The following is a 72,089-nucleotide window of genomic DNA, read 5'->3' as shown; positions in this document are numbered from 1 at the left end:
CGGCCAGTGAAAGTTTTTTTTGTTCAAGCCGACTTTAGAATATGTTTAGTCAAGTTGGTTGGGCAAGTCGACTTTGAAATTGTTTTAACAAGTTGGTTGGGCCGACCTGGTATTATGAATAATATATAAAGAGGTGCTCAAGATGAAAAAAAGAAGAGGAGAGAATGAATATACGAAAAGTGCAAGGAAGTGCAAGGAAGAGACTTGCGTGTGCCTAAGCAGAATTGAGCAGAGGAAAATCTTGGAGCTGCAGAGATATATATTTGATCAGTAAGGATCTCGTGGAGCTAAACTGAGATCTGTATTCAGCAAGATAAGTTGCATGTATTTTCAAATCATTCATTGTTACTTTCTAACCATTGTAACAGTGATTCCAAAATCTCCTAACAGAGTTGGTTTAACAGCCATTTCACAAATCCTTTAACAGGGTGGCAATTCAGTTGAATTTTTCAAAAAGACCTCTTACAAGGCCACTCCTAATAGGGTGATTAAATCCTCTAACAGGGTCACACCTAACAGTGTGTTTTGTAACCTTTAACAGGGTTGGCTCCTAACAGGGCTCACTTCAGAAGAGTGAAAATTGGTGACTAGTTGCTGGTGGTTTTTCCCATATTGGGTTTCCACGTAAATCTGGTGTCTACTGTGTTAATGATTACTTTCTTTTGCATAGTCGCTTATTTCAGTAAATGCTTCATAAATTGACTAAACACCTATCAAGTTTTAAGCAGTGATTTTTGTAGCAGCAGCAACTAAGTTTAAGGCATCTTTGAGACTTTTGAAAATGTTTTGTGGTAACTGATTCACCCCTCCCCTCTCCGTTACACCATCTTCATTTTCCAACAATTGGTATCAGAGCTTTTGGTGCTTGCAAAAGAAGATTTCAAAGATCTACGCCAAAGATCAAGATGTCTTATAAGAGAGAAATCCCAAGGCTTAACCGAAACAACTTCTCAGCATGGCAGGGATTAATGAGACTTCATCTAGCTTCCATTGGTGACACTGGTCTGAAATATCTTGATGAAAAATATGTAGAACCATCAGGTACATTATCAGTCAATGACATTGCTATAAAGAAGACTCATAACATTATGATGATTGATATTGCATCTGCCTTGAGTTATGAAGAGTTTGATGATGTCAAGGACTGCACTACTGCCTATGAAATGTGGGAAAGACTGAAAGAGATCTATGGTGGAGATGACAATGTCAGAAGAGCCAAAGCTAAAAGTCTGAGAGGACAGTTCGATCAGATGAAAATGAAAGAAGATGAAAATATTGCCAAATATGTTGAAAGAATTAAAGCATGTGTCAGTGCTATCAAAGCTTCTAGAGGAAGTATCAGTGAAGAGACAGTCATAAGTAAAGTTCTTAGAACTCTACTTCCAGTTTATGCCATCAGGGTATCAGCCATTCAAGAAAGAAGGTGTGAGGCCAATCACAAGATAAACCTAGAGGCCATAGTTGGAAGATTGACAACATTTGAATTAGATAATTTTGATAATTATGTTCTAGCTGCAAAGAACATTGAGTCTGCATTTGAAGCCAAGCTCTCACTCAAGGACAAAGGCAAAAAGAAGAAGGAATCTCAGTCAGAAAGTGAAGATCAATCAGATCAGATCTCTGACAGTGACCTTGAAGTAATTGAAGCCCTACTTGCAAAGAAATATTCAAGAGGAAGAGGTAAATACAGAGGTAAAGTACCCCTAATCTGCTTTTCATGTGAAGAAATCGGTCATATTGCTGCAAGGTGTCCAAACAAGAAAGATAAAGATGAAAAGAAAGATAATAAATGGAACAGTAAGAAATATTTCAAATCATTTAAAGATAAAAGTAAGAAATCATATTTTATGGCTAAATATTCTAATGATTCTAATGATGAAGAAGAGGATGAGATTATTTACATTGCTATAAAAGATGAATCTGACAATGAAGAAATGGCACTCATCTCTCACATAAGTAAGAATGATACATGGATCATTGATAGTGGCTGCTCACATCATATGACTGGAGATAAAACAAAGTTTGATCAATTTGAAGAGTATGATGGTGGCAGTGTAAGATTTGGAAACAATGAACCTTGTTGCATCAAAGGAAAAGGAAGAATCACTCTAACCCAGGAACTTGTATGTGATAATGCTTATTGGGTAGAAGGACTAAAGCATAATTTATTGAGTGTGGCACAGTTACTCAACAATGGACTCAAAGTAGAATTTATCCAAGGCAAAGCAAGACTGCTGAACGGTAAAGGAAAGCTGATTGGATCTGGTATTCAAACTAAAGGTAACTTGTTCTATCTTGAACTTGATGAACATTCATGTTTTATTGTTCAAATAGAAGAGAGTTGGTTATGGCATAAAAGATTATGTCATGTGAATTTTGACAATCTGGTAAAGATAAGCAAATTCAAGAAAGTGAGAGGCATTCCTGATTTAAAGAAACCAGAGGTCGGTTTATGCAAGAATTGTCAAATTGGAAAGATGGGTAAGTCTAGTTTCAAAAGCAAAAATTATCAGTCTGAAGATTTATTAGAAATTGTGCATACTGACTTATGTGGACCTATTGAAACTGAAAGCTATACTGGTGAAAAATATTTCATTCTTTTTGTTGATGATTATTCAAGAATGATGACCATCATGTACCTAAGAAACAAATCAGAAGCATTTGAAAAGTTCAAATGGTATTTGACAAGAGTAGAAAAAAAAATAGGTAAAAGATTGAAATGCCTAAGGTCAAAAAGAGGTGGTGAATTTATTTCACATGAATTTAATAACTTTTGTATTGAAAGAGGAATCAAAAGACAGGTTTCAGCACCAGGTACACCTGAACAAAATGGCATAGCTGAAAGAAGGAACAGATCCATCATGGATTGTGCAAGAACCTTGATGATAGAAAAGAATGTTGCTATCAAATACTGGAAGGAGGCTATCAGTACAGCAGTTCATACCTTAAACCGAGTACAGTTAAAAAAGGACTCATTCAAAACTCCATACGAAATATGGTATGGCTATAAACCCAATGTAAGTTATCTGAAAGTATTTGGAAGCAAATGTTATATCTTGAAAGAATCTAAAAAAGGAAAATTTGATGTAAAAGGTGATGAAGGTATATTTCCTGGATACTCATGTAAGAGTAAAGCATATAGATGCTTAAATTTATCTACTCACAAAGTCATAGAAAGTATACATGTGAAAGTTGATGAATTTGCAGAAAAGACTGAAGAAGAAAGCAGAAAAGAACCAGAAGATTACAAAAGATTCATCTTCAGTGATTCGGATATAATATCAACTGTATCTGAGAATCAAAAATCTTCTTCTACCGAGTCATCACTAACCGAGTTGCAGGAAACATCTACCGAGCCAACATCTACCGAGCCAACGTCTACCGAGTCAAAAAATACCGAGTTAGAGATTACTGAGCCTGAGGTAACCGAGCAGGTACATACCGTGCCAGTTGATACCGAGCCAGACCAAACCGAGCAAAGAGGAGAAATGCAAGAAGATAATGACAAAAATCATCCAAAAGAAAAAGAACCTGTTCTAGCCAAATATGTCAGGAGACATCATTCAGCAGATCAGATCATTGGAAATAAATCTGATGGAACCATCATAAGAAGTAAGTTGAAGGGTACTTGTTTACTTACTGATTTTGAACCTAGAACTGTCAAAGATGCATTAGAAAATGATAATTGGATTGAAGCAATGAATGAAGAAATAGAACAGATAGAGAAAAACAAAACATGGACTCTTATACCCAGGCCTAAAGACAAAAATGTAATTGGTACAAAGTGGGTTTTCAGAAATAAGTTGGATGAAAATGGTAAAGTATCAAGAAACAAAGCTAAATTAGTGTGCAAAGGATATTCTCAAGAAAAAGGCATAGATTATGGAGAAACTTTCGCTCCCGTTGCTAGATTGGAAGGTGTTAGAACCTTACTAGCATATGCTGCCTACAAAGGATTTAAAGTTTATCAGATGGATGTCAAGTCAGCATTTCTAAATGGTATACTGGATGAAGAGGTCTACATTGAACAACCTGAAGGTTTTATTGATCCAGATAAAAGGAACATGGTTTGCAAATTGCACAAGGCATTGTATGGTCTGAAACAAGCCCCTAGAGCATGGTATGAAAGATTGCATAGCTATCTTATTCAAATTGGATTTCAAAGAAATAATGATAACAGTAGTTTTTATATCAAGGAAGGACCAGAAAATAAGATTGTCCTGGCAGAAATATTTGTAGATGATACTATTTTTACAGGGAATGATGATCTTTGCAAAGAATTTTCAGAACAAATGAGCAAGGAATTTGAAATGTCAATGTTCAGTGAAATCAAATTCTTTGTGGGACTTCAAATTCAGCAGAACAAGAATGGCATCTACATCACTCAAGCAAAATATATCAAAGAGATATTGAAAAAGTTTGGTATGGAAGACTGTAAACCAGTTGGAACTCCCATGTGTACTGGACTAAAACTTACCAAAGAAGATGATTCAAAGGAAATAGATCAGACATTGTACAGATCTATAATTGGAAAGTTGCAATATGTAGTTCATACTAGGCCAGATATTGCTCTTGCAGTTGGAATTGTGGCAAGATTTTCAGCCAAACCAAGAGAAAATCACATGATGGCAATCAAGAGAATAATGAGATATCTGAAAGGAACTGAAGATTATGGATTATGGTATAAACTTGGAGGAAACCTAGACTTAAAAGTGTTTACTAATGCTGATTGGGCAGGAAACCTTGACGACAGAAAAAGCACAAGTGGAGGTGCATTCTTTCTTGGAAAGAGGTTGGTTTCTTGGATAAGCAAAAAGCAAAACTGTACAGCTCAATCAACAGCAGAGGCAGAGTATGTTGCTGCAGCAGTAAACTGTTCTAATATTGTTTGGTTCAAGCAATTGCTACAAGGCATGAAGATGGAAATCAAGGAACCAGTCGTCATGTTTTGTGATAACACAAGTGCAATCAATATATCTAAAAATCTAGTAATGCATTCTAAGACTAAGCACATTGCAATCAAGTATCACTTTGTCAGAGAATTGGTGCAGGACAAAGAAATCAGATTGGAATATGTACATACAAAGGAACAGATTGCTGACATATTCACAAAACCTTTACCTAAGGATGCATTTTTGTATCTCAGAGGTAAGTTAGGGGTTATTCCCCTATCTGAAGTTCACTAAAATAAGTTTTAGTGATGCATCAGCTCTTACAAAATTGAACAATCATCAGTTGATGCAGCAAATCAAGGAATTATTGCATATGAATCAGTACTAAAGGTACAATGAAATTCATTTGAAATTAGATGGTCTTTGGCATGTGTTGTCAAAGAGGGAGAGTTTTACTGTCATATCTTTTTCGAAATCCAAAATTTGATTAAGTAATTTCTTCACAGAGGGAGATTACTGTAAGAGGGAGAGTTCTCTATCTTAGAGGGAGAATTGTTAATTGTGTTGTGTTACAGTAGACTTGCTTTCAAATTTCATTTCTGCTATGACATGTTGTGTTTCCATCAATGCCAAAGAGGGAGATTATTGAATACAATTAAGTAATTGTGTATTGTCTTTGATGTTACACAAATATCATATCAGTTATCAGACATAGTCTACCGAGTTCTATCAAACAGAAAAACAGTTTACAGAGTCTACCGAGCTCAGTTGGTCAGTAAAAGCCTTTTGCAGTGTATACCGAGCATTCCGGTATGTCACACGGTGAGTTAGTGTTAACCGAGTTAACTCGGTAAGCTAAGGAAAGTTTAGTTCTTACCGAGATCACTCGAGTATCAAAGGATTTTGTAACGAACGGTTAAGTGTTAACCGAGTTCGCACAGTAAGCTAAAGAAAGCTGAGTTTTCGCCGAGCTTACTCGGTAGTCGAAGACAGCTTTTACCGAGTCCAGTCGGTTTCCAAAGGAAGTGGCAAGATTACCGAATTTCCCGGTAATTATAGTTCTTATTGAGTTCTGTCGGTTAACACAGGAAGGAAGTTTTTGTTCTGTATTGACCGAGCAGCGTCGGCCAGTGAAAGTTTTTTTTGTTCAAGCCGACTTTAGAATATGTTTAGTCAAGTTGGTTGGGCAAGCCGACTTTGAAATTGTTTTAACAAGTTGGTTGGGCCGACCTGGTATTATGAATAATATATAAAGAGGTGCTCAAGATGAAAAAAAGAAGAGGAGAGAATGAATATACGAAAAGTGCAAGGAAGTGCAAGGAAGAGACTTGCGTGTGCCTAAGCAGAATTGAGCAGAGGGAAATCTTGGAGCTACAGAGATATATATTTGATCAGTAAGGATCTCGTGGAGCTAAACTGAGATCTGTATTCAGAAAGATAAGTTGCATGTATTTTCAGATCATTCATTGTTGCTTTCTAACCATTGTAACAGTGATTCCAAAATCTCCTAACAGAGTTGGTTTAACAACCATTTCACAAATCCTTTAACAGGGTGGCAATTCAGTTGAATTGTTCAAAAAGACCTCTTACAAGGCCACTCCTAACAGGGTGATTAAATCCTCTAACAAGGTCACACCTAACAGTGTGTTTTGTAACCTTTAACAGGGTTGGCTCCTAACTGGGCTCACTTCAGAAGAGTGAAAATTGGTGACTAGTTGCTGGTGGTTTTTCCCATATTGGGTTTCCACGTAAATCTGGTGTCTACTGTGTTAATGATTACTTTCTTTTGCATAGTTGCGTATTTCAGTAAATGCTTCATAAATTGACTAAACACCTATCAAGTTTTAAGCAGTGATTTTTGTAGCAGCAGCAACTAAGTTTAAGGCATCTTTGGGACTTTTGAAAATGTTTTATGGTAACTGATTCACCCCTCCCCTCTCAGTTACACCATCTTCATTTTCCAACACAAATATGTTTCTATCTGTTCCAATTTGGAGAGAACATCATTTGATGATTCCATGTATTCTAGTTGCAACCCAAGTACATATAACCAACCCAATTGTTTTTCTTTCTACAAGTTTCTCAGTTGTTCACCATTAAAGGTGTCATTAAATTCTATAGAAAACACTTAATTTTTTTTGACTTTCCATGACCACTTTAATTACCTACGCTTATGCTTGATTAAAGAATGTATTTCCTTTTGTAGTGATGGTTGGAGAAATACTTCACTATTATAAATCACCAAACTACGTACTACTTATCACCTTAATCCTCATATTACCTCTAATTCAAAAAACAAATCTCTTAGACTTTAATCTTGAAGATAAATTCTACAAGTTTCTTGTCACCATAGATTTACAATAACTTAGAATGCAATACCACCAAATAGGAAAGATGCCAATATGAATTTATCATCTTCTATGTCTCCTTTGTGATTTAAAGAGTACTAATATGTATGTGCAATTATTCTTCATGATGTTCTTAGCTCCTAATTGCAACCTCCAATCTAACTCTAACCACTCACACATAATATAAACCCTGGTAGCATACAAAATGGTCCCGTTTTCAATGTCTTTTCAACTTATGTGAGTGTGCACACCTATTACTCCAAGATGGATGTTAGAAAATAAACAATAAACTCTCTCCACATGAAAGTTTCAGCCAAACATTACTCCAAGTTAAAGGATAATAACTGTCTTTAGGCTATTCTTCACACATGAGAGATAAATATTCTATCTACAATACCTCCACCCAACAATAAAATCTCAAACTTCAAAAATATTTAAAAATATGCATGTTATTTTTTGCAAAAATTAATTTCTTTCCAATGCACAACACTCCTTCAATTGTTATCCCTTTGCTAGAAAGTGATGCACCGCATGGACCCTTCACTTGTCGAACAATATCAATTTTGGCTTTTCACTATTATTTTGACCCAAGCATCTACTTTCCCATTATTTTGACAAGACTATGATTTGTATCAGAAGATAAGACTCTTGCATGTGGCATCATAATGAATCGTTATGTTCCCTGATATTCTTGGCTATCCTTTGGTTTGCTTGGAAAGCAAGGTGTCATTACAAAATGCATGCTAATGTAATTTGCATGATTACCACCTCTCCATTAAAACAAATCATTTGGTTGTGAATATTTCCATCACAAAAACTAAAAATATCTCCAATGCAACAACTATAGACTTTAAAGTATTTTCCCCAATAAAACCCACTAGGAATAAAATATAATTTAATCACCAATAATTTTTTGGACCCACACAATATCAAATTAAATATTCTTCAAATGCTCAACTCCTAATAAATATTTTAATTCTTCTAAGGTGGAATTCCTATAATCATCCATGTGCTTCAATTTCAATGACGTTCCTTCTTGTTCCTATGAAAATTAATATATGTCATTATAACCACCAAATTGGAGAAGCTTGCCTAGTTGGTATCATTTTAGCCATTTCTTAAATAAAGTAAGTATTCTCATAGTTTTCTTGGTGTCTCACGACATGAAAGACCTGAGAAGGCTCAACATACAGCATATGTTATGAGAACACTAATCGATACCTGGAAATACTCCTTTTTGCTACTAATGATGAAATGACACCTAGAAAATGGTACACGACAAGAGTAGAAACACTTTCTAAAAGTGATAGTTCAATAATTCTCAAACTTTTATTTTGCCAAAATTCATCTGCTTAATCATAACAGAAACTACATACTATAAACATTATAACTCCTATGGCTATCCAAAAAAAATTCATGTAATTATGTAACTCTTGTGTTTTCAACTGAACAAGAGAGGGAATTTTCCATTACCAATACACATTGATCATTAGCTATTACAAAATTTCACAAGCTAAATTATATGTCATTAGGTGCCAAATAGGATGTCTCTTGTCTGTTAAAGCTTCTTCTAATCATTAAACATGATAGTCACAACTCATGGTACATATTGCTAACATTACCCAACAATGAAAATTAAAATTTATGGTAATTTCTCATTTAGATTTCATCGTCTGTTAATAACATTCAATTTAGGATACATTAACTCAGCAGAATTCCATCTGTCCTTCACAGCTTGCTAATATACAAACTACTATCTATTTTAGGTTTGACTCTTGTTTTGTTGTGCTTAGTATTTGTCATGCACCATTACACACCACTCTCTGTCTTTAGGTTTTTTTGTACTCAATAATCCATAGTAACAATGAATACCAATTGTTACTGAATTATAATTTCATCTAGTATAGATAATTTCTAGTGGCAAAAACAGGTGTCTGCCTGTGTTGTCTTTGGTTCCTTGAATTGATGACTATTCCAATATTCCTTTAATTGGTGGCTTAGATAAACTAGATTCAATATTTCTTCCAATATATCAACCTCGTGTCAAGCTTAGCACCAAGAATCTACCGATCTTAATGTTGCTAGTTCGAATGTGTATAGAATGCCCAAATCAACTACCAGTTATAGGTGACTTTCAATGTCATAGACCAATTTGGGAATTTGTACAACACCTCATTCCTCATGCCAAACCCACACTATAGTTGGTTGTAGTTTTAATATCTCCATCTTGCATAAGATAAGTTTGTGATAATCTCTAGCTGCTAAAGTTGTGAGTACACATGGTGACATGCAAAGAAGAGAAAACTTATAGTAGCAATATTTAAAAAAATTCCTGGAACTTTAATTTTTTCCTTCTTAGGATATAATAATAGGATAAAAAAATATTCACAAAAACTTTTAATACTTCATCCAATTTTATAGTGCACTCCAAACTCCTATTTAATCTTCATGCCTGATAATGAATTAGAGATAAAATGAATTAATATGTGGGCTGACCTCAAGGTTAGGAGGAAAGGTTACTCTCTAGGTGAAAATATATTTTCTCTTGTGCAATAAGATTTTAAAATGTAGGATTGCAAATAACTTATTTATTCACAAAACTTTAGATTAAACCTAAAACAATGGCAAGTTCGAAGCTCTGATACCACTATAATATCCCAAATGGATATTGGCTTGATTTTATCTCAAAATAATTTTCAGAACATAAACATATGAAGATTCATTATAAACCAACAATATAAACTAGTAGATTCTCATAAAATACCTTAGAACATGTTATTGCATTATACATCAGCAATACAATAACTAGCATTCAAAAATCCAATCCTAAATACAATTTTACAGCCAAATTGGAATACTACAAAAAGAACTTGTAAGCAAATGTGAGACACCTGGTGTGACATCTCCACAAATAATGGATTTATGTCCACTATCTATTGGCATGAGGGATTATGTCCTCAATCTGGATGAAAGATGAAGCTTTCCAAATAACTCTCTCAAGGGAGAAACTAAAATTTGAATTATAAACGAAGCATCAAGAAATGAGCTTCTCCTCCTCCTTTTAAAAACCTAAACTATGACTCTTCATCTTTTTTATTCTTGTCCTTGTCCCATCATGTCAAATCATCTCTTATTCATTCTCCTTTAATTAAAATTGACTTAATAATCATGGGTTAAGTCCTCAAAGTTCATCTACTAGATTGGCCTATCAGTTTTAATGTCCCAAAAAAAGGGGACATTGCAATAGATCCATAATTAAAATTTTACTCGTTGATATTAATGGAGCCTCAAAAATTTTGAGACTACCATTTCTGAAGCAATGCATGAGAGGGACACTACTATGCAAGTATTGTTAATTATATCAAAAGATTTCATATTTGGCTATCAATAATATCAGAGGTGGGCATTTATTTATGCAACACAGGAGCCTATATGAAAAATCAAAACTTATACACAAGAACAACATGTCATAGATTTGAAGTGACATCGGTCCATTTTCCCTAAAGCCAAACACCCACCTACCCACCTAATGCTCATTAACTTGGTAGGTGTGTTTGAAATCTAGAATGAGAGGGAAATTGAAAACAAGACAAATGGAATGAATTCACTCATTTGATTAAGATAGAGGAGAAGAAGCATAGTAGAGAGAAGAGAAAAGAACAAGATCAACAGATCAAGGTAGTTGTGAAAAAGAATATTTAGTACAAAGCAGAGGATAGAAGGAAGGTTCAGTTTCATTGTTTGTAGTAGGATGTGTTTGAATCTTTCTATCATTCTGTAAGTTCATTTTCATTTGTCATGAGAAGTAGTGATTTCACCATGCACTATTGTATGTAGCCTTTAGTGTTGTAAGTTTAAGATTAAGTTTTATTAGTTGAATTTTTTAGTGTTTTTGGGTTGAAGCCGAATGGTCCCAAATTTTGTAATAGTTTAACCTAGTTGACTAGAAAGAAAGCAAGAAAGCATACTAATTAATCTAATTGTGTTGGCTCATTATTGTCTCTCTTCTATTCATTATTGAATGGTGTTTTGTATTTGAGAAGTTAATATGTGTAAGTTTTGTTGTTACCTTTTCTATATTTTAATGGTGGAAATCTTAGACTGTAAGTCTTTAGTTATCTCACTTGACTCACTCCTTAACCAAGCTCCTTCTCTATCAACTTAGTTTTTGTTAGACTTGTTGTTTTGACTGAGTCTATCAGGAATCTATTTATTTCCCTTACCAAGTTCACTTAGTGCTTTTATTGATCGAGTTCACCCTACCTTTGTATTGTTTAAGTGTTGAGCCTATCAAGTTCCACCTTTCTTTGGTGATCAATTTCATCTGGTGTCCACTATTTCAAGCTCCCTTTGTTATCGAGCTAACTTGGAACCAATTTCTTATCACTTAGTACCTTCTTGTGCCAAGAAAAACTATCACTCAGTACCTTCTTGTGCTAAGAAAAACTATCACTCAGCACCTTCTTGTGCTAAGAAAAACTGTCACCCAACACCTTCTTGGGTTGAGAAATTTTTTAAAGGTTGTGAAGTTGAATCCTTTACATGGTATTAGATCTTTGAGGCTCCACATCCATAATTATTTAGGGAATTTTCTAGGTATTTAACATGGTAGGAGATGTAGGAAAGATATGGTAGCAGCCACCATCCTTTAATGGACAAAATTATGATACACGAGCAAACAAGATGAAAACTATTATGGTAGCTAATGATTTGTGGGAGTTTGTGATCAATGGGTTCAATGATGTTACCATCCCAATACTTTATGTTTCCCTCAAAAACCCATAGAAGAATCAGTTGAAGGAGTCAAGAAGGAAGGATGTGAAAGCATTAAGTCTGATTAAGACAACAATGATAGAGACAGTCTTTCCCAAGATTGCAACAACAAATTACTCAAAGGAAGCATGGGATATCCTTGAGAAGAACTTCAAGGGGACTAATAAGGTCAGAGTAGTAAAGTTATAGATGATCAAAAGGGAGTTTGGAAACCTTCAAATGAAGGATAATGAACTTATTTCACAGTTCATCTCACGAATCTCCACTTTGTTATATCAACTCAAATCAAATGGAGAAGAGCATGAAGAGCAAAGGATTAATGAAAATATATTGAGGAGTTTACTTCAAAAGTATGACAACCTTGTTATGACAATTAAGGAAGCAAAAGAACTTACCACATTGACCATGGATGAGTTGATGGGAACTCTTCAAACCCATGAGCACTGGATCAACAGATCAACAACAACTTCCCAAGAGTAGTCTTTCAAGGCTCAAGAGAATTCAAAAGAAAGTGGGAGAGGAAGAAAAGGCTCCAGTAGATGTTCAAGAAGTACAGGTCATGGAAGGAATGGCTAAAGGAATGCTAGTGCAAAAATCTCAAGATGAGCTAACAACCAAGAGGGAGCAAGCACTTCTCAAAATAGCTCTAGAGGAGGTAAGAAGAATTGCAACTCTAATAAGAGAAATGTATAATGTTGATATTGAGATAAGTATGGGCATTATGAAAGTGAATACACATGTGGCTAATGTGAACTTGGGAAATGCAAATAATCCTATAGCCTTCATCATGTCTAACATTGGTGAAGAAGGTAGCCCTAAGGTATGGTGCCTTGACAACAACTATAGCAACCATATGAGTGGTAATGCAAGTTTGTTCTCTTTCATTGATAAGACTTTCAAGTCTAAAATTGAGATGGGAAATAATGGAACCATTCCCATAGTGGGAAAAGGATCAATCATGGTCCACATCAAGCAAGGTGAGAAGAAGGAGATACAAAATTTCTATTTTTCCCTGGGTATGAAGCACAATTTGATAAGTGTTGGATAACTCATTCAAAATGGTTACAAAGTGCTGGTGGAAAATGACAAGTGTGTAATTCATGAGAAGTATGGTAGTAATAGATTACTTGCAATAGTCCAAATGACAAAGAACTAGATGTTTCCTTTGAGGATAAAGACATGCTTCTTTTCTCAAGTTAGTGTTGCACCTCCCAAGCAAGCATGTACACTAGTAAATCAAGAATCAGCTCTTAGGAGTGTGATTAAAGACCCCTCTAAGCTTTGGCATCTCAGATATGGACATCTTGGCTTTGCTAGTTTAAATTTGTTGTCCAAGAAAAGAATGGTAGATGGTTTTCCAAGCATTGTAGATTCATATGACAAGTGTTAGGCTTTTATTTTGGGTAAGCAACATAGGCTTCCCTTTAATTCTAAAAATTATAGAAGGGCTAATGCACCATTAGAATTGGTGCATTTTGATTTAGTTGGCCCTATTGGGACTCAAAATTGCATCCCCGATTTTGAGTACCATTGAAGAGTTTAAGCCCTATAAATGCTTTTTAATGCATATGTAATCGACTATCCATTTGAGGCCTAAGAGGTGTTTAATGTTTCTAACACCTTCCATTCAGTATGTCGCCTCATCCCATGGTGATAATTTTTCATTCTGAGCCATTTTGTGAAGTCTTGTTTTGAGCAATTGTCAAATCTGCATTTTCACCTAAGTGTCAAATAATGATAGGAGGCCATGTTTGCAAGTAAATATCTAGCACCCAGAAATGTTTCATGACTCGCAACTTTGGGAGTGTCTAGTGTCCATACCAAAGAGCCTATGTTTCATATTTTGAGTCATTTTGAGTTTGTTTGACTAGGTTTTGAATCCCTCAAAGTTGGTCATTTTGTGTTGTCATGCTGATTCAATTTGTTCTAAATTTTGGGATGCCCTGTTTGATGAGTTATAACTTTTGATCCAGTTAACCAAAATGATGAAATTTATTTTGTGTTTCATTCTAGTGGTTAGAGACTTTCTATGTTTCAAGTTTGAGCTTACGACGAATCTATTTGATCAGTTTTCAAACGCAATTCCAAATGCAATTTTTGTCTTTTTTACTGGTGTCAACAAGTGCAATTTTTTTGAAACCCCTGTTCGTGATGTCATAACTTGAAATCCATGATAGGTGAGATTGAATGGATTGTACCACTATGTTGTACTCTGAAAATACTTCAAGTGTGCCAATTTTTAAATTTTGATAAATCCATTTGCACACTTTCCTAGGTCAATTCCATTTGCAAAAAATGTTTTTCTGACATTGTTTCTAGTCTACAAATTTGAGTAGCCCACTTTGATTGCTTTCCATTTTCATCCTATTATTCATCATGAGCCCAAATCATAGATTCATACTCTCCTTGTGACAGTGAACCAACATCCCATTTTCATTTTCCCAAGTGTCAATTTGCCCAGTTTTCAAAGCCAAATTTGAACCCAATTTATTATTTTCTGACTTGTTTTCTTGTATGCAGAATAGAGAATCAGTATTGTTGATTTCAGAGCCCAATTAGAGGTTTGGATCAGTTTTTAAAGCCAGTTAAAAGACCTTCTGGCATTAAATTGACAGTTTGCAGTTTAATGATTAAATGAGTTTTAAATTTGATTGCCCATGGTCAAATTTGTTACGAATTAGTATCAGGTAGTCAGTGGACCAGTTTAGATTATCAGTTGTTCGAAAATAAAAACAAAAAATAGTCAGACTTGCTTTGGGGCCCGACTGAATGGTGTCAAACTGACAAGGTATATTGGAGATTAAAAATCTTATAAAAGAGAGGGTTATAATGATTGTAATCATTATAAATTTTAACATGAATGCACGCCATTCATCAAGTATATAAAGAAGAGAATATTGAGATGATACCCACAACTCATTACATAAGTTTTTGTTGTGGCTCTAAATTTTGCATAGAAAAAGAGAAAGGAGATCATGCCTCTGATTATCATTTTTCTAGTCTATTATTGCTTCCTCTTGGGGCAAGAGACCACATTCAGACCCATATAAGAAAATATATAATTTCCTCATATGTTTCTACATACAGGTGGTCAGAGACATTTTTAATTGTTTTGGTCGCATATTGTGCATGGGTATATCCATTTCAGATAGGCTTTATTGATATACAAAGATGGGGGAAGCTTTGCATTGTTGGCACTATTATAGACACATTTTTTTTCTATTTACATTGTTGTCACATTCTTTGTGATATACATTGATGAGAAGTCACAGACTATAATAGACAATCCAAAGCAGATAGCACTCAGCTTGCTTAACATGCTCTACCTCTGGCACTCAAAGAAAGAAAGCCATAAAAGGCAAAGCCCACATGGAATAAAGAAGCCATGGGCTTAAAGGAGAACCCCACGCCTAAACAGAAAATGGTTATAAAGGGAGCCCCCTCACACCCATCTCATACTTCTCCATCCTTCGCATTCTTAGCCACCATTTCTTGCCCATCACCTACTTATTGTCAAGCTTGGTCAAACAAATAATAAAATGAAATCATATGTTTGAATGGTAAGGGAAACAAAGTTATACACCCCATCTAAAAAAGAAAAACTTTTGAAAAATAAATTGAACAACATCTGTCCTTTATCTTTGCCTTTTGAGACCTGCTTATTGCCCAATGAGTTTTTCACTGACAAGCAAATGGCACTTAGATGGAGAATGCAAGGCATTTAGCCTCCATATACAACCCCTACACTGGTAGTGGAAGAATTATTCAAGTGTACAAAATCTGTGAAGGTGAGGAAGAAGAGAGAGCTGCAAAGTACATACGAAAAGCTTAGAAATACTTCCAGTGTACCACAAAGGATCCAAACTCTTCATATTCTTCCTTTCTGATCCACATCTATCACCCAAGAACATAAAACAACATTAAATTAGCAATGGCAATCATACATTAGTTTACTACACACATCTAAACTATATAACACTACCCATTATGCACAACTTATAAACAAGTCATACTTGTTGGAAGGTACTGAGAGAGGCCAAGATAGAACCACCAATCCAAACATTGTATTTTCTCTAAGTGCCAAAGATTTTAAAGTCATTACTATGGGAATAATAGAGGAGAAGCATGAAAAGGGGGCAGACCACATGCATGGTAACCAATTGGAGAAGGGGAATCGGTCAAGGAAGCCTCCAAATGAAATAAGCAAAAGATGGCCATGCCTTGTTAAATAAAGTTGTATCAATGTTATAAGCCACAGATTGCAAACTGCCATAAAAGAATCATGTCAAAGGTAGGGAAGGCAATCATATCACCATGGAAGCAGAGGAGATGCCAAAAGTTGTAGGGAAAGAACATTAGCAGTAATGCCATGCCATTTCCATTTAAGACCAAGCAAAACTAGTGTTGTTTAAAACTGTAGAGTCTCAAACCGGTTATCGCACATTCCTTATGTGGATGAATTTTTTGATATTTAAATACAATTCAATTCAATTAGTGTAATGTCATTAAGACAAGAGCTTTTGGGAAGCATGAGCTCGTGTGGACCTCTGTAGCTGACTTGTATGTGGATGATAGCTGGATCTAAGGTATGCAATATTTTGAATAAAGATATGCATGAGCTGATGTGGTGAGTTCAAACCTAGATGCATTTAGATCATGCCACGTGTCCTCATCATGTGGTGGGCGCTTTCCCACAATAATAAGTTGTGTAAAGTTTAAATAATGTAGGTAAGTAGGTTGTCGCCACATGGCAGCAGGTCCCAGTCAAGGTGGGGTGGTGCCACAAGAGCAGATCAAGACTAGAGGCTTAAGATTGCAACACATGTCCAAATCCTACGGTCAGCACAATCCTGTAAAACAAAGATGCTAGGTAGTTAAGCAATGTGGGGATGCTAAAAAGTGATACATGATAGTGTGGGCCTGGCTGGCGATGAGGTGGTAGGTCGAGATGAGGTGGACCAATTAGGTGCTGCCATGTGGCATGCTCAATCAACCTAGTTTGACCTGAGATCCAAGTGCAAAGAAAAATTTAGATGTGTCAAAAGATTAATTTTTAATTATTTTCAAAAAGGGAGTACGTGCAACCTTTTTTAAATTCAAAGAGGCCTTTTTTCTAAAGTTCAAACTTTAGACTATTTTAATCTTTTGAAAATTTAAAATTTAAAGTTGCAGACCTGAGCCTTTTAGCAAGGGAGTGATTTTCAAATAGACTTTTAGGGGGTTCCTAGTAAGAAAATATAGCGATATTATATATCGCCAGAATTAGGAGAAGACAAACTTTTTGATTCTGAGGTTAGTTTTCACACAAGAAGTAGTTTGTTCGAGCTATAGGAGGTTTTGTCTTAGATTCCTAACTTACAACCGCATTTAGGTGTCAAAGTTCAATTGTGATTTCTAGTAAGGTAATGACATGAATATGGGTAAAACATGGTTAGAATGCAGTTGGGGTTGATTTTGGTCACCATTATTAAGTTTAAACCTAAGTTTTTACCAACATTTCATGATGCATTTCAAATTTTTGGTGACACAAAAGTTTTCATCATCTAAGCGCAAATATTTTCAAATCAGTTACAGGAAAGTGATGAAAAAAAAATCAAATCAAAGCAGAGAGAGATTAGAAAGATTCTTTTCATTGCAAAGGAGGCAATTTCAAGTGAACAGATATCAAACACAAAATAGATCTAGGAATTCCTTCTCTCCTATACTATTTTTTCTCTCTTTCATTATAGGGGTTGGCAGTTTTCTCTGGGGAAACCAGCAGGGTTCCAGTTTCTACTATGAGACCAAGTTGTTGCTGGTTTTACTTCCTATCTAATTGAGCAGAGCTCTAGCAGTGAAGGCCACACATAAGCTCTTGTGCATATTTTTAGTTCATTTCATGTATTGTCATTCTGAGTTAATAGAAATTGATGCTAGATCATGTGAATTATCTAAAGGTTCATTTAGTTTTACCAGTTTATGTATTAAGTCTTTCCAAGGATGAATATAAAAGGGGATTTACATGAATTATTTGGGTTTTCTTATTCTATCTCCTGATTCTTCATATGCTATTAGCTTTGAGATTAATTGAATAAGGTTCATTTGATTTAAGACATCTTGGATGAGTTGTGTATCAGATTTGTTGTTTCTTTTGACTCAAGGAGTTAAGTAAATGCTTCAGTGTTCTGATAGGGTTTTTGGGTGTATGAAGGGGATATTTCATAAGAATGGGATTTGGGGATTTCAGTTGACAAACTTAATTGTAAGGCAATCAAGTTAGGTCATCTTACTGGCAATGACTCTATGTTGCAATGGATAAGGCACTGATCTCTAAATTAGATGCAAGCTAATATGAAGTTCATTTGCACAAATCTTTTAATCAAAATCAATTTAGTTATTCATGTTTTGTAGTGGGATGAAAAGAATTAACCCTCACTTAGCTTATGGATTCATAGGTTATGATTTGTAGCTATCTCATTTCTATATCACTGCATAAGTATCAGAAGATAAAAGGGGTTTTCATCTACTATTATTAGGTTTAGATTTATGTTTTAGTTGCACTGGTACCATACATCAAAACCTCAAGGTTAACCCACCTAGGTCTTGCAGAGCCTAAAGTGAAGAAGGAGTTATGCCTTATAGTTGGCCCAAGACTGCAGTCAAGTGTATTCATCATAGGAATTTGCTAGCCTTAGATGCATTGGTCTGGCTTCTTGGTTATTTTCAAAACTGTTAAATTAAGAGCCAACAGGCCCTATGCAAACTATTTCCATTGGGGGGAGTACTTTTTTTATGACATTTATAGATGATTTTAGTTGTAGGACATGGGTGTGTTTTTTAAAGAACAAATTTGAAGCTTTTGTTGAATTTAAAGCCCTGGCTAAAAAGGAATGTGGACACTATGTAAAGGTCCTTAGATTAGATAGAGGAGGGGAGTATATCTCCAATTTCTTTGTAAATTTTTTTAGGAAGAATTGCATCAAGGAGCATACAACTAGTTATACTCCACAACAAAATGGAGTGGTTGAGAGGAAGAATAGGACCATTGTTGAAATGGAAAGAATCATGGTGAAAGAAAAGGGACTCCCAACTAAATATTGGGGAGAGGTTGTAGCAAAATTAGTATACTTGATAAATAGGTGTCCTACAAAGTTAGTTCATGACAAGATTCTTCTTGAGTCATGGTCGAGGAATAGATGGAAAGTTGAGCACTTGAGAGTGTTTGGATGTGTAACATATCCACATGTGCCAAAAGAAAAAAGGTGAAAGCTAGATAACAAAGGCAAGAAGTGTATCTTTATGGGTTATCACTTGGAATCAAAGGCTTATGGATTGTATGATCTGATCACCAAGAAGATTATCATTTCAAGAGAATTTAGATCCCACTCTCATCTCCCTATTACTAAGAAAGACTAAGAGTGTAATGGAGATATACCAAGATGAAAGGTATGAGAAAGATTATGATGAGAGTGTTAATTTTGTATTATTTTCTCATAGTGATCCAATTAATTTTGAAGAAGTTGTGAAGGAAGATAAATGGTGTAATGCCATGGATGAGGAAATAGATGTTATTGAAAGAAATGAGACATAGGAGTTAACTACTTTTCCTCCAAAGAAATAAGTAATTAAATTGAAATGGGTATACAAGACCAAGTGCAATGCTGAAGGAAAAATAGATAGGCATAAGGCAGATTTAGTGATCAAGGGTTACAAGCAGTAGTATGATAGAGATTATGATGAGACATATGCCCTAGTTGCAAGAATGGAAACCATGTGTGTTGTCACACTAATACATTTGGCATCGATTTGCGACAGCTACATGTCACAATTACGACAGCCATGTGTTGCCACTGCAACAGTAATAAATGTCATTGTTTTTTCATTACAAATTATGACATCTAGCATATGATGTCACAATTATGTCACATATCCATTTGTATGCAACCCCTTTATTGTGACTCCAACCCCATCACAATTCTTGTAGCTGGCATCGCAATTGCGATGCATGTCCTAGAAATTGTGATGGCTATTGGGTGTCGCTGCTACAGCAAGCCCATCGCAATACTAGTAGCTAGCATTGCAATTATGATGGAAACCTTGGCAATTGTGACAGCAGTGGGCATCGCCGCTACAGCAAGCCCATCACAATGGTTGTGGTTGACGTCGCAATTGCGACAAATACAAAGTAAAACAAAAAAAATTGTTGGCTTCTTTTAGATGACCTTTACAATTTTGGTAATTAGATTTTGGTTTTTGTCCAAGCCAGGAATGGCTACTAATTAGAGTGTGCTTGCGTGTTTGTGTGATGCAAATAACTTAATATTAACCTTGTCCTCTGGACTAAATATCAGTGCTCTCTATAGATCATCTCTCTTCTTCTGCAAAAAAATGCCCTTCAATTTATAACCATCTTAAAAGATAGATTTAAATATGATACCCTAAAGGAATTTCAAAATAAAAAAGCTCATGAAAATGATATGTTTATAAAATAGTTTTTCAGTGATCACCTTATAATGCTTCTGGTTTCCCAAGAAATCAACTGAGGTGGATTGTCTATCATTAGTACTTGCTCTGATAGTTAAAATCCAAGGAGCAACATTCGACACACTACCTAGACTTGGGCCATTGTTTCCTATAGAACAAACCACAACCCTTCCCTTTTGGACAGCATGGAGTGCTCCAATGGAAACTACATTAGAAAGGCATAGTAATGCACCTTGAACACCTCCAAGAGAAATAGAGAATATGTATACTCCATCATATATCCCTTGATCAAATGTTGCAAGAATATCTGCATCATAGCATCCAAATTTTGTGCTGCTACTGTTGGACTTCCAACAAACCTTGTAGGCCGCAACTCTGGCAGCAGGAGCCCCTCCCTTTGCAACTCCCTTGGCATATCCAAAAATATTTTCTTTTTCCACAAAATTCCCACCAGCTGTGGACAAGGTATGAGATCCATTCCCATTCATGTCTTGAGCCAAAATTTCTTCCCCTCCTTCAAGAGGCCTAGTTTCAGCCTCAAATCCCCATGCGAAAGTACCTTACTCCAATCAACTTCCTGGTGGAGAACAAATAATCTTAAGACACAGGTTTTTGATTCTACAAATCCACCAGAGATATCAAATTTCCACGATCTAATCATAATTTTTATCATAGATTTCTGAATTTGATTATATTTATTGTTAGTGTCAACATTTCGGATCACACTTCATGATCCATCATCAGAATGAATAGGAAGATATTAAGAAGGGACATTCATCAACAAATCCATTAAAAAGGGACATTCTTAAATGTCCTCTGATACTTGGAAATCTCTTTTAGGGGTTAGTTATATCGAGGGTATATACAAGCACAATAACCCAATGATTATTTGAAAGCTCGTATCCTTAGTCACTCTATCTAATTACTAAAGATCCCTAGTTCTTCTTAACAATTAGAACATCCTGCACACACTTATCTGTCAAAAACTTTGAATACAAATATAAAGCATCTCCTACACTGATTACTCTAAATTGACGTCTGGATTGCTCAAAAATGTTTTGAAAACTTAGAATACTGGATTGGATTTTGTGATGGGTATAAGAGAGTACCTGTTGCAAGTGAATCCGATGTTATTTTGGCAGATTCCCCTCCACCATGAAGGAATGGGGCCATAACCCTTGTCACTGAAGCTTGTAGATTCAGGCCACACACCTGACATGAGGCAAACCAAGATTAGCTATATTGCATTATATATGACATAATCCCCTATATATATAGTCTAACAATAGGGCTTCTGATGAGCTTCTACCTGAATCCAAGTTAGCAATAATGACATCTTGTCTGAATTTTGTTTTGTTCCAGAGTGATTGCGAAATGATTTGTTGATTGGCATTTTCTAGGCCCAAGAAAGCCCACGAATAAGTAGTCTACAACTTTCGCAGACTGTTAGGAACCACAAATATTACTCTTGGGAGCTCTGAAGTAGAACTATTATGTTAGGAATCTTAAACATATGGTTTGCCAATACATAATGAGAAGAAAAAATCATAGTTGTAAGAATTTACTTGAAATGGCAAGAGCATGATCTTCCTGGAGTTTAGCAACAAACCCGTTAATAGTTTTAGAGTATGAATAGAAGATTGACTCCTTGGCTACATCCTTGTTGAAAAAATTAGACAAAACAGTTGAAAAAATGGAGAATTTATGAGAAAAAAATGAATAACTACCATCCATAGAAACAAAGGAATAGAACAAATATCATTTTTCATTGATAAGGCTAAAGTAGGGATTTGGGAAGGTTTTTAAATGTTTCACATTCTCAATTAAGTTACAATAAAGAGGGATCGAACTCAAAAATGGATGGTTGGAAGGATAAAAAATGAAAGAAACGATTGATTAGTTTGAATGGTAGATTTCTATCTTTCGATTTTATTGCAATCTATCATCAAGATGACAGAATGTTGATCCAAAAAAAAATATACATTCAAATTCAAGAACAAAAATCTACATATCAATAGACTTGTATAATATGAACAAGAAAACAAAAGTATTTCAAAAATTTATCAAGAAAAAATATGTTTATGATTGTATTTTATAAATATTGTTATTTAAGTTTATAATCACTGAATAAAAAATTGAGATTTTAGAATTGAATCAAACAATATAAATTTTGAGGATTATCTAAATGATGGGTAAAATAATCTTTAAAAAATATGTAACATCTGATTTATGTAAATAAATATGAAAAATGAACTGTCAGTATTACATAAGCATAGAATTGTTTTTTTTTATAAAGGACTCAAATTACAGTGCATAATTTGATCTATTATATAATCAAGAAGAAGAATATCAAAAATTCACATATTCCCCTTGATCCATGTAGAATCTAATGGACTCTTGTAAAGCAATGGGTCCAAAGGATTATTTTTAGTTTTATACAAAATATATCTGACTAATAGGGCTCTAAAGTTTATATCTATTACCTTCCCAAAACAGATGACATGACTTCATAATGAGACTCTGCAACCAGATGAGCCCTCACGCTTCCTTTATAATGTTCTCCCATGGAAATCACATAAGACTACCATCAACCAAATCAAAATTGCATCATGCCATTATTTCTTATAAAATTTTATATAATTCAAAACGGCCATTCTTAAACATTAGACATCAAGAGAAAAACAAAGCTTAAAAAATAAGTAGACTTTGATTATTTAATATTTTTAGACTAAAAATCAAGCCTTAATGCGTGATGTTTAAGTCATCCAATCCAAAATAGCTACAATGATTCAACTTTAATCACTACATATGTTGTCTTCTCCCGACCCTCCCAATTTCATCTAAATAGCATTGTAAAGAAAATATATATGAAATCTATATCATATATATCCTTCTTAGTTATAATCATAGAGAATTAGATATTAAATTTCTACTATTTATTATAATCATAGTGATTGGTTTCTGGATTCAATTCAGTTAAAATTTTTATCATCACATAAAACTAATCTCCTAAGATTTGAGAGATACAATCGACAATTCTAAAAGATGAGATAGGTAAACATTCTGCCTTATGAATACATTATTTCCAGAGCTATATAATTTGATTGGAAATTTTAAAAAATAGTATACTTTTCTACTTGGATAAGGAAAATTGAGCATGAAGATAATACTTACCTTACCCATAAGACTATGTTGTCAACTTATTCCCACCCATTCATAAGTTTTCCCATCAAAATAGCGCATAGTTTTCATACCTGCCCATATACCTTCACAAGAAAAAACAATAATGACATTAGGACTAGATTTGTATACTACTTAAACAATCCATGATACAAAAAGTGGAAATCAAAGTAAGGTTTGCAATTTTTTTGAAGATAGAACTCTCCAATTTAGGCTCAGTTATAATGAGGTGAGACGCTGAGTATGTATAATTTATCTACCAATTTTCTTTAGCACCTTATGATAATTATGATAATCATATCATTAGTGATAACATAGTCCCAAGACAGTGCTGAGATCCAAGGATGCAATAAAATGTATTAGTGAATAGGCAAAGTTGACTAATGAATTCCTCCTTCTAACACACATGCTCTGTGATTGTATACACCGTCCTCTAACACGAATTGTTGGGAGGGTGATGTTGGGGAATTGTCTGCCAGATTCACTGAGAAATTCTCTAGTCTCGTAATGTTTCTATTCTCATATGGGCTCCCTCCTCTTTCCAAAAGCAATACTGTGAAGTTTTGTGAAAGTGTTGCTGCCAGTGGACATCCTGTTGTTCTCCTCCCACAATGATGTAGTCATATGTTGCTACTGTGGGAGATTTTGTTGCCTCCCTTATGAATCTACCATGGTGTGGCACCGTCACTGGTTATATTACACACACAAATCAGTTCTTAGGGCCAATGGGTGTGTATAACGAGATATAATACCCATTAATTTGTTAACTAGGAAGAAAGAAATCATTGAATATCTGTGATAGTTTTTAATCTAGAATGAAGATTGTGAGAAATTCTCCCATAAGCTGTGGTGTAAGTTGGTTGTCAAGGATGGCATAGAAGCAAAATGAAACACTAGGTGGAGTAATAGAAAACATTTGTCAACTACGAAAGATGGAAGAAAGTAGGTTGATCATGCACTCAGAGCCAAGTTGATGAGTAGGTTTGAAGTAGTGGTTTTTAACATTAGGCAGCTAAAACTAATAACATGAATATAAAAACATCAAAGCATCAAGAGCAGGTATTGAGCACATCAACATTACCTCAAGAAAAAAGAAATCATTTTTCAGACTGGTAGATCATGAAAAGACTGTTCCTTTACATACCACTGAAAATAATTCTATTGATAGGTAATATCAGTTCAAATCCTTCCACATTAAGGATTCTTAGTATGCACGTAACTCTAGAAAAACTTGGATGTCCACATTGAGATCACGCCCACAAAAAGCATAACCAAGTTAGATAGAGATGTTCCTCTTTAGAAAACTTTAGAACATCATATAACACTAGTAAGAGGAAATAAGAAGAAAACTATGCATACACATTGAAAACAAGTTTTTTGATTAAACTTTTGGATCCTTTTTCTTTCTGTAATACATTATTGAGTGTGATTAGAAACATCCATAAAATCAGTTTAACCTAAAATAGGTCATTGAGATCCATTAAATCAGTTTAACCTACAAGATTGCTTTCAATTATAACGGACTGCAGAGAACTCATATCCTTAATAATATATGGTATTTGATTTTCAGACATGAACTTCCTAAAATCTCTTATAATTTCTGAACATTTATTATCTCAAAAGAAATTCAATGTAAGTAATGTTCATATATAAAACACAATTATAACTTCCAAGCATTAAGTCTATGTTGTGCAATTCATTATCCAAATTACTTTGGCACTCACTGATACTGATTAACAATTTAACCAAGACTAATACAAGAAAATCATGACCGATCAACAATTTAACCAAGAATAATACAAGAAAATGGTGACCTCATTTTGTGGAGCCACAAATGCAAAAGCTACACAGTACTGCAAACAAAATTAGAACCTTCTTCTTAATCTCCATATTCTTTTCCTTGCAACCAACACTCTCATTTAGCTGCAAATCAAAACATTAAGATCTGCTCTATATCATATGCATATCATCCAGACTGAACATAACAATAGACAAAATGTGTATTCTACATTGACAAAATGACTAATATTAATAGTGATTTAATAGACATAGAAAGTTCATGAAATTTTCCATGCTTTCATTGTGAACCTAGTACCTGCAAGCCTACCACATCCTAGTCGGTGAAAAATAATAGTTAAACAAACAAATAACAAGAATGGTCCTTTTCATGCTGAGGTGCAAGAGAAAAGACCTGCCTAAAGAAGAGGGAAATGCAACCAAAATGAGCATAAATTTAGTAGATTTTGCCTAGCTACATTTACTAGATCACCTTTTAGATATATTTAATTCACTTTGCATAGTTCTAATGTTTGGAGATCTTTAAGCTTTGCTTGAATGAATTTGTCTATGATTTTGTCATGGCCTAATCAGAAGTTTATATTATTCAGCAATTCATTAGTCAACTTTTCCCATTCACTAATACATTTGGCATTGATAATACATTAGTCCCTAGTTAATTATGATAATCATATCATTGGTGATAACACAATCCCAAGACAGTGCTGAGATCCAAGGATGCAATAAAAAAGCTACAAGTTTAGAACTTCATGATAGTTCAAAGCATGAAGCCTTAGATGCATAGGACAACAGTCTAAACATAGGACAAAATAGAGAAATATTTAGTATCTTATTGAGCTTCACTTTGTTTCGAGAATAGTGTAATATTTTCTACTAAATAGGGCCAACCACGTGAAGGTGGAAGCTCATTTGGCCCCACCCCCCTCCCCCTAACATCACTCTACATTCCTCGGTAACATCTAACATTCATTCATTCTTTCAACCATTAATAAAATGTAACATTCAATCAATATCACATGATAACATTCATTAACACATTAGATTCTTAAACATGCAACATTCATCAATATTTTGCATTAACACATAATTCATGAACATTCATTAGCACATAATTTAATTCATTGAGACATAAAATTTAGTCATTATCAATTAAGGTATGTAGATGACAATCATTTCTTTTTTTTCTTTCTATTTCTTTTTTCTATGTAAGCTCTAAGAGGAGTATCAGTGTCATCATCAATTCCCCCCTCATCAGTTGTTATTTTCTCTGTTGTTGATGATCTCAAATTCCTATGCTATTGCAAAGGGGGGTCCTCTACAATAAGAAATAAAAGAGTTAAATTAAAAATAATTTATTATAATTGTTACAAGTATTTAATTATTTTAAATAGCATAACTGTGGCGCTCTTTACTTGATCTAACCACATCATTTTGTCTGGACTCAACGTCAACACGCTCATGAACATTGACCCCTCAATCCTCTACAGTTGCTATACAAAATGTTACATTAAGCCAAACACCAATTGCAATTACATATAAAAAATTTAATAGAAAATGTATACCTCCACCACTGGGATGCACATCATGCGAACCTTCAGCATTCATAGATTGTGTAGAAGGATTGTTAGGCTGCATTCCAACATCCTACGCATTGTTATCATTTCTTGCTTAAAACAGATATACTCACTTTATATTGGAACTTAACATCAAATAGACTAATTTGTAAAGTATTCATTTTGAAATAAATTTCATTTAGCTTATTTACCTGTGGCTCATATGCATCATTATTAGAACCTTCCACACTGATTTCAGCTCGTAGTCGTCGTTCAACCACGGCTCTATAGCCTTGTTGGAAGCCAATTCTCTTATCCTCTTCTATTAGGCATCTCTTGAACTCTAAGCCCTAAATTTTTGTGTGGTATGGTGAATTCTACTTGCATTGTTTCATCAACCAATGGAGGGTAGTTAAAATATCAAAAGGAAATACAAAAGTTGCAAAAGTTGAGGATCGGGAGCATAGACAAGCTAGTCTATCCTAGCATTTCCCATCAAAATATATAAAAAATTTGATACAATTTTTCATTTACTAATACTTACAACTCATGCTTGAAGTTTCAAAAAACCACCAGAGCCGAGCTTGTGTGTCCCATGCTTTTCTAGTCTTGCCTTTGTTGCCTTTGATGTGTCCGGCAATCTATGAAAAGTTTGAAATATGTTAGATAGTATAAATATAGAGGCTAATTAGTACAAAATTACATTCTCAATAGTATCACATACCTTGCTATACTCTCTACTGGTGTAATATTATTTTTCTTGTCAGCTTTATACTTTCCATCCAAAATCAGAGCCTGCCACTCAGCCTCAGGAACATAGGGCGAACGCTTGTACTGGGGTTATCCCATAAATTTTTCTATACTGGTCCCTAATATACTTCAAACATAAACCAACTTTTTCAAGGAGCTTGTTTCTCTTGAATGCACGAGGTCCAAAGAGTTGGGTCATGCTCTCTATAAGATCATCCTTCAACGATTTGTCTTGATTATTCCACCTTTTAAGTAAAAAAAATAAAATGTTAAAGCTACCTTTAATATAGTTCAAGAAATGGATGAAAAGGAAAAATATTCTAGCAATGATATGAAATCAAAATAGTGGTTTTGGGTTTTAGTTAGGATATGATGTTCAACCAGGTAAGCAAGGTGGGCCCAAATATTCACAAACACTCATCACCAAGTTTTCTCCAAAAAACATCATTTCCTACAAAACAATCATGGGATCATTAGTCGACGAAGAGTGATCAAAAACTAAATTACTATTATATCACTATAGAATAATAACTTTAAGGTACCTGGAACTTTGGCTACTTTTAATGGAATGCCTTCATCGTTGTTGATGATCAATATGACATCCTTCACCATTCTCGTACTAGGAATGTAGGAACATCTAGGAAATGATGTTGCAGCTCCTATTGCAAAAAGTTTCATAAGTTTCATAAGTATTTGTCATGAAGTATAAAAGAACAAATGATAATTGATGTTGAAAAGTTGTAAAAAAAAAAAACTGTTGAACTTTGATAGCGCATACAACTGTAGGAATTATCTTTAACCTCTAGCTATTATGTTGTTCCAATTGTGGTCTGCTCCAAGAATGTCATAAAGTAGCCTTGCAGAAAATCATTTGTTAGTTTTGATGAGGATTCTCATAAATTTTACATAGAGAACATTGATTTTCAGTGGATTTGAATATCAGAAGTTGAATTGCAACATTAATTCAGGCATGAGTTGTTTGGCATAATGCCAAAAGAAGCTGAAGTTGGGGAGAATGCATACAAACTATTTGCTAAAATGTTAAAAGAGATTTTTTTTAAAAACATCAAGTGCATGTTGTTTGAGTGAGGTTTATCTAGGAAGAGAAAGCCTTCAGTTTCAAAGTCCAACAATCACATTCTTTGCTTGAACAAGAACAGTAGGAGCCTCATATACAACAAATTGAGAGCCATCTTGTGGAATCTAATTGTCATGTTGAAGTATCATTTCAGCCTTCAACTGAGCCATATGGAAAAAAAAATGTTTTTAATGTGAAGATGGTTTAAAGGCTAGTCATGATACATTTTTTATATCTAGGCAATAAGATACTACTCAAGGATGTATGCAATCTCATGACTCATCTGTCAGGTCACTTGCCATCAAGTAGAAGGGGTAAGTTGAAGTTGTCGTTATGGAAGCATATCAAGCTTTTGCTGCAAGATAATTGGCAAAGCTTCAGCTGAGAAGGGAATTTCTTGGAAATCAAATTTCACTGGATATGGTTGAACATCTAATCAATGATCCTGAATCTTAACATTTATTTCCTCTCCAACTAGCTGTAATTCTGTGTAGTCCCAGGTGCATTAGTGCAATGTTCCCTACAGACAAAATAAGGAATAGAACCAACTCTAAAATGTCAATGTGGATTCTTGAAAAGGAATTCTCTAACAATTTGGAAAAACTAGCTTAGGAAAGTGCTTTTTAATGCTAGTTGTAGAATTGTTATACCATATATGTTTTACACCTTGCAATGGAATACTTTTGATCATCATTTCTCCAAATTGAGGGCTTGCCATGCAGATATATATGGCAGATGGTCTTATGAAATATCACAAACAAAAACATGGCTTGGTCATCTAGGTGCTAAACAAAGTTCAACTAGAGAGTGTAAAGGACAACTAATCATATTAAGATCATGGCGAATTTGAGGCCAATTTTTTTGAAAAGTTTGTAAACATAAACATGGTAAGAACATGGACAAAGATATTTATAGATATACAACTCAAATAATGGCTTTGGCCTCCAAGCTGGTCGATCTATTGCATCTATACAATGTTGCACCTCGAGAATATACTCCACTTTCAAAATGATAGGACTAGGCAATACTCTATCAAATAGGATCCATGTATTTATCGATTAATTATAGTGAAGATTTTGCAACTGAGTATGCACACCATTTTAATTATGAAAGAATTGACCACTCTATAGTCACAAAAGGTATGCCAGGTCATGACTTGAGGGATATAGGCTTAAGTAGAAAGGAATTGGACCTCAAAACATAACAAAATACAAGAGATTAGCAAAAGATAGTCAAATGAATAGACATGAAGAAGCAAAGTATAACAATTCATCATGTGGCTTCCAATGGAGATAGTGATCAATGTCAAGACAGCTAAAGGAAGGAATAGATAGGAAAATTTATAGTTGCTACAATCTGATGAAACACATGAGCTTCCTAAGGCATCACAAGGATATGAGGCTATACATCTATGTGTTAGTGTTGAGAATACTATGCAAGAATGTGTACCCATACCCTTTTATGCATGTTGATAGCACCATTCCTCATCGATATGATGAAACAAGCATAGGTTAAGTAGAAGCAGACATTTGTTGGAACTCGTGGGTGGAAGAATTGGCATATAGGAAGCACATTCACATTCACTGCTATCTATAGGAAAGGCCATGCATGCCCACAAGATATGTATTAAGCCATAACAAAGTTTTTAAAAGCCATGATAGCATTAGTGGTTAGTGTAAATCTATTCAAGTTGTAGTGAACAAGTATAATTTGTGCAGTCTTGGTGTACTCATTGAAATAGCAACTAAACAGGAGTCAGCAATTGTAACAGTCAAAAGAAGGTGATGATTCATGCAAGAAGATGTTAAAAATACACGAAAAAGTAATGTTTGAGTTCAAAGATAGTAGACATGTGAGTCTGGTTAATCATTCACATGAATTATAAAAACCAAAGGCGTACCAAATAAATAATTCTAAAAAAAATTGTGAAAAAGTTTAAACGTTGAGTGACTACCAAAGGGGGGTCATTACAATCTACATCGTAAACACATAACACTTAAACACATAACAAAAGAGAGAAAAAGAGGGATTTGTGTACCAGTAGATGGTGCAATAGTCGATGCCTGTAAGCTACATGTTGTCGACTCAGCAGTCGGAAAGAGATTTGTGGTTGTCCTAGATGGAGGTGGCATCGTCATAGGATCTGAAGCTAAAGAATAAAATTGTTAGAGCATGCATAAATATAGAACGTGTGGACTAGCATGGACAAGATTGTTAGAGCATTAAAAAAAAAGATTGTTTGAGCATGTATTGTCAATGATTATGATAATTCCTATATATATTCAGTGGAAAACACAAGTGGGGAATGGAACATGCAATCTACCTGAACCACCTGTAGCATCCTCATCATGGGAATGGGGCTCAAAATCATGCAAAAAACTCTGTAAAGACAACGCATCCATATTTTAATTAATGCCATAAAAGAGCATAACATAAAAACCATTATTGAACTCTTGTTATAATTAAAAATTTCATTAATACTTATTTTTAAGGTTTCAGAGGTGTGCAACAATTTAGATGCCCTATCTTTTATTTCCTGAGTAGTAGGCTTAATGGTTGCCAAACGTATGGTTTCTTTACCAATTTTCTTTAGCAACTTTTTAATCAAACTAATTGGGTCGTCGATCTCTGCTAAATCAATATAAAAAGGGTCCTCCTTAGGGCTAGGCTGCTGAGGGACTGCAGGTTCCTTTCCGTCCCTCTGACCAATGGCCCTCTGTGACAACAATAGTATTAGTATTATCAAAACTACTCCAAAACAATGAAGAAAAAAACATTTAAAAAATAACATTTTACTTCTATCTAGTTTGCACAATTACAATGAGTTTTACCTGCTCATGTGTAGGTGAGTCGGGAACATTGTCAACATCCCCTCTGGGTGGTTGCTCTATATTGTGCCCCTGTGTCAAAGATCAAGTATAAAAATGTTAGCCAAAAATTTATTGACTAAATGGTATGTTGGAGTCATTGATTAGAAGTTGGTTTAATAGTATGTACCACCCCCATGATAGTAGCCTCGTTTGTATCTATGTGGTTCAAATTGTAATCAATAAGAAGCTCTTCCCCTACACGTATTGATTTTATCGCACAGATGAATACATGATTTCCCTCGCGTGCCTCAAATATGCAATTGGGTTGCTTTATAGTTGACCCAAGTCATGTACTATTTATAAAACCTGCAATTTTCCCTATTGCTTTTGGCCTTCCATCAATGTATATAGCCACACTTTTACTTTGATTATTGTCTAGCTATTGTATATAATTTTCTGAGAGGGCATACCTACACATACGTTTTTTTTATTGAACAATATGCATCCAACTTTTGTAATCGTAACATGGTCCAACATACTCCATCAATACAAAAAAAAAATTTTAAGACACCTTTATGCCGTCCATATAAAATAGGCCCAAACCATGTAATGATGATGGTGCTATGTGATATATCCTCTCGTTAACACAAAAATCAGTGTTTATTGGAGGAAGTTCTTTGGGTACCCAATGTTTCTGTAGATGTTGGTACCTCAAGGGCACTTTGATGTCACCTTCCATCTCATCATCATAAGAACATGACCCTCCTTGAGCAAGGAAAAATTTCATGCATTTATTGAATTTTCTTCTAGTCCTTTGACCTCTAGTTAATCTCCCTATTCTAGATAAACTGCATGTCTCACTTTCCTCTTCTATTCCTATATTTCCCTCACTTGAGGAAGACACTTCTGAAAAATACCTATTTGCTGGCACCTACAAATGGGAGAGATCTTAGAAGACATCAATCTTACTATGATAAGTGTATTAAATAGACTGTCTATAAGGAGTATTGACTTATAACTGTCAATCCATGAGACTATGCAGGATGCTCCTGAAAGGGGTTCAGTTTCCTGCAAATATAATTCAATTATCGTGAGCATAATCACATCATAATCATAATCACATCCATCATAAGCATCACATAAAAATTAAAAACATTAAAAGGTACACAATATAACACTTAAATCAGGCTCACATTATAAGCCTACTAGGGAAGTAGGCATAGTGAAGGGCTAAGCACTTATATTATGTTTTCCCTATGAATTTTATTCTAGGTACAACTCCCTTTTATAGATATTTAATGAATTCCCTTTTCTAAACTAAACACTTACAAATGATTTTGACCTAAAAGAAAATAAGGCTCAATACATTCATGCATCAATATGTGTTTTAAATAGTTTTATTTAATTAATTTAGATTAATAGTTAATTTAGATTAGTAGTATTCTATTTCTAGTTGAAACTTGTAGCTTTTAAATAGATAATTAATAAACTATGTAACCATATAAGACAAATATATTTCTATCAAGAAATGAATATTAAATAGATTAAGGATTGATGGCATACCTCTAAATTTCATCATCATCATCCTCGTCGTCATCATCATCATCATCATCATCCTCCTCATCATCATCATTGTTGTCATCGTCGTCATCATCATCATCATCATCATCATCCTCATCATCATCATCATCATCATCATCTTTTCCATCATCATCATCGTCATCATCATCGTCGTCGTCATCATCAACATCATCATCATCAACATCAACATCAACATCATCTTCATCATCTTCATCATCATCATCAATAGTAGCATCTACATCATCTTCTACTTCTTTGTTATCTTCTTCTTCCATCACATTATACTTTATTGGCCTTCCTCTCAGTTCATGTCTAACAAAAAATGACCAACCCGATTTATGTGGAACCTCTGAGTAAAATAACTGCTCACATTGGCTTGGAAGAACATAGGGCTCATCACCAACTAGCTCAAACGACCTTGTATTAACCATTGTAAATCCATTATCATGTTCAATAACAATTCTATCAGGATCATTTGGATTAAGTTGTAGTGTGTACCATTTGACAACGAAGAGTACTAATTTGAAGGAACTAAAGTCATAGTCAAGTATATCATTCAAAATACCATAGTATTGATTTTCAGACTCTTGAGAATGTAAGTCATTTCTAGATGAAATATTAGTCACTTGAAAGACTGTAGGTATTCCTGAATCACAAGTTTTCTTTGCGTCATCCAACAATTTGACGCATATATTTTGACCATTACAAAACAAAGCCTTATGCTGTTTAACCTGCAATAATATGTGAAACATTTCAAAATTATTGTATCATGAGTTGATAAACATACGAGTGATTAATAAATTTGTACGTACCTAGAAATCTCTTAAACCACATGCTAAATCTATTTCCCTTTGCATAACATTGGAATCTCCATTAAGATGAGCTTCCTTAACCAATGAAGATACACCTTCCCATGTTAATGTCTGACCAAAATGTTGACATCATTCAATCCATACCGTCATCCAATCCAGATTGTTTGCAATATACAAATGTAGTGCATCCCACTCTCGAGCACCTGTACAAAAAAAAAATAGACAACTTACAATCGATTTATTTTGAAGATTAAGAAATAATATCTTACAATAACATCTTATAATTTATTACCTCACTTTTCTTAATGTACCTTTCACCATCAAGTACTCCCCTTCTAATTTTTTAAAAGACTTGAGATCCCAAATGAGATCTACATGGATATTTGATGCAAACTTAGGAAGATATTCAGTAATGTACACCATAGTCTAGTATACCATATATCCCTCTACCATAGAACCCTCAGGATGTGCTCTTTGTCGAACCAAAGCCTTCAAAGATTTCAAGTGCCTCTCAACCATTCACATTGACCTAGTGTGTACAGGTCCACACAATTCAATCTCCTCAACTAGGTGTATGAGGTAGTGTTCCTGTGCATTGAAAAAAGTTGGAGGTAGACACTTTTGCATTTCACACAATAAATGAGGAATTCGTCTCTTCCAATAGTTTATATCTTCTTTATGGATTTCTTTAGATGAAAAATACCTACATTAAGACATTCAACTCACAAAAAAATATATAGATACGAGATTTTACAAAATAATATACAATAGATTACATAGCAAGAAAAAAAAATCACGAATATAATAAATATATACAAAAAATTGAATAGATATTACTACTTACCTCATGTATTTTCCAAAATCGTATATCACTTGTTTGATGTTATTGTTGAAGGGCTCTGGGAGAGATAGAGAAAGCACGTACTGCAGTAATTATAAACCAATCATTTCATTGTTTTCTAACATAACATAACGAATAGTACACATAGTTTATGAATATATTGTAAATACAAAAGAACATAACTTACCTTGATGAAAGTATGCCAATCATGCGTTTTGAGCCCTAGCCCAAATTCACTATTTTTTGATATGAGATTGTTTATGTTCGCAACAAATCCTATGGGAAATTGAATTTTTCGTATGACTTCTTTTATGGCATCACTTTGCTGCTCCATTAATAACCAAGGAAGGGCACTTATATTAATCTTATCTATGTTGCTATTTGAGTGAATGAAATTCTTCAATGCATGATTGGATTCATGAATGTCATTAAAAATTTTGACAATTTTTTCTTTGTCACGCCTTCCATCCAATATTTTCCACAATGTCTCTATTATATTCTTTCCAATATGCATAGTATCAAAAAAATGCACAATTTGTAAGTGCTCGTAGTAGGGCAACCTGCTAAATTTTTTGGGATAGTTTTTTAGTCCCTTTGGAAGGTTCTCAGTACTACCTTGATGACCTTCACGATCATCAATTACACAATTAGTAAACAAAAATCACAATAGAAATATATAAATTACAAACATAAACCATTAGGTGGAACAACATTACCTCAACGATTAATTATATTATATTCCAACTTCCATAGGCGAGGTGTCATTCTTTGTGGCTTTGATGTAGTCTCTTCTTTCCCATTGAAAAGATGTTTTTCTGTACTTTGATACTTATGATTCCTATGGAGGAAGTGTCTACACTCATCAAACACATGCTTTCCTAAACTTTTTGAATGACTAGATTTCATCTTTGGACCACAAACTGGACATGCAAATTTTTCCTTTGTTTGAAGACCTACAAGATAATAATATAATTGTATTATTAAATATGTTGATTTTTATAATTAGAATTATCGTGTGCAACTTGAATTCACTATAACATACCGCAAAAATGTGTTAGCCCTGGGGCATCATGTATTGTCCATGCAAGTATTGCATGGAATTGAAATTGTCTTTGTCCTATTGGTCTAGACACATCATACATAGTGATACTATTCCATAACTCCACCAACTCATCGATAAGAGGCTCAATATATACATTCATATCTTTAACTTGATATTTACCTACTTGAATGAATAGTAACATTACATAATTATTGTGACCGTTTTACTGCAAGATTTGTAAGTACATGTAAATTAATAACTATCAAATGATAAGATGCCTGGAACAATCATTGCCAACATAATGTTCTCCTTCTTTATTGACATCCATGAAGGAATGTTATTGTTGATAACAAAAATAGGCCACACCAAGTAAACAGATCTCATCTCTCCAAATAGATTGACACCATCCACTGCCAATGAAAGCTTGAGATTACAAGGTTCTTCTTTGAAGTGTTGCCACTTTTCCTCTATGTGCATAAATGTCAAATCATCCGTAGGGATTCGAATAATTTCATCTTGACTTCTATTGCGTGCATGATAATCCATAAATTGAGCCAAGCTACTGCACCTGAATAATTGTTGCATCCGTGGAATAATGGGGATGTAAAAAAGAACCTTTTGAGACACCTTTTTTGTTAGTCGATCTATTTGATATCTACTTGTATGACGTACAGGGCATTGTGTTGCAAATTCATGTTCTTTATAATATATAATATGATCATTGGGACAAGCATGTATTGCTTGATACTCCATTCCAATATCTTTCATAACAGCAAATAATTCTCGATATGAGCGAAGTAGAATATTTGATGGTGGTAACAGAAACTTGCCTATCAATCTATAGAAAAAAATATAAGTTGTTAATATAAACAATATTAGTGGTACATTATTCACCCTTTGTTAACTATAAAGACATATATGACATACCTTAACATACGTGACATTGTTATGTTGGATAAACCATTCATAACCTTCAAGTTCAACAATAACAATATAGCAAAGAGAAGAGTTGTTTGGGAGTCTTTGTATAGGGGCTTGTATGCCTTCTCAAGTAGAGGTACATCGAGGCTATCATCATCATCATGATTAGATATGCTTGGACTAAATGTGTCATGGATCAATGTATTTATACCATCATCTTCAATTGTGTTTTCTAGCGCATGATCGTCATCTTCCATGGGATCATTATCTTCACCTTGGATATTCGCACCTCCATGTTCCTCCACTTCGAGAACCATATTCTTCAGATTGTTGTGGTTCATATCATGTACTTCCCTAGGGAGATCAACCTATATAAAATTGATTAACATAAATAAACCATGATCATCAACTAATCATCAAGTGATTTTATATGTATATAAATTGTTAAAATGCTATAATGAACAACTTACCAGTGGATGATAGTCATGCCCCCCTTCAATGTGACCATTCTCCCTACAATTTCTCTTAACTATTTTGATCAGTAGTCTTCTACGGTTTAAGCCCTTACAAATTTTGTAATAAAAATAAAATTTTCCATCACCTTTTCTTTTCAAGTTAGACCACAATCTATCGATTGTCTCCCTATTTTGTTCTTCACTTATATTATCTGACATGATCATTTTTTGTAGGAAGCAAAAATCGGGCTATGAAAACTTTGATCTACAACTTTCACAAACTAAGAAAAACTATCAAAAGTACACAAATCTTATTAGACCTAGCTAAATATTTTAATATTTTAAAAATACTTTCTTTGACTTTATTCCTAAGACATTTAACCCAATCACCTTTTATAACATTTAGTCAATTGCTCTAGGCAAATTTGTGGATAAGATTATTTGTAAAACTTTGACCAACCGTCTGAAGGTCTTATTTCAAGAGACCTTACAACATTAAGCCACTACAAAAAATTTCAAAACATATAAGCTAAAAGTCTAGTTAAAATATACATTAGATTAAAAAATATACAATTTTCATAACCGAGCACGCGGCTATAACTCGTGCAATGGCCTTCTTGGTTAGTTGTAGAAGCTCTCTAGCAATCAAATTATACAAGCTACAAGGCCTAACAACAATTTCAAAATATATAAGCTACAAGGCAAGACATATTACATGACATGGAAAAAGGAACAAAATTTACAAGCTTTAGCAAGACATATTAAACAACATCATAGTGCTAGAGAGATCACAATTATATGAGTCAAACATAGTCATGAAAAAGCACATAAATTAGTTATTATATGCAATTAAAAGATATATAGTTAGATAGGGACATCCATAGGGCATATTGAAGAAATGAAATGGTGATATATGTTTCATATAGGATTTTGAAGATGATAGTGTTCTAAGGCAAAGAATCAGGAATCTACCTTCAGTCAAACAAATTAGAGGTTCGGTAGTTTCTTTAAATCCTGCACATGATATGGCCTTCAATATAGCACTTCTCTGTAGCTTGCCTGTCACAATAGAAGAAAAGATGAAATTAAAATGAAAGCCAAAAATGTTACAAAGAGAATGAGCTCTTTTATGTTGATTTTTTTTCATGATATCAATTTTTTTTTCTGGATCCATTATTTATGTTCTTTATCCCAAAAAAAAAACATATACAATTGAATCCAAAAACAAAATTTGATGTTATAAATGGATTGTAGTAATCTGATAATCATGTCTTGTTCAAAACCTTGCTCCAATCAACATCTTGCACATTCAAATATTTTTTTGGGCACTTAATAGATTCCTAACTTATCTGGCCAGTGTAAATTGTATTATATAATCAGTGTAATCCAGTATATATTTGCAACCAGTATGAATATTTCTTGGTGGTTTGTGGTTTGATCAGTTTATCTTATTCACTTATTTTTATTCAGGGGCATTTGTGGCAATGTCTATTATGGGATATGTGGACAAGATGATTTCACCTAAAGGGCTTCAATTAACTATTGCACCCTTTGGTGTCATTTGTGCTATTTTGTTTAGTACTCCAGCACCAGCTACATGGGTAGGATTGGAAACTCTTGAAACCCATTTTTTTTGTAGCATCTTAAGAAACTACAAACAAACATTGTAAGATCATGTTAAATTAACAAGGTTTTGAATTTTATTTGTATAAGTACAACATCTTTGTATCTCATATCGGCTATGCGCGTCTTGGAGTGATTGCACTCACTATTTTTGGCTCAGGATGGATTGCATGTAGTGTTGCATTGGTTGCATTTGTGGCATTCATGATATACACCGGTTCTCTACATCCTCTTGGTTTTCCTTTCTTCCATAGCATTTTTTTCTTTGAATCATGTTGTATTGTGTTTTTCATTCTTGATAACTTAATCTACTGCAAGTAGCGAGTAGTTACCTCTAAATCCTGGTTAGGAGTCCCAAGAATGGCTTATTTGACTCAAAATAATATATTTTGCAGCTGCTAGTTTGCCATTACTTCTAATTGATGCACCAAAGTTTCAGCATTTGTACTAGTGGTACTCCATATTCCCTGGAGCCGTAGGTTGCATTTTATTATGTCTGTTGGTAAGACTTGTTGTATCACTCCTGAAATGTTTTCTTTGTCTATCTTCATAATTTTAAGTCTTGATAGAGGATAGTTCTGGTGTAATTAGATATTACTAATTTTTCTTTATTTTAGTTCATTTAGAATAATGCATTTTCATACTAGTTGTCTTGTAAACATCTAAGAGTTTTCACTTTATTTGAGCACTTGTTGTCTCACACCTCTCTTTGTGTGATCCATCTTTGTGTTCTTATCCTCTCATTGTTGCACATACTTTCAGCCACAATGGAGGATAATCCACCTTTGGTGGACACGTTCTTAGTTGTTATAACTTATGTTCATCACGTGCATTACTCCTAGTTATATTCAAGCACATCTACATGTATTGTATCGATTACCCATTATTGTTGATCATCAATGAATCAAGTCATTGGAGAATTATATCATTGTCTCCCTTTTGTGCTATCAATTGGACTTTTAGATATTGGCTTTTTCATTCTTTGTTTTAGATAAATTTTTACAGATATTTTGAACTTTCTTATTCCCTGTTATGAGAATCCTTATTTCATCGAGTGGGTAAAATTCTTCAACGATATACTTTTGAGAGGGTGATGGGTCCTATAGATTGATTGATCAGATGGGTCTTGACCAACCCAATCTTGTCGCGCTACTCTGTTCTCATACGGATCAAAACAAAGGCTTCTGAGTCTCAAGATGTCTTCCTAGTATGTTTTTTGCACAAAGTAAGGGAGCCCAGTCTCTCTAGGCAATCCACTATCTATGCCAGCTTTTTCTTTTGAATTCACTGGATTTTGCAATTTTTAATTTGATAGATTGGAATTAGGCCTCTCATGAAAGCCCTTAATTGAAATCCCCTCTCTCCAAGGTTTAGGTGGGGATTGGAGTAAAAGGTTTAAAAAAATAGGGTCGTTCATACTTAATAAATTTGTTAGATTAGAATTAGGTCTTTCATAAAAGCGTGTCATTGAAAATCTCTCTCCAGGGTTCATGCGGGTATTGGAATTAAAGGCTTTAAAAACTAGGTTTTTTGATACTTCACATATAGTACCTTCATGTTAACTATTTTCAGTCAAAAACTTATGAATTCTTTGCTCATTAAATTATTCCTTTATCAATTTTAATATTTAAGAATAGAAAATGATGAAATGGCATGCAATTGATGATATATATGCTCGTTAAGCACATTTCTACTATTCCTGTAGAAATTGAATCTGGTTTGAACAACTATATAGATACACGTATTAACACTAAAGCCACACATTACACACATTTGGGGTTTGTCCAATTATCAAAGGACAATATATCTACATTGCATTATAGTGAATTAGAATGCTTGCAGAATCAACATTTCAATCACAGTCCTCATTAATGATGGAACATCAAGTATATTTTGATAAATTGATACAAAAGCTGTTGTACAAAAGCTCTTATACAATTGATAATTGGAGCACAAGTATCTCCTACTTATCAATTCATACAAAAGCTCTAATACAATTTTATTCCAGAAGCATTGTAGTCCAATTAAATAAATATAACCTGGGCATGGTAGTTCTTACACCATCTTAGATTAACTTAAATTGGAAACTAATTCTAAGACATTCATTTGATTTTGTGCTGCAGCAAGAGGTGGTGACATTTTTGAAAGCGAATTACAAGTTCTGAGAACTATGGATGTATTAAAAATAACACCTACAGTATGAAATCCTAAACTTTTTCCTTTTCTATATTTTGGGACTATTTTACTACCAATATTCCCAAGGTAGTCTTTGTGGACAGTGTTAGTCCCTATGCAATAGCCAGATTCACCTTAGTATTAGTTATTAACTTGCAACTTGCCCTCCTCAAGAACACTCTTTATCAAATGATATTGTAGCTCAATGGTGATTTGGAGGAAGAAGTACTCATGACCCAGCCTCAAGATTTCAAATTTGTATGCAAAGAACACCGGTTATGCAAAGAGCACTAGTTATGCTTACTAGTGAAGACTCTTTATGGCCTTAAGTAGGCTTTCAAAGCATGGTACACCAAGACTGACAGTTACTTGGATGCACATGGCTTTCAAAGGAGTCTTTTAGATCCTGACTTGTATGTCGAGAGTGCTAGTAGTTCTATCATTCTTGTTGTCATCATATGATATTTTCATTACTAATAGAGGGGCACATTTTCTTGAGTAGATCAAACTAAAATTGTGTTAGTCATTTTATATAATTGATTTTGGTTTTTTGCATTATTATTTTGGTGTGGGGGTTTCGAAGACAACCAAAGATCTTACCCTTTACATCTGAAGCATAGGATCCGAAAGTGGGTCCATACACACTTGTATCCTCCCAAGTTAGCTTTCTAGAAGGTTTATGCTTCCTCCATTCTTTTCCATAGCTAATGCATCACCAAAACTTCATTCTAATGCATCATCATATTTTATATTGTTTCACCTAATGTGAATATACACCAATAGGATATGAGTTGATCCCTTGTATATTGACATAACTTCTAGCACAAGTTGCCAATAGTATGGGAGAGGAGACAGCTGTGTGAACAGAGTTATAAGGAAGGACCAACATTAATAAATGAGCCATGTAAAATGAATAACATTCTCTCCTAAAATGATAAACTGACCATCTTGGAGGTCAAAGTTTGCAAATAGATGGCAGAAGATTTCACGTTTCTAGCAAGACGTTAGGTGCAAGAACAAGCCAACATACAAGTAGCAGATGATTGGATGAAGGTTGGAAATAGAGGGTAATACCAAGTGCAGTGAAAGTGGAAATTAGAGGTGATGATATGTGAAGCTAGGCCAGAAGTACGGCCATCAAAACCTTAAGAAAATTATCATTTGAATAGTCAATCATGCCCTCCGTACCCATGCAGTGAAAGAAGGGGGAAGATTAACACCAACCCTAAATAGTAAGTGACAAAGAACGTAATAAGGTATGGTAAGGAGGTAAGTTATTTCTATCACATTTTCTTGAGCAGATCAAACTTAAAAACAAAAATAAAAACTACAATGGCAAGAGTCCTCTGAAAGTTACCTTGGCCCTTTTGCCGCACGCAGAGCTGTGTCAATTCTAAACATGACAAATTTCAAATGAGCAACATTTTTTGCTTCTTCTTTTTTCTTATATCTCGTTAGCATTGCAATTGCTCTGTTTTTTCTCATTAGCATCGCAATTGCAACGTTGTCAGGTTATAATTGAAAAAAAAAAAGCCAAAAACACACAACATTTGCCTGCCGTTGCAAATTTCTATCACAATTTTTCTCCAAATGTATTAGTGTCATAGAAATTGTAGCCCAACATAAATGGAAGTTATATCAAATGGATGTAAAGTTCACCTTCTTGAAAGGTGTATTGAAAGAAGAGGTTGATGTGAAGCATCCACCTAGTTATGAAGTCCTTGGTGAAGAACACAAGGTGTATAAATTGAAGAGAGCTCTATATAGGCTCAAGCAAGCTCCAAGGGCATTGTATAATAGGATTGACTCATACTTGATGAGCAATGGCTTTAGAAAAAGAAATGGTAAGCCCACTCTCTACATTAAGGCAGAACATGGTAAGGTTGTGATTGTTGTTTTGTATGTAGATGATTTAATCTTCACTAGAAATGATAATTTCCTAATTGGTGAGTTGAAAAAGACCATAAAAATGAATTTGAAATGACAAACCTAGGTCTCTTGAAGTATTTTCTAGGCATAGAAGTAAAAAAAATGTAAGATGGCATCTTCATCTCTTAAGAAAAATATGTAAAGCAGATCTTGGAAAGATTCAAAATATAGAATAGTAAGGCAGCCCCAACACCAATAGTAGTAGGTCTAAAGTTGAGCAAGGAAGATTGTAGAAAATGTGTGAATCCAACATTATACAAGAGTATAGTTGGAATCTTAATCTATTTGACAGCAACTCGACCTGACATGATGCATGCAATAAGTTTGATTTCCAAATTTATGGAAACACCAAAAGATTCCCATTAGCAAGTAGGAAAGAGGATCCCAAGGTATATGAATGGTACCAAGGGATTTTGGATCTTGTATACTATAGATAATGATTTCAAGTTGGTTGGTTACACTAATAGTGATTGGGCTAGAAGTTTAGATGATAGGAAGAGCACTTCTACATATATGTTCCATATGCAATTGGGTACAATTTCATGGACATCCAAGAAGCAACCTATTGTTTCTCAATCTGCAACAGAGGCTAAATACATAGTAGTAAATGCAACATGTCAAGCTATTTGGTTAATGAGAATCTTGACATATTTGAATGAAAGGCAAGAGGATGGAACCACAATCTTTTGTGACATCATTTACTCAATTGCACTATCTAAGAATCTAGTCTTCCATGGGAGAAGAAAACACATAGAAATTAGATATCATTTCATCAGAGAGTTGGTGGAGAATGGAGACATAAAGATGAAATTTTGTGAGTCTAAGTAATAACTAGTAGACATTTAAGCCTTTAGGCATAGGAACTTTTGTGCACCTAAGAAAGATTCTATAGGTAATATGGTTAGTTAGATGTCTTGATTATTGTCATTTATGGAAACATATACTCAGCATTTCATTTATGCATTTAGAGATAGGAAATTGTCTAAGAATTAGACAATTTGCAGTAGTGTAGTGAACAGATCTTAATAGTATGGATGATGTGCAAAGAATTAGCTTATGCATAGTTGAGGAAAGCTTTGTGAAACCTCCATAGTAATATGTACTAGTGTGCATGTGTGTATTATTAGTATGACGCAAGTTATAGTAAGTTTAACTGTGCTAGTATTTAACAGTGCAAAACAAAGTATAGCAAAAATAGTGCTATACAAATTTAGGAATTGTTTTGGTTTTAAAATATTTACTAAGTAATGTTTAGATAACTATGTGGATATTATTTTATATTATGTCAAGCATGTGAAGACATGGAAGCTAACTAAGTAACAATTTTTGAATGTGTAAGATATAAGTAAAGATCTTATGTTGTGTAGATAAGTGGAGAAAATGAGTGATGCAATGAATGTATGCGATGTGCAGATATTGTGGAAGTTGCATGATTAGATGTAACATGTGAACTATTGTGAGAACCATCTATGAGTCTTATGTGATGTAAAATTTGATGTTAGATTAGAGAAAGTGTGAGTTACAATAACAAGCCAAGATTGTATGTACATCTATTTTGTGAAGGAACTGAATTGTATAATTGCATGTTAGGGCAGTGGGCTCTTCTTGCATACATTGTAATTGATCTACCAACTCCTAATAGGGTTGAAGAAACACCTAGCATGGTTGAGGCTTCTAACAAGGACTCGAGACACTATATGTACTTCATAGACTCCTAATAGGGTCAATATCCTTGACCAGATCCTATTATTTAGTGAATTATCTAGTGGGTATCATCCCTACCAAGGTTTTCCCTTGGCTAGAGTTTCCTTAGTTAACTAATAATGGTGTTATGAGTTCTCTATGTGTATGGTTATATTTATTTTTCAAGATCTTTTGTTAATTATAATCACTGGATCATTATAATATTGGACTTGATGTTTGGTGGACATAGCCTAGGGTTTGGGTAAGCCACATTAAATCTTGGTGTCATGTGTTCTCTTCTATGCCATTTATTATTTTTTGATATTGTTTATATTTACATGTAATTCTTTACTTATGTCTGTGGTTAATACTAACAAGTGGTATCAAAGCCTAGTTTTTTTTTAGTTATCCTCTACATGAATGTCTAACAAATGAGTGGGAGTCTCAAAATTGAGTGGGAGCAATGGTAGATGAGGGTAAGCTAAGGGTTGTCAAGTTTAATGGGTAGAAATTTTAGTTATGGAAGATGAAAATGGAGGACTATCTTTATTAGAAAAAATTATGGAAGCTGCTGGAAGGAAAAACTAAGAACTAGGGAACTGTGACAAATGAGGACTAGGATATTTTAGACAAAAAGGCACTTGGAAGCATTCGATTATGCTTGGCACCATCAATGAAATTTAACATTAAAAAAGAGAAGACGATGGAAGAGTTGATGGAAACCATAGCAAAATTATATGAAAATTCCTCCACTTCAAATAAGGTATTTCTCATGAAACATTTATTTAATATGAAAGAGAAAAAAGGTGGATTTGTTGCAGATCATTTATATGTGTTTAATACTATTACTTGTCAGTTATCTTCTATGGGTATCCATTTTGATGAATAAATTAGGGCTTAGTTGATTTTGTGTTTTTTTTTCCTAGAAGTTGGAGTGGCTTGTTAATGGCTGTGAGTAATTATATTTCTATATCTAATACCATAAAATATGATGATGTGACCGGTGTTATTTTGAGTGAGGAAACTCATAGGAAAACCTCAGGTGGATCTACATCAAGAAGTGCTTTGAACACACAAAGCAGAGGTAGAATGACTGAGAGAGAAAATAATTCTAAAAAATCATGGAAAATCAAGAGGAAAGTCAAAGGGGAAGAGGTCTCAAGCCAAAGACTAAGAGATTGCTAGTACTGTGGGAAACTAGGGCATAACAAGAAAGATTTGTGGACTCAAAAGAATAATGAAAGAGATAAACGAAAAGGGAAAAAGAAGGAAAATATGGTAAGTAACAAATCTAAAGAGGATGATTTTCTTCTATCTTTAAAAAGTGTTGATAATTCATGATTTTTAGATTCTAATGCTTCATTTAATGCTACACATCATAGAGGTTATTTCATTGATTATGTCCAAGAGGATTTTGGGCTTGTTTATATAGGAGATAATGAACCTTGTCAAATTTTTGAAAAGGAAAAGTTAAGATTAAGTTGCAGAATGGGAATCACTGGCTACTACATGAGGTAAGACATGTTCCAAGGCTAAGTAGGAATTTAATTTTAGTAGGTCATCTCAATGATGAGGGTTTTGTAGTTATTTTTAATAATAAAAATTGAAAGGTTTCAAAAGGTTCCCTTGTAGTAGCAAAAGGTGTGAAAGTAGGAACCTTATATCTTTGTATAGGTCATATTGTTCCTTCTACTTTGATTGCTTCAAAGAAAAATTAATGTTTAGGAATAGTTGTTGTAGTTGAGCAGGGAGAACAAATAGTTGTTGTAGATTTTGATACAATGCTATAGCACAACAGACTTGGGCACATGAGTGAGAAAGGTATGAAATTACTTCATTCAAAGAAAGCTCTACCAGCTCTGACATGTGTTAATATGGATTTCTATGAAAGTTGTGTGTATGGAAAACAAAAGAGAGTGAGTTTTGTGAAGAGTGGGAAGGAAAAGAAAAGTGAGATATTAGAGCTTGTGTAGAAAAATGTATGGGGACCAGCTCAAGTATCTTCCCTTGGAGGATGTCATTGTTATGTTACATTTATTGATGATGCAACTAGAAAAGTATGGATTTATTTCCTAAGATAGGAATCTGTTGTATTTCAAACTTTTAAGAAATGGAAATGCTTGGTTGAAAATGAGACTGGTAAGAAATTAAAATGTCTCAAATCTAATAATGGTGGTGAGTATTGAAATCATGAATTTGAAGATTATTGCTCCACTAATGGTATTCATAGATAGAAAATTGTTCCAAGGACTCCATAGGAAAATGGAGTGGCTAAATGCATGAATAGGACTATAATAGAGCATGCAGGGAGCATGAGGTTACATGTTGGGTTGCTCTTGAATGTGTGGGAAGAGGCTTTTAATACTGTTGCATATTTGATTAATAAAGGTCCCTCTACTCCTTTGGATTGTGGTATTCCAGAGGAATCATGGACTGGTAAGAAGGTGAGTTATTCTTTTCTCAAAACCTTCAGTTGTAAAGAATTTTCTCATATACATTCTAAAAATAGAACCAAGTTGGAAGCTAGGTCAAAGAAATGTGTATTTTGTGGATATGGCATTAATGAATTTGGTTATAAGCTTTGGGATTTTGAAAATCGTAAAATTGTAAGAATCAGGGATGTCATATTTAAGGAGAAAGTGTTGTACAAAGATTTTTTGCAACAACATGAGAAGAAAGAAGATGATTATTTAGTGTTAGATGATACTCCAAAAGGTGATGTTCTAGTAATTCCTCATGATGTGCAACAACTACAATAAAAAATACTACACACTAGTGAATGTTAGATGGTCAACAAGGTTAAATAGACCTCCAGAAAGATTTTCTCCTTCTTTGTATTCTATTTTACTAACAAATGTTGATGAACCTAAATGTTATGATGAAGCTATGTAGGTGGATACTAAGATTTAGTGTGAGTCTACAGTGAAAGATGAAATGGACTCTTAGCTGAAAAATAAGACTTGGGATTTATGCAAGTTGCCCATAAGTAAAATGGTTTTACAAAATAAATGGGTTTATAGGTTGAAAGAAGAGGATGGAGGTAATAAAAGATTTAAAGTCGAGTTAGTGGTAAAAGGATTTTCACAGAAAAAAGGCATTGATTTTGATGAGATATTTTCTCCTATTGTAAAAAAAAATTCTATTTGCATTATTTTAAGTATTGTGGCTACTGAAGATTTTCATTTGGAGCGAATTGATGTTAAAATAGCCTTCTTTCATGGTGATTTGGATGAAGAGATATATATGGCACAACCAAAGGGATTTGAGGTCAAGGCTAAGGAGAAATTAGTATGTAGATTAAAGAAAATTTTATATGGCTTGAAGTAAGCACCTCAAAAATGATATTTGAAATTTGATAGTTTTGTGCATGAGCATTGGTATAGTAGGTTTCATTTAGATCATTGTGTTTATTTTAAGAGGTTGGATTATGACAACTACATTATTTTATTGTTTATATGTTGATGATATGCTTGTATCTGGGTCTAACATGGATTACACCAGTTAGCACATGCATTTTCTATGAAGGATTTGGGGGTAGAAAAACAAATCCTTGGTATGACAATTTGTAGAGATAGGAAGAATAGAAAATTGACTTTATCTCAGACTAATTATATTGTGAAGGTGTTGCAACATTTCTCTATGGGGAATGCTAAAGCTATCAGCACACCTTTACCTAGTCTTTTGAAGTTGACTAAGGAGATGTGTCCAAAGACACAAGAAGAGAAGGATAAGATGTCCAAGGTACCTTGTACTTCAACTATAGGAAGCTTGATGTATGTTATGGTATGTACAAGGCTAGATATTGCACATGCAATGGGAGTCATTAGTAGGTATATGATTCATCCAAGAATTGAGCATTGGAATGCAATAAAATAGATTCTCAAATATCTAAGAGGAACCTCCAATAAAGGTCTATATTTTGAGGGCTCAACTACTAATTTACAGGGATATGTTGACTCAGATTTGGTAGGGGATATTGATACCAAGAAAAGCACTATAGGTTATGTATTTACTATTGGTGGAGCAACTATGAGTTGGATTTCTTGATTGCAGAAGGTCAATGCTTTATCCACTACAAAGGCAGAGTATGTTGTTTCTATAGAGGTAGCCAAGGAGATGATATGGCTTTAGTTCTTCTTAGAAGAATTGGGACACCCTCAAATGGATGATTATTTATTGACAGATAGTTAGAGTTCCATTCATCTAGCAAAATATTTAGCTCTACATTCAAAGAAAAAACACATATAGTTGTAATACTATTTCATTTAGTCAGTTTTGGATGATGGATAGTTAAAGCTGGACAAGATACATACAAATGAAAATCTACCAGATATGTTTACAAAGGTGGTGACAAGGGATAAGCTAAACTCTTTTTCAGATTTGGTTGGTCTTCTAGACTAAAGAAAATAAAAGAACAATAGAGTCGAGGGTGGTTTGATCTAGTGGGAGCCCCATGTGGTAGTGGTATTGCTATAGGATTAGTCTCTAAGTGGGATATTGTTGTCTACTATGGAGCCTAATCAGTCCCCAAGTGAGAGATTGTTAGTTTTTAATTAGGTTGTAATCACTAGATAGTAATAATATTGGAATTTTTTTTGGGTGGACGTAGCCTAGGGTTTGGGTGAACCACATTAAGTCTTGGTGTCTTGTGTTCTCTTCTGTGGGATTTATTATTTTTTGATATTATTTATATTTGCATGTAATTTTTTATTTTTGTTTGTGGTTGATCCTAAGAACTTTCATATGCAAGTTATAAAGTAATTAACAATATTCATTTGTACGCAAAAGATTGATTATCCCCCCCCCCCCCTTCTCTCAATATTATCTATTTCTAACAATTGATATCAGAGAACAATTAATTTGAAGAGGCTTAACAGATTAAGAAAGATCTTGGTGAATATGGAACAATTGAAGAAGAATCTTGAAGAAGCTCTTGAATAGATTGACTTTTTTACTGAAGAGAGAGATAACTTGAAAGATAGATATAAAGATGCAAAAAAAATTACATTTGAAAACTAAAAGATGAAATTGATGATCTAAAATCTAGCAAGGAACCTTGTGAACAAATAAATATTAATGATGACAAAAAATCTCAAGAAAGAGAAAGAGATCTTGAAACATGAGTTGAAAATCGTTGAACTAAAGTTGAGTCTCAAGGCTAGTGGTAACAACAGTGGACCTGGTCTAAAATCTAAGAATGTAGACCTTAGATCCCAATTGAGTCAAGTGAAATTTGAATAAGATTATATTAAGATAGAGCATGTAGAGTTGGAAAAATATAACATCATTGTGAAAGGAGAGTTGACACAAGAAAAACAACAATTAGAGAAACTCTAGGAACAAATATTTCATCAAAGACCTTCTTATGATAAGATAAGCCTTGGATATCTTCTTGGAGAAAAGTTAGCAAAGAAAGATGAGATTAGGATGGAACCAGATTCTATAGCAGAAATCCCTAAAGAAAATTTCAAGTGATCTGATGAAATTGAGAAAACTGAATTAACAAAGAAATTTGATTAACTTAGAACAATAGAACAAGTAGAAGAACCTAAGCAAAATGATTCATCCAAAGAGGTAAGACATGAATTTAGAGGTAGATGCTATATATGTAATGAAGTTGTACATATGAAGAGAGATTGTATAGATAAGTCTTTTAAGCCTATTACTAATTTCTATTGTTATAATTGTCATAGTTATGGACATAAGGCAATAGAATGTAAGAAACCTAAGTTTGTTGATGATAATAAGAATAGTTGAATGTTTAGGAATACTAACCCTATAGGTAATCGAAGAAGTAGATCATAGAGTAGATCTAATGATGGAGAGAAACCTAATGATGAGAAAGAGAAGTTTGTTTGTTATAAATGTAACAATCTGGGACATATTGCAAGGAATTAAAGAGCACCTAAAAGTCAAAATGGGAACAATCAAAGGAGAAATGCACCTGTATTTTAGTTATGCAATAACTTTGGACACATAGTAAGATTCTATAGAATGGACAGAGGGAAATTAAACAAGAACCCTAATCAAAAGGAACAACAATAGGAATGATAGAAGAAATGAGAATGGAGGCATCAATAGTCAGAAAGAAGTAGTCAAGGAACATGTGGAGGAATTCTAAGAAGAATTTGTGAAGGCTTGTAATCTAGAGAGTTCATATATAGTATTGGAAGAGCAATTCTTTGATTCTTGATGGAAAGTTGAAATCACATATTCTTTGTGGCTCAACTTGCCTGAATTAAGCCATTGTAGAAGCAGAAAAGCATTAGTGGTTAGAACTAACAGTAAAGAGTGAGTTAGAGATTGTGTAGTTAATAGAAGGCAGAAGACATAGAGAGAAAGCTATGGTTTAGTGTGCAAGTTTTGATGTGATCATAGTAAGTGGGAATTGTAAGATCAAGTTCACTAGTAATTAGAGATAGTATTTTGAGTTTGTGGTAGATACAAATTTATTGCCTAGTGCAATTTGAAATAATTTAAGGATCGTGAACAAGATTTGGTGTACTATTTGTTCATGTGAAGTGTCTTGAGTGAATTGAAGAGCGATTTGACAACAATTAAAGGGTGAAGCAAGTTTGTGAAGATGAATGTTGTAGAAGCCCTAAAATCATGAATTTGAGGTATTTTATGGAATATTGAATCTAGTTTCTTGAAGTATTTACAATTATTGAGGAATGGCTAGTCAAAGAGTTATGATGTTAGAGATAGACCAAGGTATGAGTTCAAGAAACATCCATTTTTTTCTTTATTAGATGATCTTATAGGTGCATTTTCACAAGTTTTAGAAAATTTCTTACATGTAGAAGATATAAGGATTTATATACATTGAAAAATTGAGAGTATAGGTGATGAGGAAATTCACAAGGACTTAGGAGTCATGTAATAATGACTTGTCCCTAAATTCTGAGTATGCACACCTTGAAGATTTCAATTTGGTGAAGTATATATTCTTCATAAAGTTTAACAATCACAAGTTGACCCAAATTATATTGAGCAGAGTACATGATGATATGTTCTAGTTAGGTGATGTGTAGATTGTCATTGATAATGACCTAATCCACAAGATCATGGGATTTAGCAATGGAGTTTGTAATCTTGTTAATGAGAAAAGACATTAGGAGAATAGTGGAGACAAACCTAAAAACCAAGTTTGATGAAAGGAATATGAGGGTTGATCTTATTTAGGATAAAGGAGTCAATTTGTTGACCAAAATCTTAGGGTACAAGTTGAACCATGGATCAAGGGTAAACTCTATACCAGTTGGATTCCTTCATACAACATATGTGATGGTCATTGAAAGGAGAAAAGTAAATTTGTGCGACATTGTTAGAGTGCAAATTTTTGACAATATTGCAAAGATAAACAAAACTAAGAGCATAGTACTTAGATTTGAATCCTTATTGATTGATTTGTTATTTTATGTTACAAAGAAGTTTCCTAGAGTAATTAATTGGGATAGCACCGAGTGCACAATGAATATTGTAACTCAAAGCTACAAATCTAAATCTAACAATGTTAGGGACATTGATATTGATAGGATGATGAAGAATTTTTAATCTAAGATGAAATTGAGGTATAGGATACCTCCCTCTATGGTAGAGAAGTATAAGGATGGTTTGTGCTTTATGGTGGAAACTGATAACACATGCATGGAAGAAATGATACATAGAGAGAAATTCATTTAGCCTATGGGCTATGAGATGATTGCAAAACTAATTGAAGGGTATGCACAGATCATACTCAAGTCTAAGTAGGACACAATATGTCCTAGATGGGGGAAATTTGATGAAAGATTAAGGATTGAAGAGTCTGAGCTCCACAACAAGGAGAGAAAAAGAGAGTAGAGAAGGAGATAGATTCCATACTCAAGGAATCTAGCATCTTAATACAAGAATTCAATGAGCTAAAGAGAATTGCACTGGAGATGAAGGCTAGTGGATAGTCCAAATTATTAGTAGAAACACCTATTGTAGTAGCAAGACCTTTAGAAGGAGTAATAGTGTCACAACCATGTGCACAAGATCCCATTACACCATATGCAAAAGTTGCACAAGTGAAACTTATAAGAGTAAGCTACAAGAAAGAAAGAAGGCAGTCAAAAGTGGAAGCACCTACTATGTAGAGGAAGTCATGGAGACTAGTGAAGGTTAAGAAAGATTCTATACCTCAAGAAAAGAAAAGAGCAAAGCAGATCAGCAACAAGCCTAAAAAGGGAGGAAATCCATGCAAGTGACTAGTTTTGAAAGCTTAGATGATGATGATAAAGATATACTTGTTGAGCAAGATGCACAAAAAGCCAAGATAACCATAGGCAAGAAGGCATAGAAACCAAAGGTGGAAAATCTAAACATGTAGATTATAAATGATGATAATTTTGTTCAGTTGAATAAATTTTATAACATGTATAGTAGTATGGATAGGAGGCAATTAGAGAATTCTATAATAAGAAAGACGATTATGAGGAATAAGAGATTAGTTAGCATTTAGAATAAGATTCCTGAAGATTTATACAATAGGTTGATCAATAGGAAGAGAAGAGTGGTAGAAGAAGATTTGAATATGAGGATCACATCCATCAATAAGTTGTGTGATGTTGGATCAAAAGATGAATTTGAGAAAATTTTGAAGGATATTGAGCCCTTGATGAGGAACAAAAGAAGAGCAATTATTCTGATGGGAGGCAATTATGAGGAGGTAAGAAAAGAAACTGAGGAGGCTATAATGGAATATATGTCCTCAGTACCTAAGTAGAGTATGCAAACAAAGGCTAATAGTCCAGTATATGTATAGGCAGATACACCTTCTTGTGAAAAGGAAGAGGTAGAAGGGACAAAACAAGAACTATCTCAACCTCACATTGTTATGGGTACTAAATCCATGCAAGTGGATAGTATGCATATAAATGTGGATACAAAGGAGAATCTATTTATAGTGTATTGGACAAATATTGTTGGAAATATCACTACCTATACCATTTTTGATGATGAAGAGGGAGAGAGAGAGAGAGAGAGAGAGAGAGAGAGAGAGAGAGAGAGAGAGAGAGAGAGAGAGAGAGAGAGAGAGAGAGAGAGAGAGAGAGAAGGAAGAAGAAGAAAATAAAAGAAAAGAAGAATAGGAGAAGAAGTGGAAAGAAGAATAGGAGAAGAAGCAGAAAGAAGAATAGGAAAAGAAAAAATATGAAATAAGAGGAGAAGAAGAAGAAAGAGGCTGAGGAAAAGAAGAGTGCAGAGAAATAGATGAAAAAGATTACTGTATCTTCAATAATATTAGCAACTAGAACATCAGTACCTATTCCATCTAATGATGAAGATCAAAAAGAACTAATGGGAACTTTGAGCAAATTATTTAAGGAAAACAAATTTGTAAAGTCTTTAGAGAAGACCCTTATTGAAATCTTCGAGCGCATGTAGAAGATAGTTTTCACAACTGTAGCTAATCTAGACTTGCAAGCCAAGGCAAAAGAGTTGGTGAAGACATTTGATGAGGAATTCACAACCTTAGCTAAAGTAGTAGTAGTGCACGCATAGAATAATCATGATGCAGCCCTTTTCAACATAGTATGCACTAATGTGTGCAATGATTTGAAGGAAAGCGATGGAAACATCAAGGAATTGAGATAGTTTATTGTTGAAGGCAATAAGTTGTATGGATAGTGTGCAATGTCTTACACTTATCTAATGTTTATACAAATATCAAAGACCAAATAAGTGAGCTTCAATCACTCACTACAAGATTGTAGCAACCAGAGATCAGAATTGAAGATTCTAAGAATGAGATTGAGAAGATCCACAATTACATTAGAAGCATTGAAAGTGACAAATTCACCTATACTAGCCTCAACTGGCATCCTATGCACTTTTTGTACTCATCAATATATCAAATATAGCCAAAGACAACTGGAAGAAGGACTTTGATAGACTAAATATATATTTTGTAGATTGCATATCCAGAATGATGAGTTGAGCAACAACATGCAACAAGTTTTTATGATGCAATTTTTGACACCTTTTTCATTGATGTCAAAGGGGGAGTATTGTGTTATTATATGTAGAGGAAAATTGTATAGATATTAATGTATATGTAATGGGGAGATTATGTATGTTTCAATATCAAAGAGTGATAAGGAATGTAACAATCCATCAAAACATGAATAAAACTACTATTATGTTTTGAAGGCAATTTTTATATAGTTATTTTATTTGTTTTTGTTATGTATGACATCATTTTGGGACTTAACCAATTTTTCCATATGTTTCCATCAATTCCAAAGGGGGAGATTGTTAGAAAAATGGTTAGTTAGATGTCTTGATGGTTTTCATTTATGGAAACATATACTTGTTAGAAATGGGAAGGACTTGGGGGGGGGGGGGGGGGGGGGGGGGGGGATGGGGTGGTGAATCAATAATTTTACAAGCTTTAGTCACCAACTAGATATTATTAATTACTTTGAACCATGCATAAGAAATTAAACAAGTAATGTTCAATAGTGATAGTAACCATGCACAAAGATAACTTATAACACCATATTTTGTTAACTAGGGAAACCCTGTCCAAGGGAAAACACTGGTGGGGATGATACCTACTAGATAATATACTAATATATATGTTCCTTGTTAGAAGATGGACCCTATTAGGAGTCAATGAGAAAATTTAGTATAGAGAGTCCCTATTAGGAGACTTTGAATCCTTATTAGGAGATTCCAACCTTGTTAGGAGTTGTAGTATAATAGATGAAAGATGAGCCCATTGTCCAAACATGCACTTCCAATTACAAGAAAAGCTCACTACCCAAATAAGTAATTAGACCTCTAGTATATAGGTGTTGTAACTTCTTTCTTGATTAATCTTCAACCTTTAGCTCAATCTTGGATCACAAAAATATCTTCTCAAAACTTTGCATATATCATTTTATAGAAAGTTTGCATATCACAATAGCACACGAAAATGATACTACACTTCTCTTTGCAAAATGTCATTTGCATAAATACCATGCCTTTTTAAAAATTGTTACTAGGTTAGCTAAGGCCACAATTTACTTTTCCACCTTAGAGTAAACATCTAGGATTTTGGCCCTAATTGATCAAGTAATTATTTTGTAGATAATATAATTCCTTTCCTTTAATTCCATTGTCTTGTTTCACTAGTAAAACACAAATATCTCTTTTTCATATAGTCTGTAGTAACTCTAGAGATTATATACATCATCATAAACATGTATACAATCTCCATCTAACTTTTCTAGTCATATTATGATGTTAGTAATAAGTTACATACAAAATAATACACTATTGTAAACCAAATTCATACTTAGACAACTTTTTGAATACCAAAAGATAAGTATCTTTATTTCTGAGTTTTCCTAAAAGCATGTACATCATGTGTTGTCATAAATGACAATAGTTACATATCTTCATCAGCTAATTGTCAACAATCTCCTCCTTTGACATTGATGGCAACAAAATAGGAAAAAATGGCTAACTATCAAAAACATGTCAAAAACAATATATTAATCATCTATTACAACTTGTCCATCTTACATATGCTTCCCCTTACAATATGATTTCATACCTTACAATTTTATCTTCTCCTCTTTTCTAGATTTACAATTTTATTATGCATCTTCTCCCCCTTTGACATCAACGACAAAGGTTAGAATGTCAAAAAGTGTCAAAAACTGTTGTCAAAAACTATTTTCTTCTACCTTAAAGTGATAGTACCTTCATGTAGTCATCAAAACTTTCCTTAAGACTGATTAAACTTTGTATCCATGTATCCTTGGTTGATTTAGTAGAGGTGAGAATTACACATAGGGCATATGATGCAATCTCAACTGCATTAAGTCAGAGTATAAAAAGTTTGAGTAGGTGTCCTTGGCTTTAACACACTCTTCCAACTATCTCTCAACAATAGATTTTTTTAGAGCAATAGACTCTCTAAAATTTGATACTCTCTTCAAAATTTTTACTTTCTAAAGTTCCAATTTCTAATATCACAATGAATACTAGCCACTTGTCCTTCAAAGTCATCAATTTTACTAGAAGGTTGTTGCATCTGGCTTGATAGTGCCTCTAGCTCACTCATCTTACCTTCAATATGATTATCAAGATCCTTGGTCAACTTATGAGATAGCGTATACTTGATGTACAATACCTTTCCATCTTATTGACATTTATGAGCTTCCTTGATAGAAGTATCAAGAATTAGAAAATCATTCTTGATATTCTGACAAATGGTGCTAATTGAATTGGCATCATGTGAAATTTTTGCCTTTGATTCTGCAACATTCAACAAATTTATAAATTCTTCATCAAAATATTTTAGCACTACTTTTACCCTCTATTCAGGATATGTCTCTATATGCTAGACTAACAGAGTACTATGTAATCTATTAGTAACCTCCATCAAGGTTCTTTGTAGGCTCTTCACCGTTCTATTCTTTTCAATAAGTTTTGACAAAGATGAGATCAAGTCAGTTTGATCATCATCATTAGTTGTCAAGCTAGCAAGTAAAAGTGGAGTAGATGAACTGGAAGGTTTAGATTCATCTTCCCTTTGCTTCTTTTATGCTACCTCTTTGACTCTTCTTTCTTCTTCCTCTTTCTCTTCTTTCTTCTTGCTCTTTCTATTCTCTTTCTTTTCTTTATTTTTCTCTCTTTTCTCTCTCCTCTATTCTCTTCTTCTTATCTTCTTCTAACTTCTTCTTCTTTTCTTCATCAACTCTTCTTTTCATCATCAACTATTCTTTTCATCTCTTCTTCAAGAAATTTCTATTTGGCCTCTTCCATTTTCCTCTTTTCTTCCTCTAATAGCTTCTTCTCTTCTTCAATTTGTTTCAATTGATCTTGTATATCCTCGGTATGAGATTCAAGTTGTTTGAAACTCTCAAAGGGGTTAGTATCATTAATGTTAGTAGTAACATTGGTCTGATCAATTTTCATTGTGTCACCACTTACTGACACTTCCAAATTTCTAGGTGTTAGTGAAGGTGATGCCTGAGATTCTATTATCATCTGACTAATGGCCACAACTATTTCACTTCTTATCTTTTCCTTCTCACCCACCATAAACAAAAATGGTCTTACTTGGTTTCTTAAGTAAGGTGCTAGATTGTTCGACAATATATTGAATTCTTCTTCATCATCAGTCTTTCATATTGTCCTTAACATAGACTTCCAAAGTTCTATGTCTTCTTGAGATGGTGCATTCTTCTCAATAAGTATGTCATAGACTTTGTGATTTACTCTGCCTTTAATATCCTTAAGTTTTAGATTGTTTCCCATTATGTATCTCACAATAGAGATATCAATATGATATTTCTCAATATTATTATACAAGTCATAATATTTGTTCATCTAAATAAAATTTCCTTCATTGGAAATGGTTGAATTAATCTTCTCTATCTTCAGCTTCTAGGGTTGTTGAGATTTTCTTGCTGACTATTTAGAAGTAGTTACTCTCTCTGCCTGTTTAGGTTCTTGTTCTTGTTCTTCTTCTTCTTTACTACATTCAACAATTGTTAACAATGTATTTTGTCTCTTTCCTAGTCCAGTGGCTTGTTGCTTGATCCTTTTTGTCTTTTTAGTCATAGCTTCCACTAATCTTTCTAATTTCTTCTTTGGCTCACCTAGTTGTACATCTGACACTGCTACATAAGGAATTCTATGTCCTAAAGATGTCTCTGTAATAGACACTAATAAAGGTTGCATATATGTAATTCCTTGTTTCATGGTCTTTCTAACTACATGTGACTCACTTTCTGTCATACTAGCCTCTATCAAAGATTTCTTCATTATAGTCTCTATCTTCTTGTGAGATGACTTCTTTAAGGATGTCTGATGAGCTGATTGGGTAATTTCTTCATAAGACCCAAATCTATACATAGCTTGGTCCTTCTTATAATTCAACAATAAATCAATGTCTCCAATTGCTAATTCATCACTTAATTCATAACCTAAGGGATCTAGAAATGTTTCCTAAGGTTTTACTACTTGAATATAAGTAAAATATGTATCAACCATAACACATATATCTTCTTTAAATCTTTCTACAATTGCATGTATTCTACATACATGTGTGATTTTCTCCATTGTACATCTCTTACTACTCATAACCTCTGTTACTAACAAATATGGAAATCTCTTAAGTACATGAAAGAATATGATTGATCAGTGACTAAAATCTAAACAAACCATTCTTGGTCCTCTTGATTTTCTCCAAGTTTTCAAGAATTTGCATTCTTATAATTTTACTAAGGTTAACTTGTTCCTTCTCAAAACATATCTTATAGGCTACATAGATGAATCTGTCTGACAATTCATCAATCTTAGAACTTGCACATATAGAGTAGGAAATGATTCTACTTAGGAATCTTACATCATCTCATTTAATGGTTCTTATCACCATGGCCTTTCCATTATAAATTGCTTTTGTGTAGCTCTCAACTTTATTCTTAACAAGTTTCTCACCTATAGATACACTACCTTGTTTACTAAGACCAATTACCTTATTAATATGGTCAGCTGAAATATCAACTACATTATCTTCCATCCAAATTTTTCCATAAGGAATTCTATTGAGTATAATCTATGTCCATTCCTCAGTATCAAGTTCATAGTAGAAATGATATGACATCAATAACAAGTTACATGTATACAAAATAATACACTGTTGTAAACCAAATTCATACTTAGACAATTTTTTGAGTACCAAAAGCTAAGTATTTTTATTTATGAGCTTTTATACAAGCATGTACATCATGTGTTTCCATAATTGCCAACAATTACATATCTTCACTAGTCAATTTTCAACAATACCCAACATTTCATTTATGCATTCAGAGACAAGAAATTATCTAAGTATTAGATAGTTTGTAGCAGTACAGTGAACAGATCTTAGCAGTGCAAACAATGTGTAGAGAATTAGCTTATGCACAGTTGAGGAAAGCTTAGTGACACCTTCATGGCAATGTATACCAGTGCACATGTGTGTATGGTTAGTACGACACAAGTTACAATAAGTTTAATTGTGCTGGTATTTAACAATGCAGAATAGAGAATAGTAGAAAATAGTGTTGTACAACTTTAGGAATTGTTTTGGTTTTAGAATAATTACTAAGTCACATTAAGCCAACTATGTAGATATTACTTTATATTATTTCAAACATGTGAAGATAAGGAAGCTGATTGAGCAATTTGTGAATGTACAAGATATAAGTAAAGATCTTGTGTTGCACAGATAAGTGGAGATAGTGAGTTGCACAAAGAATGTATGTGATGCACAGATATTGTGGAAGTTGCATGATTAGATGTGACATGTGAACTATTGTGAGAACCATATACAATTCTTATGTGATTCAAAATCTGATGTTAGATCAAAGCAAGCGCAAGTTACAGTAGCAAGCTAGTATTGTATGTATATCTATTTTGTGAAGGAACTAAATTATATAATTGAATGTTAGTGTTGTGGGCTCTTCTTGAATACATTGTAATTTATCTACCAACTCCTAACAGGGTTGAGGCTTCTAACAAGGCCTAGTCCTCAAACAAGGACTTGAGACACTATATGTACTTCACAGACACCTAACAGGGTCAATATTCTTAATTGGATCCTATTGTTTAGTGAATCATCTAGTGGGTATCATCCCGAGTAGGGTTTTCCCTTGGCTAGGGTTTCCCTAGTTAACAAATAATGGTGTTATGAGTTCTCTATGTGTATGGTTATATTTATTGTTTAGCATTATTGGTTTAATTTCATATGCAAGTTATAAGGTAATTTAAAATATTCAGTTGTGGGCAAAAGTTTGTAGAATACTGATTCACCCATCCCCCTCAGTCTTAGTATTATCTATTTCTAACAGAGTCTTTGTGTAGTTAATTTGGATAAGGAATTATCCTTTCTTGTTTTGGCTTGCGACAAAGGGGGGTTGTCAAAAATTTGAAGTGACATCAATTAGTTTCCCCTGGAGCCAAACACCCACCTACCCACCTAATTCTCATTAACTCAATAGGTGAGTTTGAAATCTAAAATGAGAGGGAATTTGAAAATAAGACAAAAGGAATGAAGCCATTCATTCAATTAAGATAGAGGAGAAGAAGCAGAGTAGAGAGAAAATAAATGAAGAAGACTAGTAGATTAGGAAACAAGTGAAAAAAAATATTTAGAACAAAGCAGAGGACAGGAGGAAGGTTTGGTTCCAGTTTTTGTAGCAGTATGTGTTTGAATCCTTCTGTCATTTTGTAAGTTAATTTTAGTTTTTCTTGAGAAGTAGTGATTTATCTAGGCATATTGTATACAGCCTTTAGTGTTGTAAGTTTACTATTAAGTTTTATCAATTGAAGTTTTTAGTGTTTTTTGGTTGAAGTTGAATGCTCCCAAAGTTTGTAATAGTTTAACCTAGTTGAATAGAAAGAAAGCAAGTAGACAAACTAATTGATCTAGTTATGTTGGCTCATTATTGTCTCTCTTCTATTAATTATTGCATGGTGCTTTGTATTTGGGAAGTTAATACGTGAAAGTTTTGTTGTTACCTTCTCTATGTTTTAATGGTGGAAAAGCTCAAATTGCAAGTCTGTAGTTAGTTCACTCAGTTCCCTCTTTAACCGAGCTCCTCCTCTGTTAACTTGGTTTGTGCTAAACTTTTTATTTCTACCAAGTACACCAGGCAACTATATGTCACCCTTACCAAGTTCACTTGGTGCTTTCATTGACCAAGTTCACCTAGCCTTTGTGTTGTTTAAGTGTTGAGCCTATTGAGCTCCACCTTTCTTTGGTGACCGAGCTCACTCAGCATCCATTGTGTTGAGCTCCCTTTGTTGTTGAGCTAACTTGGGTTCTTGGTGTGCTAAGTCACTAGGAACCAACTTCCTATCACATGGCACCTTCTTGTGCCGAGGAAAACTATCACTTGACACCTTCTTGGACCGAGTGAATTTTTTAAGGTTGTGAAGTTGAATTCTTTACAATTATGAGAGATCTAAAGTATCATGATAGTAAGAAGTATCATACCAATAGTCATCTATGCACTAAGGATATTCTCCAGACTTTTGACTGGTGTTGGAAATATTATTGGCAAAGCCATAGAGGAATTTATTTAAAGTTATATTCATGGAGAAGTTTCGAATTCCTTTCCTATGCATATATTAGATTGGACTTCATAAGTCAGTATTGAAGCCGGAGATTAATTCTCTGAGCAATATCTATTATAAGCATGGATTTGTCACGATCAACATGAATCACATTCAAGATAAGGTTTCTTTGAAGCAAGATCGTGGTTGTGGTAACCCATTTGATGGTTTTGAAGAGTTTTATCATGCCCGATGGAGATTTTTGTAATCATATAAGCCACTTGAAGCTTGTAAATTATGTTTCTTTTGTTATTTTCTAATACTTGTGAGTTTTTTGTAGATCCTTGAAAGGAGCGCAAAACAATGAAGTTGTAACCAGGAGAAGGAAATACACATGACGTGAATGTATTCAAAACACTGCACTCAAAAATCAATAGATTCTTTTATGGCTTCACGGTATAATTTAGAGATGGGAAAATCATTGTCTATTATCCTTTCCTTTTGTGTCAAAAACATGGAATCACTAGTTTTGAATATGCTATGCAGATATACATCGATGCGAAGGAGATACATTTGATTTGCGGATATCATGGAAATAGAGACTCATGCTATGTTTACCCCTTGATACATGTTAGATTTATACAAAATTCAGAGTTGCAAATAAACAATATTGTTCAGGTATATAAGACATAGAATATGGTGATGACAACTCGATCATGAACACTTGGAGTGTGTTATTCATCACTAGCATATGATTCATGCAAAAGAAAAAAGGAAAAGTTCTTAGTAAAAGGGAGAAATATTTGTGATGCATTTTATAAATATAAAGCACATACTATCAGTTTTATGTCACAACTAAAATATGTTAAAAGCCATGTTTCAATTAAACATTGATTAGTTTTAAGTTTTGAAAAGGTGCAAAGTTTAGAAAGGAAACCAATTCCTTTTGGTCATCTGTAAATATGTAATGTAAATTCAAACAAGCATGACACAACTTATATTAAATAAAAAATCTCTACATATATGTTATCAAATTTCTACAAAGGAAAAATATTAGATGTTGAACCAAGCTGGTGGATGTCGAACTATTGGGCATAAATTTTAAATTTTATTTCAGATCAAGTTGTGTGGAGTGGAGCATCAACATATGAGTGTCTTCAATAAAATATCAACTACAACATAATCAATAAGATTTTTAATTGTATTTAAAGATTTTAGAGTCATAATACTATATAGTTCATTCTTTATGATCATCTCTCATTTTCTATAAATAATTTGTTATTAGGATAAGTGGACCAAATCATTTCTTTCCATTTGAACTTGATAAATACAAATATTGTGAGACACTATAATTATTTCCTTATTTTGTATTTATTTTATCTGTATAAGAGTTAAAACATCATAGACTAGTTCAAATATACATGAGTATGATTCATTTGTTGCATCTTGATGATTGAATTGTTTATAGATGTGATATACATACCATTACAGAGTTGTATGTGAAAATGTATAGTTTTGACTCTATTGCCTCTTTGAATTTTGGCACTGATCATTAACTTGCTCATAATTCTCAATCTATATGCTAGCAATTATTTAGTCTCTTTGCTTATCTATTTGTTTTGATAATTTACTTTTGTTCTTAGTTTAGCATTCACAAGTTTATTAAAGTAATCATATTTTCAAAGATTAATACTCACTTTAAGCAATCCAGAAGTTTCCTAAACCTCTTTCCATTTCAAGAATCTATCATTGCATCATATATAAACATCTTTGATCTAAGGTTGTTATCCAGAATCAAGTGCACCTACCTTGGTTTTGCAGAGCCAGAATTGCAGAGGATCTAGATCGAATTGATTGATCCTATCAAGTTGGGTATAACTACTTGGAAATCCCAACATCGATCGGGCAAGGCTCGTAGGATTTAAATCTACAGTTTTGGGAACCAATAGATATAATATTGAATAAGATACAATCCATTATATTCAACTCTAATTTTTAGAATTTCTCTTTGTTTTTATGTAAGGTGCATGCACAACCAAAGAATAGTTAAAATGACATTATGTCAACACTAGGTCATTAATGATATGCATATAAAAACAAATTCAAATAAGAAATTAAATCCCATACCGTAGAACTTTTGCATAAGGCAGGTACCCAAGCTATCCTAGAGCTCCTATTTAAAAAATATCTTTTTATTATAGGTAGGAAGACGTGGTAAAAATAAGTGTAAAATTTGATGGAAAAAAATTGTAAATATTTAAACCTTTCTTTTTAATTTTTTGTTGATTGAATGTCACACTTACATTATTTAATATAATATTATTATTCTCCTATTTTTTAATCATATCAATATATAATTGTATGGATAAATATTATCATTAAAAGAAATAATATATTTTGTTAAACTAAAATTATAAGTAAATATTAATCTGCAATACTGAGAAGGAGTAAAGTGAGGAGGAGGAAAGTGAGACAAACTGAAAGAAGGAGATGCCAAAGGACAAGAAGAAAAATGAAGAGGAGGACAATAATGATGAGGACGAGGAAGAGGAAGAGGATGAGGAGAATCGAGAGAGGAAAAAGAAGTGGAAGAGGAAGAGGAATAAAAAGTGAGAGATGAAGATGAGGAGGGGGAGGAAGAGGTAGAGAAGGAGAAAGAGAAGAAACAAAAGAAGGTGGGAGAAGGAGAAAACAAAATCTTCCACCTCACACAAACTTTGAAAGCAACTAAATCTTAAAGTTTTATTGATATTTTCATATATCATTTTTCAAGTTCAAGTTATTGTTGGCATTTACTTTGCTAAGGAAGTACCTACACATTTCTTTCTTTCTTTCTTAAGAAGGTGGTGACTCTATTGTGTGTCATTTAGTGTATTTTATTGATGAACTAATCTTTTCTTTTGAGGTATATGTGGGGAAGAAGGTTAGTGAATCTCCGACATAAAATATTTGGCAATTGACTTTTAAGAAAAAATCAAGAAAGAAGAATGGTAAGAATTAGAAATCAACTATGCTTTATACAAGACATAGCATTTTTCAAGAAATGACTAACAAACAAGCTAAGAGGGATAATTCAAGTCATAATAGCCCTGAAAATGATGAGGAAATTTGTAATCTATTTTTCCATATTCCTAGGGTGGATGAAGATTTGCATTATGAGAAAACTCAAATTGAGGATGATGAGGATCATGAAGACTTAATGTAATGGATATGATTATAAAGAAAATGACTGAAATGGAAAATGGAAGCAATGCAATATTAGCAAAAATATTAAAACTATAGCCAGATTGTATCCTTGAAAAAATAGGGATATCAAAAGATCATATTATTTCTCCACCTAGAAAAGCTTGCAATGAAGAGAAGTCAGATAGATGGAGAGAAGAAAGATTAGATAAAATCCAAAATGAGGCAAAAATGTCATCAAAATATAACCCATCTCATAGAAAGAATTTGGAATTGTAATTCACCACTAGCCATGTTAACCCACTATATGAAAATATAAAAGGTAAAAATCAAAATAACAATTTTGATAGGAATCTCAACAACAATCAACGGGCCTGAAGTATAAGACAACATACTAGAGGTGTCCCACAAAATAATGGGAATATTACACAACCTTGTGGTATGAATCAAAATAATATCAATCAAAGTAATCAAGGTTATATGGTACAAAATTAGGGGATCAGGAATCAAGCAATAAGGCAACTAATGATAATCGAAAGATATCAATAGCTTGGTTTTGGTGGGATAAGAGGATATCCCAATCCAATCTCCAATGATTTAAGGAATGTTATTCTGAAGTTTTTAGGGAATGGGGCAAAAAAATTTGAGTAGCATGTCATTAATTTAAAAAACATAATTAAAGTTTTTGAAGAGGATATGAGGATGTATTCATGAAAATATTCATGTAATCATTAACTAAGGATTTTGAAAAGTGGTATAGAAATTTGTTAGATGGATCCATTTTTGGATGATGCAATTTTGATGATCAATTCATTGAACAATTTGGATATCATAATGACACATCTTTTGTGTCACATGAATTAACAAGTATTCAGAAGAATGCAAATGAGTCAGTATTAGAATTTAATAAAAGATTTAATAAGGTTTTAAAAAGGATTCCTAGAGAGACTAGACCAGTGGATTCTTTCTTGATTAATTTCTACTTAAGTGCATTCAACAGTAAAACTCATTATGAGATAAGATCTCAAAGGCCCTCTTTGCTGCTATAACCTTCAAAAGTTGTTATGATGATTGAAAATGATAGGAACGGGGCAAGTAGAATCAAAAAAATAGGATGATCCAAAGTTATACAATCCTAAAAACCCTAAGAAGGATGAGATAAAGAGATTATGGACATGCTCAAAAATATAAAGACTAAACATAATAGAAATTAGAGGTTGTCACTCCACAGAAATGACAGACTGAGACTTCAAGATATGTCGTACACTAAAAACTAGAAAGATGGAAAACAAAAAAACTAAATTATGTCAAAGATACCCCTAATCCTTTAAATAAAATAAACATGATTGCTGATGGGTCATGGTGTGATATATGTAGACTCCCTCATGATCCTAAACATTGCATTGTTGCATAATCTATCTTTGAGGAAGAGAACCAGGAAATAGAAGAACAACATGTTGTCAGTGCCATATCATCATAACCATTACGGGGCAAAGATAATGATGACTCTTCAGAGGAAGATCAAAATTTTGACTATCACTATAGGAGATCAAGTCAGTAATGTTGTGTCCAACAAGTTTTTTTAGATGAGAAAGAGATACCTATTTTACAGAGATTGATAGCTAAGGAAAGGAATGCTTATACTATCGTAGCTATAGAAGAAACTAAACATACCTATCAGAGAAGAAATAAAGCTACTAGTGCAGATCAAGGTAATCCTACTATTATGTTTACAAAAAATCAGCAATAGGGAGAAACATCTAAAATAGGTGGTAATCAAATTTAGGCTAAACAAACAAAAATCAACCAGTCTCCTGAACTAACCAAACAACCAATCAAGCACAATAATGGTAAGCAAGTATCCAATTGTCATAATTTCATTAATCATGCATTATCTCAATTGAAAATTACTATCCTCTAATAGAAATTATGAAATTTCCTAATTATAGGGAGGAAACTGTGAATACAGTGTCTAGCATAGAAGATATTAATAAGTAAAATGATGCAAGAAATAATGAGGAATCACCTGTTGTGTATCTAAGGACAACATTGAATAAAAATTCAAGTCAAGTAGACCTATTTTATTTAACTTTGTTGATTAATAAAAAATTAGAGAAAATTTGTATGGTTGATTCTGGCATAGCAGTTAATATCATGTATGTTGATGTAATGAAAGAAATTGGTCTCAAAGTAGATACTCCTTATGGAAAATGCTATACTATGGATAATAGATATGTTCCATTGGTTGGCATTATTAAAAATGTTGACTTTCATTTTCCATAATTTCCACAAATATCATACAGGATTGGCATCATTGTAGTTGAGATTTTAATGAGTTATGGTATGTTATTATCTAGACAATTGTTGAATTTGGTTGGTGGACATGTACAGTTAGATTTATCCTACACTACAATACCATGAGGAGGCAAAGAAATCAAAATTGAAAGAGACCCCCAGTCATATTACGTTATTGAAGACTACAATCTAGATTTTGAAGTCAACTTTTTCCATTCTGACATGGATAACTTTCAAGTAAGTGCAACTAAACCTACTTTTGAAGTTATTAACCCTATTTCAACACATGCAAATAAAAACTATGATAACATATGGCAAATGTTCTTTGATGGTGCTTTTAGTAAAGAGGGAAATGGGGAGGATGTTATATTTATCTCAACTTTAGGTAAAATATTTAAGTATTCTATCCTATTAAATTTTGAGTGTACTAACAATATTTTTGAATGTGAGGCTTTGATTATTGGTATTGATATTGCTAAGGTTTATGGGATTAAATTACTCACTATCTTAGGAGACTCAAATTTGATTTTATCCCAAATTAGGAATAAGTCTTCAACTCCAAAGCCAAAACTAAAGCAATATCAAAACTATGTATGGGATTTGATAGAGTATTTTGAGGCCTTTTCTATTAAATGGATTGATAGGTCAAACAACTATTTATCTGACATAATGGCCAACCTTGTCATTAAAAAAATTGGTTTTCCATTTGATGAGGTCATTCAAGTAGAAATGAAAAATAGACCTTCAATACTAGATAACATGAAAAATTGGCAAGTTTTTGAAGATGACAATGATCTCCTTAGGTTTTTCCCTTGCGAGGAGGATTATGAAAATCAAATCATTGATTAGAACAGATGTGTAGAGGAAAAGGATGGCAAGGAAATGTTATTTGGAAAAGAAGTAGTTCAACTAAAGATGAACAAAATACCTAAAGGGCTTGTAGCCTTAGAAAGAATCTTTGATGAGAGAGAAAGTGCAAGGCCAAGAAAATTAACTAAGATCCAAAATGATATTGAGGAAATAAACCTAAGAAATGAAAATTCTCCCAAAAATGTTCATATAGAGAAGAAATTGTCATCCAAGATTAGGGCTGAATTGATTTTCTTGTTAAGGAAATATAGAGATGTTTTTCCTTGGAGTTACAATGAAATAAAAGCATATAGGGAAAAATTATTTCAATATGAGATACCCTTAAAGCTTGATTTTAAACCCTTTAGATAGAGACAATGACCAGTCAATCCAACTCTAGCACCAAATATGAAGGATGAGTTGATTAAGCTGAGAGATGTCAGAATCATTAAACCTATCAGGGACTCTACAGGGTTTCAAATTTTGTTCCAATTAGAAAAAAGAATAGAGATATTAGACTGTGTATAGATTTCAGGAATTTGAACATATCTTCTCTAAAGGATAATTATGCATTACCTAATATGGAGATCTTATTACAAAAGGTGACTGAAAATGAAATATTATCCATGATGGATGGATTTTTGGGATATAATTAGGTTAAGATCAAAGAGTCTCAATAATATAAGACTGCATTCACAACTCCTTAGGGTACTTACATTTATACTAGGATACCTTTTGGGTTAACCAATTTAGGAGCTACTTTTCAAAGGGAAATGGATGTCACCTTTGATTGACTGATTGATCTAATTATGGTAGTGTATCAAGATGACCTTACTACCTATTCTAAGAGAGTAGAAGATGATTGCAAACATTTGGAGAATATTTTCACAAGAACTCTTAAATACAAAATTTCCCTAAACAGTAAAAAATGTCATTTTGGAGTCATTGAAGGGAAACTATTAGGGTACATTGTCTCTAAGGAAGGGGTAAGGATAGATCTTGAAAGAGTAGCAACTATTGATAATATTCAAATCCCTAAAATAACTAAGGTCATCTAGTCATTCTTTGGGAAAATTAATTTTGTGAGGAGATTTGTTTCTAATTTCGTCGAGATCATCAAACCCATCACTAAAATGCTTAAGAAGGGAGAAAATATAGCATGGGATAATGAAGCTATAGGATCATTTAATAAGATAAAAAAAGCTATAAAAGAAGCTCCAGTTCTCAAATCCCCTAACTTTAACAAACCTTTTCAAAAAAATTCATTTGCTTCTTATCATACCATAATTGTCGTTATGTTACAAAAGAATGATGGACATGAGTAGTTTATTGCATTCTATAGTAAGAGTTTTGAGCTACTAAACTTAATTATAATATCAATGAAAAATAGACTTATGCCCTTGTTAAAGTAGTTAAGTCTTTTTGGCCTTATTTGGTTGGAGCCGAAGTCATTTCTTACATACCTAATGTTTCCATTTAAGGTATATTTAGGCAATCAGAGACTACCAGAAGATGATGTTGATGGATACATAAAATTCAAGAATTTAATATAGATATTCAAATCACAAAATTAGTCAAAGGGCAATGATTGGGTAAGCTTATGAAATAATTTAATTTGGAAGTTGTGCAAGTCAATCATATTAATGATGTTCACACTGAGGTTAGTATTGAAAGGTGTCCTTTGTATACTGATATAGTTCACTATTTAAGGCATACAAAATGTAAAGCTAATCTAAGTGATAATCAGAAGAGAACCACCAAATTACAAGCTGCTAAATATGACTTAATTCAAGGAGATTTGTATTGGAAAAACCAGGATGGAATTTTACTTTTATGTTTGGATATTGCTCATTCTACAATTATTCTTAAAGAAATGCATAAAGGAGTGTGTGTGGTCATTTTTTGGCAAGGACCACACCACACATAAAATCTTGCAAGTAGTTTGTTACTAGCCTTAGCTTTTTAAAGATTTCTATACCTATGTGTGGAAATATGAGGCATACCAAATAATTTTAGGTAAACTAAAATATGATGGTGCCCTATCACTAAGAACATTGCAAGTAGAAGAGCCATTCTAGATGTGGGGAATCGATTTCATCAGAGAAATTAGTGATAAATCAAGTGGAGGACATGATTGGATTCTAGTGGCTACTAATTAGTTTACTAAATGGGTAGAGGTCATACCTACTTGACAATTTGCAATCAAAGTAGTGATCAAGTTTCTTACTGAAAATATCCTAACCAAATTTGGGGTCCCTTAAAAGATCATAGTAGATAATGGTGTGTTTTTTTTCTCTAACAGGTTTGCTAATTTTTGTAGGAGATATGGTATAATTGTATCATACTCGTCTCCTTATCATCCTCAAGGCAATGAACAAGCTAAGTCTAGTAAGAAAAATATCCTGAAGATTGTCAGAAGGATGTTAACCAAAAATAAGCAAGCTTGGGATTCAAAGTTGAATTTGGCATTGTGGGCAGATAGGATCACTATGAAAAAGTCTATTGGTTTTTCTCCTTTTAACTTGGTTTATAGCAAGGAAGCAAAGCTTCCTTTAAATAATTTACTTCCTATTTACAATTTTTTTTACTGAGGAGCAATTAGATTATATTAATTTTATGAAAAATAGATTGAACATGCTAATTGAGTTGGACAAAGTTAGGAGGCTTGCGCAAGAATAGAAAATTAATAAATAACAACAAGTTAAATTTCTTCATAAAAAAAGGACTATAAACAATTTTTTTAAGATAGGTTGTTGGGTCCTAAAATGGAATGCAAAAGATCAAGAAAAAGGGAAACATGGTAAGTTAGAGGCCTTATGGTTAGGACCATTTGTGATTTTTGAAAAGGTTGGGAAACATTTTTATTTTTTGCAGGATACGAATGGTCACGTGCAGGATTTCCCAGTACATGGACAGTACTTGAAGCCATTTTGTCAATGATAGCTATCAAGGGGTTTTCTTTCCTTTGATCATTTTTTTCCTTTCATATTTAAGTTCCTATTAATATCATCATGTAGACTAATTATTATTTGTGTTTTTCTGTATTTTTTGTAGGTCTTCTTCATCCAAAGATAGTTGGAGTCTCATTATGCCCACAAGGGGCATATTTCCCCAATTAGAGCCACTGATGTAGCCTCAAAATATTTGAGACTACCATTTATGAAGCAATGCATGACAGGGACACTACTATGGAAGTACTGTTAATTATATCAAAAGATTTCATATTTGACTATCATCAATATCAAAGGTGGACATTTATTTATGCAACATAGAAACTTTTATGGAAAACTAAAACTTATACATAGGAACAACATTATGTGAGATCTTAAGTATCATGATAGCGAGAAGTATCAGACCAATAGTCATCTATGCACTAAGGAGAATCTCCAAAATTTTGACTAGTGTTGGAAATATTCTTGGCAAGTCCATGGAGGAATTTATTCAAAGTTATATTCATGGTGATGTTGTGAATTCCTTTCCTTTGCATATATTGCATTGGGCTTCATAATTTAGTATTAAAGTTGGAGATTAATTGTCTGAGCAATATCTACTGTAAGCATGGATTTATCACGATCAACATGAATCACATTTAGGATAAGGTTTCTTTGAAGCAAGAATAAGGTTTTGATAACCCATTCAATAGTTTTGAAGAGTTCTATCATGCCCGATTGAGATTTTTGTAATCATATAAGTTGCTTAAAGCTTATAAGTTATGTTGCTCTTGTTATTTTCTAATACTTGTGAGTTTTTTGCAAATACTTGAAAGGAGCATAAAACAATGAAGTCATAATAGGAAGAAGAAAATGCACATGATGTGAAAGTCTTCAACATACTTCACTCAAAAATTGACAGGTTCTTTTATGGCTTCATGGTATAATTTAGAGATAGGAAAATCACTATCTGTTATCCTTTTACTTATGTGTCAAAAACATGAAATCACTAGTTTCAAACATGTTGTGGAGATATACATTGATGAAAATGAGATGTGTCTA

At 33.5% G+C, this 72,089-nt stretch overlaps 1 pseudogene; it reads left to right on the top strand.

Moving 5' to 3' along the window:
* The first annotated feature begins 24,588 nt into the window (after window positions 1–24,588).
* Window positions 24,589–41,084, top strand: LOC149572948 (uncharacterized; annotated as a pseudogene).
* The last annotated feature ends 31,005 nt before the right edge of the window (window positions 41,085–72,089 follow it).

The sequence above is a fragment of the Cupressus sempervirens genome, chromosome 2, assembly GCF_028749045.1.
Source record: "Cupressus sempervirens isolate cs-2001-9-10 chromosome 2, ASM2874904v1, whole genome shotgun sequence".
In the NCBI taxonomy this organism is placed as follows: domain Eukaryota; kingdom Viridiplantae; phylum Streptophyta; class Pinopsida; order Cupressales; family Cupressaceae; genus Cupressus; species Cupressus sempervirens.
Note: the sequence above shows the minus strand (reverse complement) of the source record. Positions and strands in the feature narration are given on the sequence as shown.